General features: G+C 47.2%; 1 protein-coding gene across 1 annotated transcript; it reads left to right on the forward strand.

Moving 5' to 3' along the window:
• The first annotated feature begins 8,103 nt into the window (after window positions 1–8,103).
• On the forward strand, window positions 8,104–31,677 carry TMEM132B (transmembrane protein 132B). Its single transcript, XM_027125124.1, has 6 exons — window positions 8,104–8,164; window positions 9,947–9,954; window positions 22,024–22,229; window positions 26,539–26,809; window positions 28,581–28,772; window positions 30,423–31,677. The coding sequence occupies exons 3-6, from the start codon at window positions 22,066–22,068 to the stop codon at window positions 31,569–31,571; spliced, it is 1,776 nt and encodes a 591-aa protein (XP_026980925.1). The 5' UTR covers window positions 8,104–8,164; window positions 9,947–9,954; window positions 22,024–22,065; the 3' UTR covers window positions 31,572–31,677.
• The last annotated feature ends 39,999 nt before the right edge of the window (window positions 31,678–71,676 follow it).

The raw sequence follows: 71,676 nt of genomic DNA on the forward strand, positions 1-71,676 counted from the left end.
CCCTGTGCGTAAGGCCGGTGCATCCAGGTCACCGCAGTCTCCACCCTTTCCTCTTGCCTCCCGCGTGGAGGTGGAGGGACGTCTGTGATTTCTCGTCACACTTGTGCTGCTGGTTTTTTGATAGTAGGTTTCAGAGGAAAGGGAGCTATTTCTTGTCCCCTGGTCTCTATAAGTCAAAGATGTTACATGTCACTGGTCCCTCTGATGGAGAATCCTGTATCTTTCTAGGCATAAGTGGAAGCTGGAAATTGGATCGTATTCTGTCAGAGTGTCTGAGGGGCTGAAGGCCCTTGAAATCAAATCACAGGAGAAATGATTGAAGGAAGTGTGAGTGTTGAGCCTGGTGGTGAGAAGAAAAGGCCCAGGGAGAGGTGAAGAGAGAAACACGACAGCTCTTCTGAAGTCTTTCAAGGGCCATCCTTCGGAATGCGGAGTAGATTTGTGCTTTTTAGATTTCAAGAGTGGAAGTCAAAAGGGAACCACTCTAGCTCAACATAAAGAAAAAGAATGCAGAGGGAGTGAGTTTGGGGGGCGGGGGGTAGGCTTCCAAATAGCTGATGGCTGTTCAAATCCTGACTCCGTGGGGGAGCACCTTTATGAGCTAGTAGTAAAGTGTCATTCCTATGGCTTTCCCATCAGGGAGTCAGTTGATAAATTAAGTTTTCTGAATTTGCAAAGGAATTTTGTTTCCACCCCCATGACCTGGAAGGCACGTGTGTCAGTTTCCTCTTGCTGCTGTAACAAATGAACGTGAATTTAGTAGCTTAAAACAATGCACATTTATTATCTGATGGTACTGGAGGTCAGGACCCTAAAATGGGTTGGTTGGCAGGGCTGCGTTGCTTCTGGAAGCTCTAGCAGAGAATCTCTTTGCCTTTTCCAGCTTCTAGAGGCTGCCTGCCTTTCTGGGCTGTGGCCCCTTTCTCCATCTTAAAAGTCAACATCGTAGCATCTTCAAATCTCTCTCTCTCTCTGACCTCTGGTTCCATCATCACCTCTGTTTCTCTGGCTCTGAGCCTCCTGCCTCGCCCTAATAAGGACCTCTGTGATTACATTAGGCCCACCTGGCTATCCCAGGATAATCCCTTCACCTCGAGGTCCTTATCTCAAATACATGTGCAGAGTCCCTTTGCCACATGTATTAGTTTCCTAGAGCCGCCGTATCAGTTCCCACAAACTCAGTGGCTTAAAACAACATAAACCTGTTCTCTCCCAGTTCTGGAGGCCTGAAGTCTGAAATCAAGGTGTTGGCAGGGCCACACCCCCTCCAGAAGCTCTAGGGGAGGATCCTTCCCTGACTCTTCCAGCCTCTGGGGGCCCCAGGTGTCACCAGCTTGTGGCGCATCCCTCCCGTCTCTGCCTCCGTCTTCACTTCTCTTCTGTCTCCGTGTGGCCTTATTCTCCTATGAGGGCGTTCGTCATTGGATTTAGGGGCCATCCTGATTCACAGTGATCTCATCTCACTATCCTTAAGTTAATTATATCTGCAAAGACCCTGTTTCCAAATAAGGTCACATTCACAGCTTCCCGGGGCTAGAGCTTGGATATATCATTCTGGGGTCACAGTTCCACCTACCGTGTAAAGTGACATATTAGAGGTTTGGGGGATTAAGATCTAGACAGCTTTGAGGGTCTTTATGCTGCCAGCAACAGCACATTTGTGGTTCTTTGCTAAGTGTCTTTCAAGGTCTTCAGAGGGAGGAAGAAAAATGCAATCTCCGTGTTGTAATTGTGATTTAATCTTTCAGTGTCTATCTTGCCGACCAAGTGATGGCCTTCTGTTTTTAATGTGTTGGTAATTGTACTGTTGGTCAGTGAGGTGCAGTCTCCAGAACCACAGAAGCCCCGGCATACGTCACCAGCAGGGGATGAACTCATTCACGCTTGGAGAGAAATCAGTGTAAACTCATGCTGTCTTGAAGAGGGCACCCTCCAACTTTTGGCTGCAATAATTAAGTTTCCAGCCTTCTGGTATCAGCCGGACTTGAAATAATGAGATGCTAAAGGCCTCCTAAAAGGGTATTAACATTTTAAAGCCTTCTCTGCCCCAGGGAAGGTCTTTATTTCCAAACTTCGTCTGTGAAGGGCAAGGGTAGGCAGCAGATGTGCTGTCGGAAAAAAAACACAGAGGTTTCTGCCGCTTGTGTGGGGTCACTAAATAGAGCCCAATGTCACCGCTGGAGGATGCAGGAAGCTTCGAGAGAGCAGCTGCATTTCCTGGGTCATCATGTAGCCCCTGCAAAAGGCCGTGTGACCCGATTTTCCTTAAGTGGTTGGATTCACAGAGAGGATAAGGTGGAAGGTGGGCGCGTCCTGAACATGGTCCTTAGAGAGGCATCTGAGAGCTGATGTCACTGAGCCGGAGACATCACGATTCAGGTGGAGGGGGCTGGACAGGTGGAGGGGGCAGTGGGACCTGGCAGGCCCGCGGTGAAATCCTGTGTGGGCGAGCTTTCTTTTGTTTTGGTTGCAAGTGACAGAAATGCAAATCCAACTGTCTTAAGCCCGGAAAGGGGAAATATATGGACTCATGCAGCTATAGACGGAGTTAGATCCAGAGGCACATCTGGACTCGATTTCTCTCCTTCTCTGATTTCTGCCTTCTTCTGTGTGGTTTTCACATCTTTTTCCTGGGCCCGTGCTACTTCCTGGGCCCAGCATCCCTCCCCGACTCTGCATCTGGACACGCCCCAGCTGTGTCCTCTGGACTCTGGCTCAGGTGCCCCTGGGATCTGTGCAGCCGCCTCCTTCCTGCCGTTCTGCATCCCGCCTCCCACACCGGGGTCCTCACCTCTGTGCTTCTGTGCCCTGTGTAGGTGCACGTATTAGGGACTCAGCATGTCGTGTGTCCCTGTACAGATGGCAGGTTTGCCCCTTGAGGGCAGGTCCGTGTCTCACTTCTCTTCCTGCCCCGAAGGGTCTGTTAGAAGGAGCAGCGAGAACAGCCACAGCCCACGGTGACACCACACCAGACTCTGGTCCACTGGTTCTTTACACATTGCAGCCTCCTACCCGCCCAGCACCCCGACAGAGTAGGTACCACTCTTATGCCCATTTTACAGCCCAGGAAACTGAGGCGGGAGAGGTTTAAGTGTCTGGGCTCAGTGGGTGGTGAGTAAGCATTAGTCCACTGCATGTGCGAATTCATGGTACCGAAAAGTGGACACACGGTCCCTTTCTATTTCCTCTCTCCTGTAAAGACAGAATAAAGACAGGTGTTTCTGAAAGTCCACATTTTATGTAAGACTTTTGATTGTTGGCAAGTCATCCAGTTGAAAGAGATGTGCAGACGCGTTTTGCCTGGGGGCTGTGGTTCTCATCTTGCACGTGTCCTGCACTGTAGGAGGAGATCAACCTAATGGAAGGTGAGGCCCAGGCACCTGGGGGGTGGGATTGAGGACCTTGTGGGGATCCCCGCAGTGCTGATGAAATAGGTTCAGGACAGTCTCTCTGCACTGACTTATCTCCAAAGGGCCCTTGTCTGCTGTGGGCGCTTCCAGAGAAACCCTCAGACGGGTCCTGATGTTATTAGAAGGAGATGGAGAAAAATCCAAAAGTGGTTTAAGCCCATTTCTTTCTCTTTTGGCAAGGCTTGGCAAACATGCCTACAGAAAACACCGTTCTTCTGTTTCTCGGCATGAATTTCCTCCCCTTCACCAGTCACCAGGAGCCAGGCAGCTAAGAATAAGTTGTCAGGCAGTTTGGACGTTATTGCCTAATTTTGTCCTCCTTGTTGCTGGTAATTTGGACTTGCATTGTTCCATTCTGATGGGAGATGTGTCATATATTTCCTGTTGGCCAGAGGATAGATACTGCTCCATCCCCAACCTTTTGTTCCTGTCAGCATCATTCAGATTTCAATATTAATGAGATCTTTTGTTCCTTTCTGTCTTTAGCATCTCTAATGAAGAACTAACATTCTGGAATTGTTTGGGCATCATGCGGAGAGACCTTGGGACTAGCCAGTGTAGATCTGCAGCCGCCCGGCTTCGCACCCTCAGTAAACAGAGCCGCATTGGGGAGATGGTGTTACTGAGGTCTTGGGCCGACACCGAATTAAATCTCGGAGGCAGAGTTTTGGGCGCACCAGAAAAGAATAGCTTCATTGCTTTGCCAGGCAAAGGGGGCCACAGCGGGCTAATGCCCTCAAAACTGTGTGTCCTGACCTGGAGGGGGGTAGTGAGGAGTTTTATAGCAATGGCTCAAAGAGGGCGTGGTCAGCTCGTGGACCTTCTTCTGATTGGTTGGTGGGGAGGTAACTGGGAGTCGGCATCATTAACCTTCTAGTTCCTATTGGTCTGGGGTCTCCGTGCTTGTGGGCAGCCGACAGTTAACTTCTCCCACCTGATGGGGGTTTCAGTATCTGCAAAACGGCTCAAAGATATTGTTCTGTGTATCCCTTGAGGGGGAGCCAGGACCCTGCCCCAAGGCTGCACTCTTGTCTCCTGACTGCTCCTCCCTTGTCTCTGCATCCCATCTCTTCCCTTACTAACAACTGCTTGAACCTGCCCGTTGAAACTCAGGGAAGGTCACGGAGGCTGAATGAAGCCTATTTCCTGTAATGAAGAAATGGGGGACACAGAAAGGCTTTTGTGCCCAGGAGCCCACAGGGTCCTGCTCAGTACCAGGTCTGTGACTGTGTTTCGAATATCAGGCAGGGTCAACTACGGCCGGTGTGCCTCTGTCTCCTGGCACATTTATCCTTGATGTTTTGGGGCTTGGTTCACAATTTAAACTCCTTCCGTGAGCTTTGATGGTGGGCAGAATGTATCAGCTTCGTATTCAAATTCATTGAGTTTCCTAAAGACACTCAAATCATTTCAATACACTTTATTTAAAAAAAAAATTTTAATTTATACAATATTTAAAGGTTACTTGCCATTTACAGTTATCACAAAATATTGGCTGTATTCTCCATGTTGTACATACAACCTTGAACTTATACTCAGTAGTTTGTACCTCACACTCCCCCACCCCTATTGCCCCTCCCCCTCATTTAAATAAACTTTAGAAGTTAACTGTCTAAGAAAAGTGATGCACAGGGCATTTAATTATTGTTGCCAAAATACAGGTCACCCAGTTGCTAAGTGCCAGGGCTGGGGTTTGACCCCAGGAAGCTTGGCTCTCGGCCCCCGCTGTACAGAGAGCACCCCAATTTCACAGGGAACTTAGCCCTGCGAACTTAGGGTGCTTATTTCAGGCGCAGGCTTCTTTCCCCCCTACTTTGGGATTATCCGTACACTGACTTATTTTATACATATCCTAAGATTAAGATTACTTTCCAAAGATAAAAACGTAGCCCTCTTTTCTCTGAAACAGTTCAGATGTCTAGAGGGACATTCAGTGATGTTAGGAACTGGCGAACGTAAGAAGAAATCCCACAAAGAGCTAGAACTGACTTCTTCAGCCAAGACTCACGCGTATAGCAGAGACTCAGTGAGCGTAGATGAGAGAAGTCTTCGGAGAATCTCACCCATTTTCCCCAGAATATGCAGGAGTCTTGCATGAGCAATTCATTCATACTTTATTGATATATATCGCTACGCTGAGATGGACTTTGAGAAAGTAATGCTGCCTTTAGCAGCAGGTGGAAATACAGATTCTGTCTCAGTCAGAAACAACGGGATAAGGTTTTCCTGGGACTGGATGGACTGGATTACGTAGCCACCTACTAAACAAATGGGCTCATATCTCTTCTAATTCATTTTCAAGAGGGACGGGCTTCCAGCAGGCAATGATCATTTATATTCAATGTATATACGCAGTGTATTCCTTCTAAACGACTCTTGGATTCTTGCCTGGAGACATTTCAGGTTTAAATGCAAAGAGACGGTCTCAGATTTCAAAGCACTGCTTTCCACTCCTATTCCCCCCTGCAGCTTGCCTTGCCCTTCTTAAAGGGCCCCTCTGCAGATGTTTCAGATCATTTTGACCACTTCTGAAGCTCAGTTTAACAGGCTTTTTTTTTAAAATGAAAGGCCTCAGCCCGAAGCGATTGCCCTAATATAGTCTTTTTTTTTTTTTTTTTTTTTTTTTTTCTGTAAGCGGGCCTCTCACTGCTGTGGCCTCTCCCGTTGCGGAGCACAGGCTCCAGACGTGCAGGCTCAGCGGCCATGGCTCACGGGCCCAGCCACTCCGCGTTATGTGGGATCTTCCCGGACCGGGTCACGAACCCGTGTCCCCTGGCACCAGCAGGCGGACTCCCAACCATTGCGCCACCAGGGAAGCCCTATAGTCATCTTTTAATGCTCTGGACAACAGAGCAGTTTCCATAATCAAGGGTTTCAATCGTGTCACTCCCCAGGGAATACTTTCAGAGAGATGAATTTATCCACAGCTTCCTGACATCCTTTGTGTCTGACACTTAATAAATATTTGGGTTACACTCTGACTTCTTTTCCTGTGAGCAGAGTTTGTAAGAAGAGCAGTCGGTGGCCGTATGCTGAGACTGTCTGTGTCTGAAGCCCACTCATAGGGACGGTAGACTTCCATGTGCCTTTCCTGACAGCCTCTTTCAGTGAAAGACTGATACCGAGGATCTTGAAGGATTTTCCAGTTCTGATACCAGTGCTTGCACCGTGGCCTGGGTTGGGACAGAAGGGACTTTGGTTAAGGATATTGGGCCAAAGCATTTTGGTTTCATAAATAGGATATAAATAATATAGAAAAAACAAAACTTGGGATAAGACCCCACTTCCTGTCATGTGCCAATCCAGACATCACTAATCAATCCCAGCACTCCTTCCTTCGACAGCCCAGATTCCTTCTCCAGCAGAGGTCCCTTGAGCAGCAGCTAAGAAGTGATTTGCATTGGCAAGTGAGACGAACATATTTCCTATTGCTGGTAAAGTCTGTGGGGAACTAGCAAAAGTTTTGTTAAGCATTGAAGAGCATGATGCTAATGAGGCCGTGATGTGGACCTCAAAGTTTGATATATTGGAGGGAGAAAAAAACCAAAACAACATTTCTGTGCCATTGCTCTGCATCCTGTCATCCGTATCAGGATGTCCTTAGGCCAAAGGTCATAAAATGATAGGCCTTGAGGCAAATCCAGACCCCGAGACGTGCCCCCAGACAGAGCAAAGTACTTTGAAAATGTATATACTTAGATGCCAACATTCAAACATTAGTAGATTTCACCAGAGCTCTGGAATTCTGTTTCTCTCGCGAAGTCCAGAGGTCTCTGAACACAGCCCATGTGGTAGCTGTGGGCTCAGGGCAGTGGCAGCGGTGGGCTCAAGGTAGTAGCTGCTGTCCCCTTTGGGCAGGGTTTGGGGTGCTCCCTCAAGTTTTTCACCATCCCCAAGTTCCCTGACCTTCACAGCAGACCCACCTTCCCCATTTATGTCACCTCCCTGGGCCAGGAGGGATTTGATTGTTTTTTTTGTTTGTTTTTTTTATTGTAATTTTAATTTAATTTTATTTTTTTAAACATCTTTATTGGAGTATAATTGCTTTACAATGGTGTGCTAGTTTCTGCTTTATAACAAAGTGAATCAGCTATGCATATACATATGTTCCCATATCTCTTCCCTCTTGCATCTCCCTCCCTCCCACCCTCCCTATCCCACCCCTCCAGGCGGTCACAAAGCACCGAGCTGATCTCCCTGTGCTATGCGGCTGCTTCCCACTAGCTATCTATTTTACGTTTGGTAGTGTATATATGTCCATGCCACTCTCTCACTTTGTCACAGCTTACCCTTCCCCCTCCCCATATGTTGAGTCAATCCCTGGAAGTTCCACCATCCCTAGCCAATTGTGCTGAAAACAATCTGGGTGAGTTATATGGGTAAACTGAAATCTATTACAAATATATTAGATAAGTTAGTTGTATTAAGTGAGATGGATTAGACCAATGTATTAGATGCAATTATTTTAATTCATTGCTAACATAGGTAGAGGTTTTCACAAGGCAGAGTCACATAGTGTAAGAACAGCTGTAATTTCACCATGGGGGCTACTTCTCAAGCTGTTCAGACTGGAATTTTTATATCCAGGATTTTAATTAGCCCACGTCACACTGGCAAGGACTCCAAGTTGATCAAGGGGGTGAATTCCAGGGACTTCTGTGCTGCTGAGGCATTGCTGTGCTTCCCCCCTTCCTCTGTGACTGGCTCAGCCTGGCTGGGCTATGATTTGCTGGTCTCTCTGGAAATCTCCGGGAGTGTGAGTCTGGACGCCCAGGCTTCTCTTGGCAGGGCTGAGCCAGTCTCGTCTCTGCCAGATCTTCGCTTGCGCCTTTCAACCCCCCTCTTTTCTACATTCTGATTTTGGAGAAATCGGTGAGGTCATCCTTGGCATGTTTCTTTTTCCCTTCCCCTGGAGCCTCAGAGATTAAAAAAACTCTCAGCTGCCGGTGTTTATACCTTGAGGTCTCAGTTCACAGCGTTCTTTGATAGAAAAGTTTCTTTTCTTAGGGAAATTTTCAGAAGTACTTTCAAGATAAGTTTGGAAAACACAAACCCTGCAGACCCCTCATTCCCCTGAGAATATGCTCATCCTGCCACAATGCCTTTTTTTAATGTGACTAATTGATGCTTAAACCCCCGAACACCTAAGCTTGTGACTCCTGTGCCAATGGAACCTTGTTCCCAGCACTTCTCTCCACCAGGTTCAGTGTCTGCAGTCAGAGCTGGTGCAGGAGGCTGGGCAGCGCGATATGCTGGGCTCTCACCAGATGAGCAGCTCTTAATCCCTCCGGGGCCACCGTTTGATGACTAGGAAGTGCTTGGATCTTTTCCTAAATTCAAAAGCGTTCGTGGTGCTTTGAAACTCTCCCAATGTTGAGGGGTGAAAAGCTAAAATGAACACATTTCCCAGATAAGCGTATGCTAAACTTTACAACAAACCATCATCTTGGGCTCATTTGCTGGCGTGGTTTTGATAAGGGGCACGATTTTGGAAGCACTCGTCTGGCGGGGTACAATCACACCTTGTTGAATGTGATTTGATTGGGGGTTTATTTTGGAGGTGACCCAACAAGCAGAATGCAGGAGCTGACCCGTGATGCTTGCCTGATGAGCGGGGAGATGAGGCTGGGTGGGAGCGGCTGTCTGTGGGTCTGTTGTGGAGGGCTGTCCTGAGCATCTCGGACGAAGGTGAGTTGAAGTTTGCTGGGCTGGAGGCAGCCAGTGAGGCCCGACCATCTTGTAAACACCGTACAAACCTTACTGTTCTACCAGTCACTGTTTTTTTTGTTTGTTTGTTTGTTTGTTTTTGCTGTACGCGGGCCTCTCACAGTTGTGGCCTCTCCCATTGCGGAGCGCAGGCTCAGCGACCATGGCTCACGGGCCCAGCCGCTCCGCGGCATGTGGAATCTTCCCAGACCGGGGCACGAACCCGTGCCCCCTGCATCGGCAGGCGGACTCTCAACCACTGTGCCACCAGGGAAGCCCCCAGTCACTGTTTTTGACAGTATTTTGCACAGGAGTCTGTCTCTTCCACAAAGACCTCCTCGAGGGCAGAGACACTTGGGTTTGCTTTATGTCCTCAAAGCCCTGCCGGGAACCCAGCACGTATCATCACTGAGTGTTAACCCCAGACTCTCTGTGACCTCTCTGTGCCTTTGACATGGATCCTCGTCCTCTCTGGGCTGCACAAGAGTTGCATTCTCTGAGGTCTTTTTTAGCACCAAGACTTTAAGATTCTCTAAGGAAGGCATGTGTTTTGGATGAGCTAGGAAGGGACGAAGCGCAGTGGTCTCCATTCTGCCCACGCTGGCTCCGAGATCTGCCTTTGCTGGGAGGCCTGGACGATCAGTCAGTTCCGGGCTGGGTGCTGGGCACACTGCTTCGGAGAGAGGAAGAAATAACATCCCAGCCATGGTCCAACTAGGGAGGTGAGACTGATCTGCATGAAGAAAGAATTGATAAGAATAAAGGAGCCTGAGAGCAAAGCCTCATGATCAGAACTTGACAGTGAATTAAGGAATCTCCTTAGAGTGGAGCTTTCAGTGTAGTGATGGGCATGATGGATGGGTGAGGCAGGAGGGGCTCACAAGACCTTCCCGTTCCTGGTTGTACGATCCTGAGCAGAGCACTTCCTCTCTCATTGATTCTGCGTAGTTCCCGTATGTCTACAAGGTACCAGGCCTTGTGCCACGAGCCTGAGCTGCAGAAAATTAAATAAGGCAACATGCTTGTCCTTAAAGGCTTGCCTTATCATCTAGGAGGGGCAGAGAAGTAAGCATTACTATATTAAGTCAGAGTCTATGAAGGTACAAAGGTGAATAGAAGGTTCCTCGAGCCAAGATCCATGGACTTATCTCCTAGAAATCTTCATGAGAATTGCTTGACTTTGCATATCCATTTTTTATGATAGTCTATAGACTGTGTAAGCAACATGCACCATTGTCAGTAGACCCAATCACTGCCACTTGGTTTCAGTTCTAATGTTTGGCTTTGTGTCCATGATTGTATGAGGGGCCCAAAGGGCTTGGAGCTGTACCACATGAATAGTTTAACTCTTGAGAATTCAGCTATATGCATTTGGCCCCAAATAACGCAGTGTCCTTACATTTACACGCATACATATACACATATATGGGTAGAAACTGTGCATCTTTTAATCTGGTTATCTCTGTTCCTCTGCCTGGTAAAGTATTCGTCAGTGTATATTGGCACAACTGGTGGGGGGCACTTGAGCACAACGGGAAGAGTCTCCCCATCTTCCAGAGGTGTGTGATGCCTTCTTCTGGTGGCCAGGCAAGTGAGTGGTGATGGTGTCAATGACCTCTTGCCTTCAGGAAGACATTAAAGACTGAACTGAGGCCTCCAAGAAACCCTTGACTAATGAAATGTTAGAAGAACTGGAAGATACTTTTACAGAAGGTGTAGGTGAGAAAGCACACAGGGAGAGCCAACACACTATAAATTGCTCGAGTGTTCTGAGCAGAGAGAAATAATTGAGTAATTTGCATATACCACCCATCTGTACAATTGCATGCTACCTATAGTTTTATATATATATATATATATATGTTTTATATATCTCTATCTCTATCTATCTATATATCTTACGCATACATGTTACTACATATTCTTTGTATTAAAAATCAATGTATTAAAAATCACCAGTGTGCCTGGTGACTGAAAATAGGGATTTTCTTGTATAATACTGGTTGGGTGCAATTTTGCTTCAGTTAACTTTAGAACCCAACTGCTGTTTGCATGGGACATTGAGAAAAGAAAGAGGTATGTTATAGGCAAATGCTGTATTTGTGCCAGCTGAAGGCCAATTGACATTACAGACAAAGGAGCAGAAACTCAGGTTAAATTACCTGCTCAGAATCACACGGTATTATTCAGCACACTTCAGTAATGTTCTAGGGGAAAAAAAAGATGATGGAGGTGGTATGTTTACTTATCAAAGGGAAGGGGTAGACAGTTATGACTCAGAGAGGGGGATGCCTCTGACCAGCGAAAGCATAGTCTGGGGACCCACTGGGGACAGGAGAGCTGTTATGTCCTAGAGCTTCTTATTGTATAAATCTTATTGTATAAACTTTAATGAGGGAACTTAGTCACCAGGAGCACATAGCTGTTTGCTAGAGTCAGGCAGGCCTCTTTTTAATAAACCAGCTTAAATTTAACTCAAACTGGTTACTGTAGATACAGCGGAATCCGCCTAGTGCCCTAAATGGTAGTTTTTATTACACTTCTGCCTAAAGACTGAGACTTTTGCCCCATAGGGGAGACAGAGGATATGGAACTGTGTAGAGTTTCCGCAGTGGCTGCTGTCCCCGTCCTGAGCCAGCTGTCCCGGGGATGCTGCTAGCTCTTCCCTTGAGGGCCCGATGGGATTCGTACAGCAAGCCCGGGGGTTACAAGCTCCGTTGTTTACAGGCTCTAAAGCTTCACACTCACACCAGCCCCTGCGGGGCCGTTAGCAAGTCAGTACAGTTTTTCCCTTGGATTCTTTCTTTTCTAGCTTATATGACATCCAGCAGGGTCCACCCTGGGGAAGCAAATGCTCGATTTCTCTTCCTCCCTGTGGGCATGTGTCTGTCTCCAGATTCCAGGTTAGTTTGTAGCCCTGCATCAGCAGTTCTCCGATGGGTTTAAGAAAAGCTTTTAGTTTGCAATTTGGTAAGGGCAAGAGAAGTGCTCTTCAGCCGTCTACCTCTCTGAACTGAAACTGGAACTTGGCTGACTTGATTTTGTCTGTGATTTTTATCAAGCAGAGGATAAGCCAGGCCCCTCATTTTAAGAATACTTTAAGTGAAAACTAAGAATGAACTGAATATAGAGAGGGGATCAGCGGTTACCGCAGCAGCTATTTGACCAACAGAAAAGGACAGTGTTGGGTCAGAATACACCGCTTGGGACACTGGCCCTCCGTTACTGGCTAGGTGACCTAAATGAGCATTAGTCTCCTCATCTGTAAAATGGGTAAAGGATAACTTTCCCACAATGCTCCAGTGCAGGATTTTTTTCAGATTAAGGGCCAGTTTTTATGGGATCTCACCAGCATTTTGTAAAAAGTGAAGGAATAGAATGGACTGGAATGGAATGGCACAGAGTGGAGTGGAGTGGAATAGAATGGGATGGGATAAAACAGAAGAGAAAATTCAGAGTGACTTGCAAGTAATGAGGTTAAGTATTTTTTCATGAAACTTTGGCTTTTGCCTTTATGTATACTTTTTATGTATTGGTCCTAATGTAAGATGTATTTTCTAATGTGGGCTGTGCTTCAAACACTATTTGAGACACATTGTCATAGACTGTATCAGTTAGTTACACCTGCATAACAAACAGCCCCAGTATCTTAGTCACATGCCACCACGAGCTTTTTTTTATTGCTCACAGGTCTTCAGATCAGCTGGGGTTCACCTCATCAAGGTTGCAGACACCAAGAGGGCAAACCCAATCCTTTAATTATGTTTTTTTTTAACTTTTTATTTTATATTGGAGTAGAGTTGATTAACAATGTTGTGTTAGGTTCAGGTGTACGGCAAAGTGATTCAGTTATACATATACATGTATCTATTCTTTTTCAAATTCTTTTCCCATTTAAGTTGTTACATAAGATTGAGCTGAGTTCCCTGTTCTGTGTTTTCAGTATTTTATGGAGAAGTTTTTGTTAAAATTCTGCTGGGCACAAGGAGTCATTTGCCCAAACCCAACATCGTTGAGATAAAGCATATTTTACCTCTGGTGGGGGGAACCACAAATTCACAAGGCAGAGGGTGAGGGTGCAGTGTTGGGTATGGCACTGAAATCTACCACATGACGCAATTGAGAATGTCAGGTGGAGGGGGAAATTCCCTGGCGGTCCAGTGGTTAGGACTCTGTGGTCTCACTGCTGAGGGCCCAGGTTCAATCCCTGGTCAGGGAACTAAAATCCCACAAGCCATGTGGTACGGCCAAAAAAAAAAAAAGAGAGGGAGAGAGAGACTGTCAAGTGGGATGATGTTTTATAAATTGTAAAATGCTGTATGTGTCAGGTTTCGTCTTTAAAGGTGTACCCCTCCTTCCTCCTTCCCATCTGTCCCCCTGCCGTGGGCTGAAGAGAAAGGTCATACATATGTAAGAGAATTCCTCACTTATCTTCACCTTTCGGTCCCGAAAATGTTCCTTGATGTCTCCTTCTTTTTTTTTTTTTTTTTTTTTTTTGCGGTACACGGCCCTCCCACCACTGTGACCTCTCCCGTTGCGGAGCACAGGCTCCAGACGCGCAGGCTCAGCGGCCATGGCTCACGGGCCCAGCCACTCCATGGCATGTGGGATCTTCCCGGACCAGGGCACGAACCCGTGTCCCCTGCATCGGCAGGCGGACTCTCAACCACTGCGCCACCAGGGAAGCCCAGGAAATGGTGATTTTCTTTGATTGTTTTCTGCCTGAAGCTCCAGGTGACAGGCAACTCATTTCTTCTCTCATCTCAGTCTCCGAACTCAGAGTGGGTATTTGGTGAGTTTGGAATTAGTACGGGGCCATTGGGTTGTACAGTGCACGCTGGAAACTCTTGTGTCGACTTAGCATGGAAGAGCTGGACCAAAGATCAGCCCTCAGAAGACACTTGCTGTCTGTTAAGTGATTTTTGTGGTGCATCTTATTTAACACTTAGGGCAGGAATTATCATCCCTTGTCTCATTTCTCTGTGTCCCGTGCTGGAAAGCGTCCTTGCAAAAGCTTTCCGTATCACATTCCCCCACTTCCCATTCTGTCATGAACCCACACCATCAGAAGTTTTCCTCTTCTCCGCCGAAGTCCCTTTGTCAGGGTCTCCAGGGTTCACGGCCAATTCCAATGGTTAGCTTTCAGTCCACAACTGACTCGACTTCCTCTCAGTGTTTGATATCAATCCCACCCTGTCTTCGGAGAATCTTCACCACTTACCTCTGAGATACCATTCTCTCTCTCTGGCCTTTCCTTCTTTTTTTTTTTCAGTTTTTAAAAATGTTTTGGCCATGCCGCGCGTGGCATGTGGGATCTTAGTTCCACGAGCAGGGATCGAACCTGAGCAGGGATCGAACCCGAGTTCCCTGCAGTGGAAGCACGGGGTCTTAACCACTGGATCGCCAGGGAAGTCCCCCTGGCTTTTCCTTTTTAACAGATTGGCCCCATGTTGTCAGGTCCTTATATCCGTGAGCTCTAAGTGTTAGCAGGTTCAAGGCTGAAATGTGGGCTATGATTCAATCTCCTGGCTTTAAATACTGCATTTACTGGCATAATCCAGGTTTATTTCTTCAGCTTGAGCCCTTCTCCATGGACTCTGCACTTGTGCTTCCAACTTCTTACCTCACGTCTTCATTCAGATGTCTAATAAACATTTCACATTTAGTATTTTTGAAATGGAACTCCGGATTCTTTCTCTCTTCCCCACATCTGCCTTCCTGCAGGCCTCCCTTATCACAGGGATGGCAATGCCATTTTTCTGGTTGCTCGGGCCAGAAACCTAGCAGTCGTCTGTGGCTTCTGCTTCTCTCACACCCAACAGCCACTCCAGCAGCAGCTCCTGCCAGGGCTGCCTTCAAAGGCATCCTGACCCTGACCACATCTCATTCCCTGCATCACACCACCCTGATGGGAACCTCTTTCACGTCTCTGTCGCATGGGCTCCCCTTCTGCCACTCCTGCTAGAGGTATTCTGTTATATCGTCCAATCATGCTACTTCCTTGGGCGCAAACCCCACAGCTTCTCATTATACTTACACAGTGGAGTACAGTCCAGCCCCCCTGGCTACTTTTGGGCTCCCTTGCCCTCCTTTTTGGTCCTTGAATATGGCAAGAACACGCCTGTCTCAGGGCCTTTGCACTTCCTGATCTTCTGCATGTGCTCGTGACTCACTCCCTCACTTCATTCAGGCCTCTAATCAAATGTGATCTCTCCAGGGAGGCCTTCCCTGCCCATTCTAACTAAAGCCATTGTCACTGCTTTCTTACCTTGTTTGATTTTCCTTTTAAGCCCATCTCGCTACCTGATATTACATTTATATCTAGGTGTGTGTTGGGTTTGTCTGTCTCCCCCATTCCACAGTCAGTTCCATCAGGGCGGGGACTGTATTGTTCGTCACTCTATCCCCAGCACCTAGGACAGTTCCTGGGTCTTCATTGACATTAAATCAATATTTACTGAATGAATGAATGATTTATTCTTAGTTTACAGATGAGGGATCTGTGGCAGAGAAAAGCTATGTCAAAATACACTGGGACTCTGAGCTTGCTCTCTCCATCCTCCAATGATAGGATGGGAGGGAGTCCAAGCTGGAAACTTCGGGTACCCATGGGTTCACGGATGCAGAATCTGAGCCCGGAGATGGAGAGTGACTTATTCAGGCATGATGAGGGGAAGAGTTTGGACAAGGACCCAGGTTACTGGACCTCAGGCTGAGGCACCGAGCTGCTGCTTCCAGCTCCTTCTGCCTGGTCTTGAGCACTAGCTATCAAGCTGGCCTCTAATTAATTGATACCTCATGCTTACTGACACCTCGGTGGTGGCCTGGGGCCAGGGCAGAGGGAGCAATGGACCAAAAAGGGGCACAAGGGATGTTTCGGGAGGATGGGGGTGTTCTGTGTCCAGGCATGACGGTGGTTTCACAGCGTATGCACCGTCAATCTCATCCAACTCTACCCTCCAAACGGATACGGTGCATTGAACAGAAATTACACCTTGATGAGTTTCATTTAAAAAATCCCAACGTGTGTATTGAGGTCTTGCCTTTCCCAATCAGGTCTTCCTTCTGTGGGCTGTACAGAGGGGGTAACACACAGTTTGAGGACCCCCTGCCCCCCGATTCAGAGGACCTGAGTGCGAATCCCTGCTCTGCCTCTCACCAGCTGTGATCTCTGCTCAAGCTGTCTCTCCTGGGCCTCATTTTCCCCATCTACGACATAGGGACAAAACACTTAACGAATGGGATATCTGGAGGATTTAATGGCTACATTCTGTGTAAAGTTTTAAAAACAATGCATGATGCATAGTGACCACCCAATACATGATAGCTATGATTTTTGCTCTTTGTACTTCTTGGGGATATAAAAGCTTAAGGCAAAATGAATATTTTTTTGAGTACTCACTGCTCCTCAGACAAAATGTACTTGCTAAACTTGGTAATAAATACAAAATGCTTGATTTGATGATTGAATTGAAAGATGTTTTTTCTTTACATAGTTTCTCTTTGCCTATCTTAATATGTAATTCAGCATTTATCGTGAATTTGTGAGAAACATACTCTTTGATTATATAGCTTCCCCCATTCCTCAAATCTTTTTATTCTTCATTAATACACAAACACACATAACATATATTTATAAAATTAGTATTAACGCGTCCATATAATTCTAAAAATTTTTAATTTTATTGAAGTATAGTTGATTTAAGATGTTGCGTTAGTTTCAGGTGTACAGCAAAGTGATTCAGTTATATAAGTGTGTCCATATAATTTTAACTCCATCATTTTTTCACTAAATATTATATCATGATTATTTTTCCTGTCTCTTAAATTTTGTTTAAATTTATTGTAGGATCCATAGTGTTTAATTTGTATGCACTGCTATCTATTGAACTAGGCATTGTTTCATTTTTATTTTCATTACGAACATTGCAGAAGGCTCCCTTCACTTTATTTACCTTAAACAAACACCATTTACCCTTCTTTAACTTCTCTTACCGAGTTGCCAAGGAGAGAGACTGCTTCCATTGCCGTGATGATGTAGGTTTTTTCTTTCTAACACATTTCTCAAGACGGGGAGGGGTTAATTAAGAGGGAAGCCTTGTACAGCAGGGGCAGCTCCTACGGTGCAGACACAGATGCCTCAGCCGTCTGGCAGACTCAGAGGGAGGGCACTGATACACAGACTCAATTCTTGCTTCTTTCCTGAATAGAAAATGAAGCGAATGCTGTCTCTCACAAGATCCCCAAAGGAAACATATTTACATCGGGAGACCACCGTTTGCCTCTATTACTCTAAAGTACTGAAACTGTGAAAGTGTAATTTGACAGTAAAACAATGAGCCTCCAAAGGCAGCCTTCCTAAAAGGACATGGACAGGCCACCTGGCGCATGCTCACAGATTAACCTGGCACGAGCCGTCATTTTCAATCTCCACGTACCTGTCCTCAGCCCTTCTTATACTAGGATTCACGGCATTGGCTGTTCCAGCTTCCTCCGGGGGCTCAGAGAGCCCTGAAGGTATCTGTTGGTTGAGTGGTGGGAACCTGATCTAATCTTTACCTTGCAGTGTCTAGCTGTCTCTTCCAAAAACACACACGCCCTCACCGTGGGACATGACACAGGTCAGGTCTCTCAATTCCTAGCCAGAAGGCCGAATCCGCCACGGGGAATCCAAATTTCTCATCTCATTGACCTCAGACTTCCTTAGGATTTGGACTAGGTTTCTTCTACCAGCCTATCTCCTCTCATGATATCCAGAGCATAACACTGCCTAAGCCACCTTCTCCCACTTCTAACCCAGACGCAGGCTACTCCTGGGGCACAAGAATGAATGGGACCCAGAGGAAACCAGTGTCATACTCACATTGAACACCTATGTACTGAACACTTTATGTGGGCCATCCCTGCGCTAGAAGTGGAGACACAGGAGATAAGAGGAGACAGGTCCGTGGTCTCAAGCAGATCACTTCCAGGTGGAGAACAGAGATAGGAAACAATAAACAACCAGGAGCATGCAGAGAGTGATAAATATTGAAAAGTAAATCATGAAATATAACACGGATAGAGCAGTCCAGTGTAACTAACAGCGTGTAACCCATATGACTGAAGGAATATGAATAGTATAACATACTGTCAGTAACACAGAAACAGTGTAAATAATAGTTTACATAGTAGCACACACAGTAAATTAGATAGAGGAGAGTAGTAGAGTGGCCAGGTGAGGGGCGTGCAACTTTACATTAGAAGTGACTCAAGCAATCCCTTCTGAGAAGTGACATTTGAGCTGAGTTCTTACATCATTTAGGCCACTTTCGGTGGCAAGTAACAAAATACCATGGACCAAAATGGCTTTGACAACAACAGAAAGAAAAACACATGATAAGAAGTTGAAAAGTCAGGTGGTTCCAGGTGGGCTGGTCCGGTGGTCCATCCAGGTGGTCACTGAGGATGTGGTTCCTTCCGTCTTTCTCTCCTTCCATGCTCGCCGTGTCAGCCTGGTCCTTGGCCAGCCCTCCAAGGCTCTGAGATCACCATTGCAGCTCCTGTCGTCACCTCCCATGTGGCAGCATCCAGTGGGAGAAGGAGGGACCACTTTCTGGGCATCTCGAAGCCAGGAGGCCCTTCCCAGAATCCCCAGCAGACTCCTCACGCCTCCTGGGCCAGAATTGTGTCACATGCCTTTCCCTAAGCCACTCACTGGCAAGGAGCATATGGCTGGACAGAAAAGAGGAAGATGTGTGTGTGTGTATGTGATGGGGCAGCGGTGCTGGTGTGTGATTGAGTGGCCCGTAGACAACCAGTTATATCTGCCTCAGACCTGAATGACAGGCAGGTCTCGGTCACAGGAAGATCGCGCTAAGGCCTCCGGAGGGGGATAAGCTCAGGAGAGCCATGGGAGAGAAGACCCATGGGGGACTGGTGGGGAGTGTGTGCAGGGTGGGCAGGGAGGGAAGCGCAAAGGGAGCCTGGAGAAGGAGGTAGTACCAGGTCCTTAGGTCTTGTAAGCTGTGATCAGGAGTTTGGACTTTGCCCCGTGTACCGTGGGAAGTCTCTGGCGGGGACTGACGTGAACAGGCAGGGGGGATAGCACTGGGCCAGGCGTCAGCAGTCCTGGGGGCTGGCGGGCATCATTACACACAGGTGAAGCCCTGGGAAGTGATGTTCCCTTTCTCTACACTGGATTCGGTCCAGGTAAAATGAAAATCATGATGCCCGCCCCACAGCGTTATTCGTGGGGCTTAAGGCTTTGAGAGGGGAAGGCAGTGAGGTCCTATACCAATAAGAGGTACCTACTGCAGTTAATTGTCATTATTTGCAGTAGTTATGTCTTATAAAGTCACTGCAAACACTGAATTAGCAAATACTAAATTAAACCATTCCTTCGAGAGGAAATAACACATGCACACATACATACATCTCATATAGATCATCATAATCCTGAAAATTCAGGACAGTTGAGGTCTGTACTGTGGAAGGTAGGATGGGGAAAGTTCTAGCAATAGGTGATGCCCACCTGAGCCAGGGGAAGCTGAGGGCGGACCCCCCTGCTGCATCCACTGTAGAGTTCTTGTCAGTAAGGAGCCTTGTTCTCTTGAGATGGGTCTGCGTGTAGCCACTGAGCACAGGGATCTCTAGGGGTCTTAGCGAATGTCTCCCGGGGCAGTGCTCTGGAGGGAAGGCAGGGGTTTCTCTAGAACGGGTCTTTCTCCCCTTTCTAAGTACTTAAGGAAGGGCAGTCGGGCTCAGCACTGGGTCCCCATCGCAGGAATTGAAAATAAGAACATGGCGCTCCATTCCATTTTCTGCTCTAATAGAAAATCTTGTTCTGATTGCTCTCTTTACAATCCTGGGCACAATAATGCAGATGTACATCCCTCAAACATGCCCTAAAAGACAGCTGATTTGCTTGTCTCATGGTTTTTCTTCTCCCTTTTAAAAAGTAAAGCAGACAAAGAGAGGGAACGGGCGAAGTAGATTCTTTTAAGCTTCGAAAAGTGATTGAATTGTCTTTTTTTTTTTTTTCTTTTTTTTTTTGAGTACGCGGGCCTCTCACTGCCGTGGCCTCTCCTGTTGCGGAGCACAGGCTCCGGACGCGCAGGCTCAGCGGCCATGGCTCACGGGCCCAGCCGCCCCGCGGCATGCGGGATCCTCCCAGACCGGGGCACCCGTGTCCCCTGCATCGGCAGGCGGACTCTCAACCCCTGCACCACCAGGGAAGCCCCCGAATTGTCTTTTTTCAACTCCCACTGGAATTTCAGGGGGAGAAACACATTAGCTGCCACTTTCCACTGCCATCTGCGGGCAGATTTGCTGCTCAGGGTAGTAGAGCCTGGAGGGCAAGGGGCTGTGGAAGGCTAAGTTCTGACAGGGTGGGGAAGCGGCTCCCCAGATGAACTCAGCCTGATGCAGTTTCCCTCCAGCACGGCTGCTCATTGCTTTGTGGCCCAGGGTTATCAGGTCAGTGTCACTGTGATTTCTGCCCATCGTCCCATTAGTGGCCTTGGTTAATTATGCTTAAAGATTCCTAAAGGCGTTGGTGCCATTGTGAGGTGGCAATGCCAGGGACCTGTGTCTGCGAGGCTGATGCGGGAAGGGGTTTAAGCATCTCGTTAGTTATCTTCTCCTCAGTCTTTGATTTCACTCTACAGTGAACCAGGCTCATCTTTTCCTTCTCGTGGGAGAAAATTCACATTCACGCCCTTTTTTGGGGGGAGGAGGGAGGTGATGATCATTTGTCCCGAACAACATGGAGGTTTGTTCTTTGAGTTTCGACCTCGGCACTGCTGACATTGCTCTGAGCCGTTCACCTGTTCACATGGAGGGGGCAGTTGGACGTGTGCACCTCGGGCTTGGAAGGGAGGCCTGGGCTGCAGGTACTGCAGTCTTCGTTTGTGGCTTGCAAAATGGGCTGCCTGGTGGCATTCCAGGTGAGCTGGGGAGTCCTGACAGCAGCCCAGCACCACACGGAACCCCTCAAAGTAGTGTGTGTCCTCCAGCCAGTGACGTCGCATTGCTGGCCTCAGGTTCTTCATCTGTAAAATGAGATTGTGGACCCCTGGCAGTTTTGTGGTTCTGTGCTGAACTGAGTGTTGGTTTTGTGTCTTCTGCACATAACGTGACCTTTGCTCCCTCCCCCGCCCGACCCAGATACATACGTAAAAGACATTCATTCTCCTGGTGGTCCAGGAGAGAAAGTCATCAACGTTTTCCTTGCTTATCCAGAAGACGTGAAGTGAAATGGGGGCTTACGTTGTCTAACAGCCAACCTGCGAATGCATGCACGCTAAAGGGTGCGTCCGCGTGCTGAGTCAGAAGTCCGTAACAAAATGCTACGTCCTCACCTCCATCCTGCAAAATTATAGTGTAATGGGGCAAAAATAATTACGTCCACATTTCTAGTGCATTCCATGAGTATTTTCCTGCAAGGATTTTAATCTAGTGCAAAGCTCTCTTGGTTTTTCAGGGGAAAAAAAATCCCCTTTATGGCTCGACCGAAGTGTTGTTTTAGTAACATATAGATACCTTTGCAAGCATCTCCAGATACGGTGCAAGAGTGAAATGTGTTGCAAGTGGGGTTTGATTAGCGGTGGTTTGAGTACATAAAGGAGGTGAGGTAAAGGGAGAAACACACACACACAAAAGGCAACAAAGGTTATGGAACTCCATTAAATTATGTTTATGATTTTACTTGTCAGTGGTTCGTAATACAAAATGGTTTTCCTGGAGTCTGTTTATCAGCGTTTGTCCCTAATTAGTGCCTACAAATTACCTTCTGTTCAAGTCATGTCCTCCTGGTTGTCTTGGGTCTCATAAATCAGAGCTGTTGCAGGTCATGAACTTTCATTGTCAAGTTTCTCACGGGCTTTTTCCTGCTGATGCATCTGGAGATTCTGTCCCCTCCCCCAAGGTCTCCAACGGCTGCGATTCGATTTTTGCGAATGGGAAGGAGATGAAGAGCAAAGTGGACACGATCGTGAACTTCACCCACCAGCACTTCACCTCCCAGTTAGAGGTCACCGTCTGGGCGCCCAGACTCCCCCTGCAGGTCGACATCTCGGATACGGAGCTCAGCCAGATCAAAGGGTGGAGGATCCCAGTGGCTTCCAACCGAAGGTGAGGAACCAAGGGGGTGGGGGAAGGAAGTTCATCGAGGACTGTGGTTCTGAGGTTCCTGGGGCTCCGCTCTGAGGCAGACGTCCTCAGGGACCCAGGCCCTAGGGAAGCTGCATCCACAGAGGGTAATAGTGGGATCGGAGTTCAGATGGATCTGACTTGGGTACTTACTTTGACAGGAGGCGATTATAATAGGGATAATAATCATCTCTACCTCGTAGAATAGTTGCTAGGATTCAGTAAAACGATGCAACTCATAAGGAGCACCTAGCACAAGGCCTGGCATTTAAGGGAAGAGCTCTTATGCTACTTTTTTTTTTTTTTGCGGTATGCGGGCCTCTCACTGTTGTGGCCTCTCCCGTTGCGGAGCACAGCCTCCGGACACGCAGGCCCAGCGGCCATGACTCACGGGCCCAGCCGCTCCGTGGTATGTGGGATCTTCCCGGACCGGGGCATGAACCCGTGTCCCCTGCATCGGCAGGCAGACTCTCAACCACTGTACCACCAGGGAAGCCCTAAGGGAAGAGCTCTTTTTCTATTCCCTACTTCCCTGTTCCTCTTTCCTACCTTACCTCAGTTTCCTGCTTATAAATGCCAACCATCCTCTATGAAGCACAGTACAATGGTTAAGTTGTGGGCTCTGCAATAAGGCCACTGAGTTTCACCCTGGCTTTCTCACGTATAGCTGTGTGACCTTGGGCAAGTCACTTAACCCCTCTCTTCCTGTTTCTTCATCTATAAATTGGAGATGACAATAGAGTTACTGAATAGAGTTATCCCAAGAATTCAGTGAAAGGATACATCGTGCAGTAGACAGAATTCTAAAGATAACATCCCTTCAAGAGTCCCATCTCCTGGTTATTCAATCAAGCACAAATCTGGGACTGCCGTGAAAGGATTTTACAGATGTAATTAAAATTCTAAATCCGTTAATCTTAAAAGATGGAGATTATCCAGGTGGGCCTGACCCATCAGTTGAGCCCTTTGAAAGCAGAAAGTTTTCTCTAGCTGGTAAATAGTACCATACAGTATGAAACCTTTAAGAATGGACATGTTTCTATTCAGCGTAATTCCCTTGAGATCCACCCCAGTCGTTGCATGTTTCCATAATTCATTTATTTATTTTGCTGAATGTATCCCCTGGTAGGGAGTATCACAGTTTGCTTAATCATGCGTCCATGGAAGGACACGTGTTTTTTCTAGTGTGGGGCTATTTTGGATAGAGATGCTATGACAAAAGCTTGACATACAAGCTTTTGTATGAATGTAGATTTTCATTTTTCTGGGGAAGATGCCCGAGAGGGGAATTGTTGGGTTGTATGTTAAGGGCATATTTCGTTTTTTTTGTTTGTTTGTTTTTTGGTTTTTTTTGCGGTACGCGGGCCTCTCACCGCTGTGGCCTCTCCCGTTGCGGAGCACAGGCTCCGGACGCGCAGCCTCAGCGGCCATGGCTCACGGGCCCAGCCGCTCCGCGGCACGTGGGATCTTCCCGGACCGGGGCACGAACCCGCGTCCCCTGCATCGGCAGGCGGACTCCCAGCCACTGCGCCACCAGGGAAGCCCAAGGGCATATTTAGTTTTAAAGGAAGCCAGACTATTTTCCAGAGAGGCTGCTCCATTTTTCATTCCCACCAGCAGTGTGTTAAGTCACCCAGTGACACACACATCCACATCCTTACCAGTGCTTCAAAAGGTTAGCTGCAGTGTGGTACCATTTATGATGATACAGGAAAGAGAAAGATTAGTGGTTGCCGTGAGTTAAAGGTGGTGTAGAAGTGTAAGGCAGTACACAGGACACCCCTGTGGTGACGGGCCCGTTCTGTATCTCGGTTATGGTGATGGTTACATGAAGCTGCATGTGATAAAAATCCCATAGAACTACATACACACACACACAAATGGGTATTCATGAACCTGTCGAAATCTGAATAAGCTCTGTGGTTTGTACCAACGTCAATTTGCTGGTCTGGGTATTGTACCACAGGTATGCAAGATGTTAAATCTGGGGGGCTGGGTAAACAGTATACAGGACCTCCCTGTATGATCTTTTAAACTTTCAATGAATTTGAAATGACCTCGAAATTTAAAGTTTTTTTTTTAACACAACAGAATGCAATTGTTTTATGAATATGGTATTTCTAAAACTTCATTTATTCACTCACCACTTTTATGAGACTGCAACTTTTGAGTACCACCTAGAATACGCTTACTACTGTTCTTTTTTCAGTTTTATCTATTTATTTAGGAGAAACTCCACATCACTATCAAAAAATAGCCAACTAGTAAAAATTAATGCAAAGAAAATAAAATATTTTTATTAAATTCTGAGTAGATACAGTTGTTTGTCTGAATTTGTCTTTATGAGCTGGGAGAGACTAGCAGGTATCAGAGAGCCCTTAAAGATCGCCTGGCACCAAACAGAGACGTTCCCTGGGATATAATCAGGATGATTGAAAAATAAAATGGAAATAACCTTTCTGTATGTCAGTCAGTGTTTTTACTGCCACCTAAAATCATCTCACTTAACAGCAAGGACACTTACCCCTCACTTTGGGAAACTCAAATTGCTAGGTGCTGGTGAAATTTTTTTTCCTGTAACTAATAATCTAAACTCAAATTAATTTTTCCATTTTAAAGAGTGTTGAGAAAAAAAAAATCTCGTTTCTTTTACCAGTCAAGTCTGAATTAAACTCAGTCTAAGCGATCTCCCCCCAGTATGATAATTTACTTTATGTGCATCACTAATAGAAGATGGTAGAACCTGTGAAAGCTAGTTTTACTTTTCTAACCTTGAGGGTTAACCTTTCAGGGAGGTGGAATGACATGTTGTTAAGAAAGTGGGTTTCAGAAGTGACGTGGTGCTCATCCCAAACTGCTGATAACGAGCTCTCTGGGCCTCGTGTTAACTGCTCTGATCCTTGGTTTCTTCGTGTAGAAACAGGAGCATGCTTCAGGGCTGTTGTGAAGAGAAATGAAGTCCGTTATAAAGGGGGAGAGAAAGGGACTTCTCTGGTGGTCCAGTGGTTAGGGCTCCAGGCTTTCACTGCCGAGGGCCCGGGTTCGATCCCTGGTTGGGGAACTGAGGTCCCACAAGCTGTGCGGTGCAGCAAAAAAAAATTTTTTTTAATCTTTAGAAAGAGGGAGAGGACACCAGTAGAGGGACAGCGGCTGGGCTTGGACTCCGCGTCGAGGTGACCGGTTGTGTGGCTGTGACCCAGTTGCCCCTTCTCTCTGTGCCTCGGTTTCCTCACCGGCGAGATCAGCTCCTAGAACACCCTGTTCCTCGGGGCCTGTGCAGATGACGTGGGTCCCTTGTGTGTGGCTGGCAGGTGGCACATGGCCCATTTACATCAGCTCTTTATGGGAGCACACAGGGCAGGACCCGGCACACGCTAGGTCTAACCCAGCGCGTATAAGTCTCTGCCCCTTTCTCCCCTGACCCAAGACCCATCCACCGAGGGCCACAGACCAGTCAGCAGCCATCAAACCAGGTCCTTTCGTAAAGGACACGAGACAGGTGTATCTCGAGGAGAAGGTTCTAGAATGACCGAGCCAGAGAGGGTTTCTCAGGGCGGGTGTGGGTAGGCGAGTAGGGGGACAGGAGGAAGGGGGAGAAGCCAGGACGCAGGTGCCAGACGTGGTTCAGTAGTTTCAACACCTCTGCGGGTCGGTGACCACTCAGATCAGGGCGGATGGGAGGTAGGAGGCTCTACCCTGATCACCTTTAGGGCCCGGAGCTCAGAGGAAGCCGCTTCTGTAGAGATGGAAGGGGCTGGGTGTGGGCATCGTCCCCAGGTGATGGTTCACGAGGGCCGCCCTCAGGTGTCGTCACACCTGGCCTGCATCTCCTCAAGCACACCTGCAGGGTGGTAAGGGGGGTCCTTGTCATCTGTGGGAGTGACTGATGGTCAAGGCCAGCCTCCACACGGCTCTTCTGATCCCAGACCTCCCGTTCCCTCCTCTAGCCCCAGTTCATCCCCGCACGGGGGATCGTGATGAAGTTGCAGACTTCCAGAACACAGGACAGAGATGCAGCCTCTGCCCGTGTGGGGCTGGTCCCCCCACCTGGTGCTGGGTGGGCGCGGCAGGGGCCGAGCTGGGCTTCTGTGCTCCGAGCACGTGGCAGTACACGTGGCGCTCGGTGACCACCAGACAGTGCCCGGGGAATGAACGAAGGAGCAGACGGCGGGTGACCCGATGGTGAGCAGCTCACACCAAGCAGGGCAGAGTCACGGGGAATGAGGACAGAGGGGGGCGCGAGACACCTCCCCGCAGCGATGACGTTTGCTCTGCCGTGTGTGTGTCCCAGGCCCGCCAGAGACAGCGAGGACGAAGAAGACGAGGAGAGGAAGGGGAGAGGCTGCTCTCTGCAGCATCAGCGCGCCCTCGTGCGCGTCCTCACCCAGTTCGTGGCCGAGTCACCCGACTCGGGTCAGCTGAGCTACATGCTGGGCCCCGACTGGCAGTTTGACGTCACTGACCTCGTGATGGATTTCATGAAGGTGGAAGAGCCGAGAATTGCTCAGCTACAGGACGGCAGGACCCTGGTGGGCCGGGAGCCGGGCATCACCACCGTGCAGGTACAGGCACCCGCCCCTCGCCGCCTCCCACAGCCCCGGTCTGTATTGATAAGGGTCCAGGTAGAGGCTGTCGTGCAGGGCGGTGTGCGCCTGTGTCAGAGAATCATGGGCAGTAACGGGGTTCGTCGGTTCTAACAATCTAGACTCAAATTATATCTCGTGTTGAGAAAAAAATCTCATTTCTTTGACCAAAGCTGAATTAAACACACAGTCTAAGTAATCCTTCCCCCAATATGACGGTTTACTTTTCACGTATCACTGATGGGAGACAGTGGAACCTGTGAAAGCTAGTTTTATTTTCCTGAACTTGAGGATTAAACATTCAGCTATGTTTCACCTTAACAGTGGACAAGAAATTAAAAAATAAAACGTATTGCACTAAAATTAATAAAAAGCGCTCTCCATTTTATTGTAGTAATAGGAAAACTATTTTCTAGCCAACGTTGACGGGATAATTCTGCAGAAAGAGTGCAGCATCGTTTTTGAATAACAAATTAAAATGTTAATTTGGTAAACGCTCAGAGCTAATTAAGTCAGATTTTAGGTTTTGCCAAAGTTAATTTTTGACAAAGCTGTACTCAACATTGTATTTTCATTACTCTTCTATGTCTATGTAACAAGTCACCACCAGTCTCCCAACTTAAAGCACCACTAATTTATCAACTCGGAGTTCTGAAGCTGGGGAGTCCAGGTGAGCCTGGAGTACCAAGCCAAGTGTACCACAAGGCTGTGGTCAGGGTGTGGGCCAGGCTGGGCTTCTGTGCGGGCTTGGGAGAAGGATTTGCTTCCCAGCTCAGGTTGCTGGCAGAATGCAGTTCCTCGCAGTGTGGGCTCGAGGACACTGTTTCCTTGTGGACTGTCAGCCAGGGCTCATTCTCTGCTCCTAGAGGCCACCTGCCTTCCTTCTCATGGGGCCTCTCCATCACCAGATTCTCACTCTTTGAATCTCTCTGACTCTCCCTTCTTCCACCAGCCAGGGAAAGCACTCTGCCCGTGTGATTACAGGGGACCCACCCGGCTAACCCAGCAGAACCTCTCTATTCTAAGGCCAGCTGTGCTATATCCTATAACATAGTCGGGAGGGTGATGTCTCATCACAGTCACAGGTTTGAGAGATTAAGCGGGACCTCTTGGGCAGGACAGGTCTAGAAATTCTGCCTCCTAGATATTCCTCTCCATTTGTTAGTCACCCCCGCTTGCAAGCTAGATGGTGCATTCGGAGTGGTTTCTTAGAAGGAGAATAAGATTCTCTTTCCCACTTTGCTTTCCTGGTTTATCCGATGATGACGCAACAGCCCACGCAATGGTGATTAATGGCCCGTAGCGGACATCTAACTGCCCACTGAAAAGAATAAGTGCAGGGAGAGATGGCCGAGCACCAGTCCTTTAAAGTTTTACCACAATTCTGCCATTTTCACACCTAAATATTAGTTGTTGGAAAGATGTTACTCTTTGGTGCTTGGTACCCAGGTGGGCAAGTTTTAGTTATTGCCTTTAAGTTAAATCATGGTTTGTTTGGGTTTTTTTGTTTTTGAAAATACAGTGCTGTTATCATCATGTGAATCAAAGTAAAGAAAAGGGACCAAGATGATACTTGTAAAACTCCTTCACTTGGAGAGCATAATTGAACAGGGGCGTAACACTCACACACACAATTTCCATACGTGCACTCGTGTCGGGAAACCTGGGAGAACACGGTGGTGCAAACACCAGTTAAGGAGTTTTGAATGGTGTGAGGGGCAGAGACTGAGGCGTCTCGCTGACCCTGCAGGTCCTGTCACCTCTCTCTGACTCCATCCTGGCTGAGAAGACGGTGACCGTCCTGGATGACCGTGTCACCATCGTGGACCTGGGCGTGCAGTTGGTGGCCGGCTTGTCTCTTTCCCTGCGGCCTCACAGGTTGGACAAAAGAGCCATCATCTCGACAGCAGTTGCCCAGGATGTGCTTCGAGCCCCACAGCAAGTAAGATTCCAGAACCCTTGCGTCCCTGGCCAGTGGAGACCACTTCTCTCTCAGTCACATCCCGCAAAGGAGATCCGTAGAGAGAGCACTCGTGGCCGGGACTGGTGACTTTGAAGCTTCTTCCTGTTTATCCAGTCTGTCCTGTCTCTGAGGAAAGTACTCAGCGGCTTAGATACAGTTTCCTCGTATGTGTTTCTAATCCATCCACCACACGCCCATATGCGACTTGCTTCAGAGCAGCCTTATCTGTTTTAGGCACCGTCCGCTGCTAGACCGTGACCAGAGGCTAACATGTTTTCCCTTTTGCCAAAGCAGGTGCCTTTTGCTACAGTAAGTCCCCTACATATGAACGAGTTCCATTCCGAGAGTGCGTTCGTTAAGTCCAACAAAGTTAGCCTAGGTACCCAACTAATGCAATCGGCCATATAGTACTGTACCGTAATAGGCTTATAATACTTTTCACACAAATAATACATAAAAAACAAACACAAAAAATAAGTCTTTTTTTTTTTTTTTTTTTGCCGTACGCGGGCCTCTCACCGCTGTGGCCTCTCCCATTGCGGAGCACAGTCTCCGGACGCGCAGGCTCAGCGGCCATGGCTCACAGGCCCAGCTGCTCCGCGGCATGTGGGATCCTCCTGGACCGGAGCACAAACCCGCCTCCCCTGCATCGGCAGGCAGACTCTTAACCACTGCGCCACCAGGGAAGCCCAAAATAAGACATTTTTAATCTTACAGTACAGGACCTTGAAAAGTACAGTAGTACAGCGCAACAGCGGGCACACAGGGGCTGGCATCGAGTGAAGAGGCAGGAAGAGTTACTGACTGGAGGAGAGGACGAGGGAGATGGTAGAGCACTGCTGTACTCTATACAGTCCTGTGCAGCAAAGGACACAAAAGCACAACCACTTGCAGAGGATGCAGGCACGTGAAAACGTACGCCGGACATGTGAACTAGTTTACGTGATTGGACATGCGAACGCATGTTCGCATCTTTGAAAGTTCACAACTTGAAGTTTCGTATGTAGGGGACTTACTGCACTCAGAAATTCCATTTCAGCTACTTGAACAAGCATGGCTAATAGGCACCCAATCACCACTGTTGACAATTATTGCCAACTCTCAAACTCTCCCCCATCTTTAAACTTTGACGTGTCATTGATAAAGATACCAGGGCACTGTGCCTTTCAAGCCAGCGGGTCTCATAATGCATCCTTCCTTAAGTGCTTCCAGCCAGTGCATGTTCCAGCAATCAGCATGGGCTTCCTAACAAAGAACGTTCAAAGGGATATTCTCTTGAGCAGGCGCCTGACTAGTTGCACCTGAATATGATTCAGATAAATTGTCTGATCTTTCAAAATGTTTTCAGAAAGGTCAAAGTCAAGTTCTGTTGTCTGGCATGCAGTAAATTAATATACACTTTCATGCACTTGTTAAAGCGTATTGTTTGTTTCTCACATCAACTATAGCTATAGCTTAGGGCCGAGTCCGCTTCCAGGCAGTGTCGAGAGCTATTCACGATGATAAAACATAGAAATCAGTTTTTCTCAGATCGTACGTTTAAATAATATTACATAGGAAATCGCATTTACATTTGCAGGTTTGAAGGAACCTGATTATAACAGAATGCTTTGCTTTCATTTTTCTTAGGAAGCAATAGTCAGTTCTTGGATTCTGTTCAGTGACGGTTCGGTGACACCTTTAGACATTTACGATTCCAAGGATTTTTCGGTTGCTGTCTCATCATTGGATGAAATGGTGGTGTCTGTCCAGGCAAACCTTCAGTCCAAATGGCCGGTTGTCGTTGCAGAGGGGGAAGGGCAAGGGCCCTTGATTAAACTGGAAATGATGATCAGTGAGCCCTGTCAGAAGACCAAGAGGAAGAGCGTTCTTGCCGTGGGTAAAGGGAACGTCAAGGTCAAATTTGAAGCAAATACTGGTGAGCACCAAGGAGGCACCAACGACGTGGAGGGCGGCAGTCGGGAATATAAAGACCACGTGAGGAACAGCATAGAGCGTGAAGGAGGCCAGGAGAGGGCAGTGCAGCAGTGGTTCCAACATGGCGCCCCTGGCGGCCACGGGGAAAGAACCAACCAAAGCACAACCCCGCAGTCTCCCATGGAAGGAAAGGATAAGAAGCTGCTCAAGAGTGGTGGTCCAGACGCCTTTACAAGCTTCCCCACTCAAGGGAAGTTACCGGAACCCCATAATCCTAGTGACCTTACGGTGACCTCCAGGGGGTTGACCGACTTGGAGATCGGCATGTACGCCCTGCTTTGCGTCTTCTGCCTGGCCATTTTGGTCTTCTTAATTAACTGTGTGGCGTTTGCCTGGAAATACAGACACAAAAGATTCGCCGTGAGCGAGCAAGGCGACATCCCCCATTCCCACGACTGGGTCTGGCTGGGGAACGACGTGGAGCTTCTGGAGAACCCGGTGGACGTGACCCTCCCGTCGGAGGAGTGCACGACCATGATCGACAGGGGGCTGCAGTCCGAGGAGAGGAACTTCCTTCTGAATGGCGGTTCCCAGAAGACTTTCCCTAGTCAGCTGCTCAGACCTTCTGACTTTGTCTATGAGAAAGACATGAAAAACGAACCTCTGAGTTCGTCCGGCCCAAAGAGGAAGAGGGTCAAGTTTACGTCCTACACCACCATCCTCCCGGAGGACGGCGGTCCGTACACCAACTCCATCCCGTTTGACAGTGATGACAGCATCCAGTGGGTGTGCCCAGACATGGGGCTGGGGGCGTCCCAGGGCTTCAGAGAGTACATGGAGAGGCTGCAGGACCAGATGTAAACTCCTTTCTCATGTCTGTATTCACCTTTATGCCTTCTGCTTTTTGAATGGTGGAGCCCGAGTCTGACCAGCAATAGGGGATGAGTTAACAAAGCTTCGTTTGTGGCGGTCTGGCGGGATCCCTTTCGAAGCAGCCATCAGGGAGAGCAAAGGCAGCTGGGTTTGAAGCCAGGATGTGCCCCAGATAAGCTCCTAGGGGGTCCTGGAGAAATTCTAAGACCACGGTTTTCTCTGCTGCCTGGTACTAGCTCAGTTCAAATATAATAAACCAGACCCCACAGACATTGTTAATCATCTCGTGGCGAAACAGCCGTGTGGAATTAGAAAAGACTTGGGTTTGATTTTTCTACTCCTAGACCTTTTAAAGCACAGTGGACATTTCTTGCCCTTGGCCTGAGATTGGACATACGTGAAAGCTGCTGAATGTAGCCGCCCATATTTGTTACGAGCACTGCTCATTATTTTTATATATCTTTGCACCTGCACCTGGTTCCTTTGACCTCTGCAATTCTTTTTGAAACATGAAGACAAGCAATTTCATTCTTTTCTCTGAAATCTGTTTGATTTACATATGAATTTTAGTCCCTGTGGTGTGCCACGTCCTGTTATTTCCTGGGTGTCTGTGCAGGCGTTCAGGGTCTTTCCAGTTTTCCTCACTGCATCCCTTAGGGGCAATGTCTAAGAAGCTTAGCCTCATGCCGTCTTTCTTTCTTTTTGTTGTTGAACTTTCTTGTATCAGACGGGGACATGGGATTTTACTTAAAATATTAATATACTGTAAGAGAGGGCCGTCTTCTTTACAGTTTTCTACATGAAGCTTAAAAACTTTGGAGAAAAGTTGTGAACAGTGAACCTTTCCTTTTATCTTCTGCTTGCGGGAGTCATGAGGACCTCTTTCCTGGGGTGCATTTCTGAGGACAAAAAAAAGTCCTCAAAATAGCTGTATTTATACTAATGCTTTGTGGTCAACACCATTTGTTATCCAAACTGAAATCAAAATCTAAAAATGATATGCAGAGAAAGGAAATTGCATAGGAAGTATCTTCAGATTAAACTTTTCTCTTACCAGAACAAAACTTTTTAAAAATGGTAAATGAAATGATGTTTCAGCTTAGCAATATGTAGAAATCTACCCATACAATGATTTCCACCCACCACCAAAAGAAAAACAAACAAACAAACCCAAAACATATATCTATCCTCAGTCATGACTCTGGCAGAGATAAAACCTATACAGGGTGTCCATTAATGGAGAACAGCAATGGGTTTACCCCCCCCAAATTCATAAAGTAAATGACTTCCAGAAGCTTGAGAAGCAATTGTGATGAAAAACCATAGCTATTGGGAAATCGAAGTGGCAAGAGAGAAAAAAAAAAAATCATGATTCCTGCATAATTTTTAAATAAACAATGTTTTTCAAAGAACAGCAAAGCAAGAATTTCAGATTAGGAAACCATGACAACGTTCTACGAAGATGCGCTAGCTGGAAAATCAGACACTGGATGAGTATATGCCTCATTCTGAGCTTTCTTGAGCCATTTGCATCTCTGAGAGGTAGAATTTTAAAGGCCCAAACAGTCAAGGACCTGCAGGAGGTGTTGAAACAGTTTCTTGACTCCTGATGGCTGTTGACTGGGCAATTCAAAAGGGTGTGCTTCCGTGGTTCTCTTCTAGGGTTCCGTGGACAGGAGTGTGACAACCAGCCTTCTCCAACCGCGACACGGCAGACACAGAATTCTCCTTGTGTCTCTTGCCCACAGGATTACAATACGTTTGTAAACTGCACCTAAGTTACCAGTGATAACGCTGCCTGACCTCAGAGGCTGGTGTGCAGTTGCTCTTGTGTTTAAAATGGGGGTTAGGAGCTGAAGCTGCTGAGGTTCCCCAGATCTTCCAGTTTGATTGGGGAATAAAGCCAGGAGACCCAGGCATCAGCTTCCAAAGGAGTTTGCAAAGAGATGGCTGACACCTTGTAGGAAGAGCGCCTCTGGTGGCCAGAGGAAGCTGCCTCTGCTTTTCAGATGGCTTGGCAAGGAGGTAGCTCAAAGAGAGGGATTCAGGCACTCGCTGAAACATAGCTGTCCCCGGGAGCCCTGCTACTCCTGGCAGATATTTTCCATTTTCTCTCCCTTTGGGTCTTGGACATTCCAGACAGGGTAGGGATGTCATTTCTGAAGCTGAGGACCCTCAACTAATACAGGGGGTGAGTCTCTCTCTCACACACAGCAGGCTGCCTCGCACTGGTAGAATAAGACTTCCCGTGGGTATAATTCGGGAGGGGACAAAGGAAGTTACTATTGTCACGGGGAGCCTTATTAAGGGGCATACAAGTTAGAGCATCTCCTGTGGTCCGAGTGCTTGACGTGACGCAGGAAGCAAACGGGAGAATCAGGAAGGGCCAGGGGTTTCTCTGTGGAGCCGGGAACTGACCGTGGTTCTGAAGACGCCTCCCTTGGGTAAGCGAACAACGTCACCCAGAGTGATGCAGGCTACATAAACCACCTTTGCTGGTTTCTGTTGAGACTCAGTCAGTTCAAAATAAAGATCAAATGGAAGGTTTCAGGGCAGCGATCCCTTTTACCATACCACACACACTCCCATATATGCACACGCACATACGTATTATACCCACGTGTGTGTGTGAATAGTGAAGAATCAGAAATTCAGTTTTTTTGTGGGAATCAACACTGTCAGTTGTTCTCAGCTTTGGTGTGGACACTATTCAGCTTAACAGAATGTCACTGAAGTTCTTTCCGCTCTAAATATTCCCTGCTGACTAGAAACTATGGGTTATATCGGCTTGTTTTCCAACTAGTCAATTTAAAACAAATAGGAACTAGACCTCCAAAATATTTCAGCTCATATGGGGGGGGCATGGGACCCCCCTGGTGGCACAGTGATTAAGAATCCATCTGCCAGTGCAAGGGACACGGGTTCAATCCCTGGTCCTGGAAGATCCCACATGCTACAGAGCAACTAAGCCCGTGCGCCGCAACTACTGAGCCTGCGTGCCACAACTACTGAAGCCCGCGTGCCACAACTACTGAAGCTCGTGCGCCTAGAGCCCGTGCTCCGCAACAAGAGAAGCCACCGCAATAAGAAGCCCGCGCACCGCAACGAAGAGCGGCTCCCGTTCGCCGGAGACACTGGAGAAAGCCCGCGCGCAGCAATGAAGACCCAATGCAGCCCCAAAAATATAAATAAATAAATAAATAAATAAATAAAATAGGGGGAAATGACGTAAATTGCTAAGGCTTGAAATATGATTCGCTGAGGGCCATGCATTTGCCTGGATTTCCCAGGTTCTTACGGCTGAGATATCCAAAGGACAGTTGTCAATAACCTGAAAGAAACGATGTCAATAGAGTCCCTTCCTCTCCCCTGAGAATGGGATGTTCAGACTCCCCTTGAGGCAGACACCAGCAGCCTCTAGAGGGGACACCAGGCCGCGAGCTCCATGAGTCACACGGAGGGCAATTCAGATGCCCCATGAGGGCCAGGTGACCTACACCCGTGGAGGATGTGAGACCACTGTCTCCAGGGGCCAAACAGGCTGCTTTCCAGGCCAGCGTACAGCTATCAAGGAGCAGCTGCCACACAGAAGTCCTGGAGTTAAACCTACAGTGTTGCATTTGAGAGAAAGAAAGAAGAAAAGACACTGGAAGTTTCCCCTGGAAACTTCCCCCAAAGGACACACTGGCTAGCAGATCTCAGGATACGCTGTGTGAACCAAAAGGGAATAACTGACTTCCTGGCTCTTTTCTTTTGCACACTGGTCAGCCTGAGTTCCCAGACTGCAATCATCCTTAAATCGTAGGCAGAGAGTTTTTATTTATAAAGATTGCAGGGAAAAAATGGATTAATTTCTGTCCCTTTGCTACATCTGTAGATGAAGTATTTTGTACTTGGATAACTTTAAGTTTTAGGAAGTCTGCCCTTGTGCATGTTGATCACCATTCTTGTCTCACTCTTTTAGAAGGGTGTCTTCCCAATGTTGGGACCACAGTAAAGTGTCTGAGAAGATCATTCATTCCAACTCCACTGACCACAGAGGGTGGTTTCATCTAAATCTTTCCTTTACCATTGACACCATTGTTTTTCTACTCTTGTCAACTCAAAAATGGCCTCAATTCTCCGTTCTAGTCTCTGTAAATGACACGGTAGATGGTTTATAAACCCAGCGACCATCTCCTCCCTCAAAATTATATTACGTGTAATGTATTGCGTGTCACCTGTTGTGTAAAGGAACAGTATGGGTGGTGGAAGAGTTACGCTAAAATACGGATATAGCAGATATTTTTGTATGTAATATAGGCAATATACTGAAACACTGAAAGGTGTGTTGGAATAAATACGTTTTAACATAAAAGCATGCAAAGCTATAGCTTTTAAATGTACAGACATCCCGCTCAGAAATACCTAAATTGATTATGGGAAAACATCAGAACCTGACGTCGTGAAATGCACTCAATTAAAGGTGCAGCCTTTAGAGGACATGACTTCTGTTGGGGTTGTTGATGGAATCTGCCAGAACATTTTGATCTTACTCTTCCTTACTTTTGGATTTTTTTCCTTTTTCTTTTTTTTTTTTTTCCTGGAAATATCTCAGAAATAAAGTGACATCCTTTTCCAGCATAAAGGTATATACTAACCACAGGGTAATTCATCCTTTTTAACATGAAAATAAACATTTAAACATTCTCCAGTGGTTTCATTATTTTATCCACATCTTTTACTTGCAGCATCTCTATGATTTGACTCTCTTTATATGTTTTTCTTTTTAGCCGGAGATTTTAACACCTTTGACGCAGCAGTAAATGGAAACCAAAAGAAAATGTTTCTTGAAAGTTGCAAATAACTTTGACCTTTGAAAAAGGTAAACTTTTCATGTGTTGTCCTAGCAGACTGGGGGACACTTCTTCCCCAATGTTTCAGAAGGAGGACTCCTGTTTCGCAGGTCCCTGCCCAGGGTCAAACTGTATTGGACTCAGTGCTGACATGTAATGCGTCAGCCCTGCCGTCTTCTCCCTTTTGGTCTCTACTTATCTATGACTCACTCCTGTTTCCATATTTGGGGCAGGGGCTTGTGGTGCTGAGAGTCCAGAATAGGTAGAGCTCTAGACGTGTAAGAAAAACACAAGAGAATCGGGGATCCTGCTTGGAAGGCTGATGATGTCTCAGCTGAAAGGTTGCCGGGTGCATTGCTGAGTCCCCACAGCTCTCTGTGGCTTGAATGCCCTTTCTGACGCTGCCAGCATCATCTTTGGCATTTTGGCAAATGGCACTCCTCGTTATCAGGATGAAAAGGGATGTCTCTATGGCAGTAACTTGACATGTCATAATAAATGCCCCACCCCGAGCCTGATCTTTCACTGGGCCCTCCAGAGATCATATGAGGAAGTGAGTGTCAACCTAGGAATTGGCCTTGTGAAATGAAATCTGCAGGGTCACAGGCTTCAGATGAGCCCAGATGCTTTCCCGGTTTCCACGCATGCCCCCATCGGCAGGATTTCTCACACTTTGGGTGAGTGTTTCCCACTAACAGCCCCTTCTTCTTTTTCCTCCTGGAATGGTGGAGGACAGAGCCACAGACCCCGAAGGCTCTCCCCGGATCTCAGCGTGCATGTATGCAGTTTAGTAAAGTTGGTTTCTGAAAGAGGGAACAAAGAAAGTTTGAAATGAGGCTTGTAAAATAGTGAACCCTTTAGGTTTAGACCTCTGTGTGCGCAAAACGCAAACACTGCATTGCAAACTTGTTGATACTGAAATGCTTAATGCCCGTTAGTTTCTTTATGGTTTTATACAATTCACATCAGTTACACAGGTAGTTTATTGGTTTATATAATTTAGATCACTTACAGAGGTTTTGTGTTGTTTGCTTTAAACGTTTTTTTTAAAACACAAAAAAGTGCAGAAACATTCTAACCTGGTTACAGTGTTTGTACCCTTTTCTATGAGTCAAGATGGCAGGACATGATCACTTTCCAGGTGGGAAGTAACAATTCAAGTCTGGTAGGGAAATTGTGCTACCTGTCCAAGAAAGCAGCCATGCCGTCCACTGACAAACTGGACAATCTTCCCATTTCATGAGATGCCTTTATATTTTCTATGGCTCTTGGTCAGTTGTTCTGAGGAAACCTTTACTTTTAGCGTGAGGACTGCAATTTCTTTAGGTGCTGCAGCCACTGAGGTGTGTTTATACATCTACGCCGCCCACCGGAATAAAGCACTTTACAAACAGAGGGACGGATATTGCTTTGGGATTCAGGGTCCATGTGATGTTGACTTTTCCACCCCCTAGACAACATTACTACTCTAAGATGGCTTAAATCACTTCTGACCTGAAACTTCTTTCTTTACTTCAATTGGTCAAAGAATGTGAGCAACGTTTTCTTTTTCCCTGATAAGGTTGGAGCTGAAATGATCTGCTATTTTATTGTTACCTCTTATAGGAATCTGAGTCACTGAAGGAAATAACCCAAGAGGCCAGTGTAGACACTTCCCCTTTGATATAGTTTTTTCACTTAGAGATGCTTCCTTCGACAGTGTGCCTTTTTTCCCCCGGTTGTGATCACCGTAGGGTCTCCACTTAAGCCATGTATATTCTCGCATAGCGTGCTTTATTCCCATAAATATTTTAGGCTGACAAGGGCCACACGCCGGGCAGTGTTAAGCACACCCTTCCAGGTTTTCAACACTTTACTTTACTATTCTGGTTGGTTGTAATGCCACTTGGTGTATCTGAAAATTTGCATCAGATCTGCTACCATATCAGTTACTCCGGAGCAATGAATGGTTCAGTACCACCAGCTTATGTGCCAAAAGATGCCAGGACTGGCAGACGGAGGGACCCAAGTACTTCCTCTGCACACAGACCACCAAGCAAGTGATTCCCTCTTTCTGTAGTTGTCTTCCCCTGGGAGCCTTTTTCTGGACTTCTAGCAAAAGGGCATCAATTTAAAACCCAACGTGGATTCCAAGAACAAACCCATTGCCCGAACCCCGTGACAGTTGGTGTTCTAGGTACATCAGTGCAGGTTTAAGCAAACGCCCAAACTATGAAAGACAGGGGCTGAGAGTGGAGAATGAAATAATAAGCAACTGATCAAAGCCAGGAAAAAAGAAGTAGCTCTGCCACTCCCTGGCACACAATGAATCGTGTACAGCAGATCCGTGCTCTTGCAGGGAGTCACATGTGTCTCCCCGTGGCAAACAATTTTTCCAATGCTGCTTATCTGTGACACGTGTCTGAAGGGCATGCTGTTTGCTGATGATTTAAATCTGTATCCTCAGCCGTCAGTTCCCAGCCCCAGACTCTTCTCGGGTGGATCCCATCCGGGCTGCAAAATCCAGGGGGTGACCAAACCCACATCACCCAGCCAGTTCTAAACTTTTGAGTGGCTTCAAGGCCACGAACACAGTGGGAAAAAATTCTGTCTGGCGTTTGAAAAAAAACAAAAGGGGGGTGTGATCTTCTGTCTCCGTTCTTCTGAGTTGGATTCTTATTCCCTGGTAAACACCAGCTATTATAAACAGAGCATGCTGTTACAGCATTGTGCTTCTCTATACTTTTTTGGTTGTGTCATGAACCCGTCTCATACTACCCACGGCTTTCAGTATGATTGATCCGTTGTATCTGTCCCACAGTATATTTAACCTCTCTGTAAAGGCACTTCCAAACATCTTGAAAATGAAGAAATGAAATGTGTTGGATGATTGCTTGTCATAGTGAAACAATCAATGGGTAAGCGCCAGGAAATTATCTCATCCTCTCATAATTGTTCAAAGGAAGATATTAAGAAGTTTTTAGTTTCAGTGTAGGGGCAGCTGTCTTCAGGGTTTTGAGGACAGTCATTGGCCGAGACCTTGAGAATTTGAGAAAAGCATGGTGTATTTAAGTGTGAGAACAAGATTCCGAAGGAAAGAGGCTTGCTTTTGTGCCCTAGGGCAAGTACTCTGGCTAACCAGCCAGTTGAACGAACTTTCCCTACATTAAGAAGGTTCGTTCCAGAAAGATGACCGTGGTTACTTTCTGTAGTGCAGACAGGCAAACTCAGTTCTTGGAGAAAGCCAAGAAAAGTCCATTTTTCCTTAAGGCTCATAAAGTTAAATTTTAATGAGCAGAAAAGGTTTATTCAGATCTGTCCCTGCCAGCCAGGCGGAAGTCAATTCTATTTATAAAATTGGAGTCCCAGGAATACTAAGTGAGGCATCAGACATTCCAATTCACATTCATTGTCTTGGGACGTGCTACATTTGACTCCGGGACAACTTACACATTTCAGTACATTGGGTCTCCTCCACCCTGTAAAGTTTAACCGGGAAAAGGACTCTCATCACACCACACTCATGCCCTCTACAGATAATTGGCTCCACAGCTATGTTGCCTGAACTAAAAGGATGGCTGAGGAATCCTCTGCGAAATTCAGCTTAGGAAAGCACGTGCCCTCCCAGGACAGAGGCAGGGCAGCTGCCTCAGGCACCTGTGATAAGCTTGATCCAACATCCATGCTCCCAAGTTCACCGCGATAGTTACAGGGGCCGATGGCAGCTTCTCAACCAGGTGTTTACAAAACTCCCTTCCCTTCACGCAAAGGGCAATGACTATGAACAAAGCATGACTGGGCTGCAAACATAGGTTCTTTGTTTTCTGGGTTTTTGGTGTTTTTTTGGCCGGGCCGCAGGGCTTGCGGGATCTTAGTTCCCAGAGCAGGGATCGAACCCGTGACTCCTACAGTGGAAGCGGGGAGTCTTAACCACTGGACCACCAGGGACGTCCCCAAACACAGTTTCTCTGCCTCGACTCTCGTTTAAACAATGCGGTCAAGCAGAACTCAAGGAGGCAGCCTATCCAAGACATTTGAAGCCACTTTGGAGCCAGATTGATGGACGTGAAGAAACTCCAGGTGAGTTTCCAGGGGGATCTGGACTGAACCGCACACGAAGGAGACTGCTGCTTGCTCCACGATGCCTCGATGCTGTTGAAAATGGATTTTTTTGCATCCTAAATTTTTAAATGATGCTTGACCTAAAAATAGGTCACATGAACTTGAGTGTTGTATATGCAGATATTTTTATATTAAATGGCAAGATTAGCAACAGACGGTGTGGAAGTTGACACTCCCTAATAGTATTATTTTTTTCATAGAACACAGGGGGAGCTTTTATTTTTATTTTTTTTACTTTATCAAACTTTTAAGACCATCTATGACCTAGGGGCTTTGTCCCTTTCAGCAGAAATCAGAATATAATTTGGATTGTACAGTTTCTGGTGTCCTGTCCATTGAAAGAATAACGTCCTTTACTGTGTGCATTGGAAAGGTGATCAGAGAACCAGGGAATGGAGCATAATTATTGCTCATCACTGTATCCCACATGGGTTAGATCTACCTGGGGAGCGATTCCTCCCTGCTTAATCGGGAAATGCTACCTTTGAAGCTCATTTGAGGAGAAAGCAGCTGCTCTGGGCCTGAAGGATCTTTAAATTAATGAGGTCTTTGGTTCTGATCCTTTTCTGCTTCTCAGGGAGGCTCCAAACTTCCTGTCCAGCCTTCAGTGATCTGAAATCCAGGTCTGACCTCGGGAGACCTGCCCCAGCCCTAGGGCAGTCCTAACCCCTGTACCCAACATTTAAAATGCAAAGAGGGAACTACCGAACCCAAAATGACTTGCAAAATAATACTATGCCATCTCCACTCGCTGTGAAGTTTAGAACCCATAACATTGTCGTGACTTTTGAAAACAACTCACGGGTGAGAGAGCGTTCCGAGCATTTCTGAAGGCGTATAGTGATCACCAAGAAATTGAGGCCCATTGTGAACAGTAATGAGCTTCTTAAAGCTAGATATTTTCAGAGGCAAAATAATCATTTTATCAAAGAATTACCTGTCACATTTCCATGTGGTTTTATTATAAATGTTCGAGATGCCTTGGAGTAGAACCTCTAGGTGGAAGGACGTTTGGGGTGTCTCCTGAGCCCTCGAGAGAACCCTGGTTCCAGGGACCAACCATCTGGAATTTTCTCTTCCCAGTGATGAGGCGTGTGTTCAGAGAAGACACAAGTCACAGGAGACCTATGAGCAAATTATGGAACTGAGGGTACGTAGCCGAAAGCGGGGTCTGGCTGCTCGCCACTCAAAAGCCAATAAAGAGGCAAGTTTATTGGAAACGAAAGTTTGGTTTATTTCGGATGCCGGCAACCGGTGTGTGGGGTTGAACTTCTGTCCAAAGATAGACAATCAGTGGGCAAGAGCTTTTATAGACGGAGGGGAGGGGCTGCATGCAGAAACAGCACAGGCAGCTCCGACAGGCATCTTGAAATTGGTCAGCGGTCGTCTGAGCGGTGTCATCTTGATTGTTTTAAGTACGGTTAGGCTTCAGTTCCAGGGTCGGTTTGTTTCCATTTCTTTGAGGCCAGTTCTCGGAATTGTGGCAGCTTATGTCATGGCTACAGTCTGGTCATCGTGTAGTTCACTTCTCCACCTGGTAGGGGTTTCAGCATCTATAAGACAGCTCACAGGACACGGCTCAGAATATTATCTAGAGCCCTTGAGGAGGAACTAAAGGGCCTTGACTATGCTTAGTGACTAAACCGTTATTATTTGGTCTCCTTTGACTGTTTTCCTTTGTTTCTGCATTTTCTCACTTCTCTGATTCAACTTATTCTTCGGCCACGGTTTTTCCACAGATGAAAGAGGACATGGGGGAGAAGGACCATAGGGCCCTCTTCCGTTTCAGGTACATTTATCACTTTTCATTTTATCTATCTGTGATAACGAACCTGTAGTTGGGAAATTATTAGATACTCTTTAAAAACGTATGTTACCTTAGCCTTCAATATTCTAGATATTAAAACCACCAAAATGTTTTACTGGACATTAACATAAAATTATAGAACAAAGCAAGAAAACTCCAGATTGCTTTCCACGTCAAGGGGAATATTTCCATTCATATGAAATGCCCAGTAAAGAGCTAAAACTCACTTGATTAATGTGACAGTAAAGGGTCAAAAATGTTAACTTTGTTACCAGCTTCATGGATGCAACAAAAAGGCAATCAAACTCCATGTCTGTGGGTCCCTAACACTTTCGGGAGGAGAGGGTGCTGGCAGTAGCGACTGGGGGGGGGTGTCGTTATGGGCATGTAAAATTGAAATACTGTTCCAGGTAGAGGGAACAGAACATGCAAAGGCAGCCAGTTCCATGTGCTTGAACCCTCAGGGTCAGGGGATCCTGGCTGGGTTGGGGAGCCTCATGGCCGAGCCTGTGTTTGGGACTATGATTCTCGCAGGGAGGGGTCAGAGGCCCCCAGCAGGCAAAAGATGTGACCTGAATTGTAGTTTAAAAATAAACCTAAGGGGCTTCCCTGGTGGCGCAGTGGTTGGGAGTCCGCCTGCTAATGCAGGGGACGCGGGTTCGTGCCCCGGTCCGGAAAGACCCCACGTGCCGCAGAGTGGCCGGGCCCGTGAGCCATGGCCGCTGAGCCTGCGCATCCGGAGCCTGTGCTCCGCAATGGGAGAGGCCACAGCAGTGAGAGGCCCACGTACCAAAAAAAAAAAAAAAAAATCCATCTTATAAGAACGAATCTGTCTCATATCAGGCCAGACACTAAGATGACATTCGCATTAGAAAACTGAAACCAGCTGCTTTTACTTGTTCCTTGATGTTTGTTTATAAAAACAGGATTGAAATAGAATTCACCTACCACACCATTCATTCATTTAAAGTGTACAGTTCAGTAGCTTTCAGTAGATGCCCACCTTGACCATAATCAATCCCAGAATATGCTCATCGTGCCTAAAAGAAACCCTATCCCACCACCAGGTTACTCCCCAAGTCTCCCAATCTACAAGCCTAGGGAACCACTGATCTACTTTCGTGTGCATAGTTCTTCTGCCTTTTCTGGGCATTTCAGATGAATGGAATCACGCAACATGGGGGTTTCGTGACTCGCTTCTTTCACTCAGAACAATGCTTTCAAGGTTAAGATGTACCTTAAGCTTGGTACACCTAGTACACCTGGATAGACCTAAATATAAAAACTAGAATTTACAACTTCTCAAAGAAAGCATAGAATATTTTTCTTTCAACTTTGGGGTCGGCAAAGCTTTCTTAATCTAAAGTCACGAGGTCATTTAGCAAAACATCAATAAAATCGACTTCATCAAAACTAAACACCTGTTTTGCAAAAGACATCATGACCAAAATAAACAGGCAGAGTCCACAGAGTGGGAGAAAATGTTCTCGGTGCGGAAGACTTGTATTCAGAATATACAAAGAATGCCTGCAGCTCCATAAAAAGACAAACAGCCCAGTTGAAAATGGGTCAGAGTTTTGAACAGAAATTTCCCAAAGGAAGATCTGTGATGGGCACAAGAATGAGTACCTTCCACGGTTTGCTGTCAGGGAAATGTCAGTTTCAACGATGACGCGATACGAGTGCATACCATCTATCATGGCTAATATTAAAAAGAGCGAAACACCCATCGTTGGCAAAGGTGTTGAGGAAACATTTTCCGACATTGTTAGTAGAACTTTAAAATACTATCACTGCTTTGGGAAACATCTTGCCAGTTTCTGGTTAAGTTAAACATATACTTAACATATTAGCTAAGAATAGTGTTCTTTGGTGTTTATCCAAGAGCAATAAAAACATGATTCTACAGGAAGACATGTGCATAGCAGTTTTATTCATAATACACACCAAACACAGAAATAACCCAAACAGCCATCCATGGGAGAACAGATAAACAATTGTCTTTTTCAAACAGTGGGATGTAACTAAAATAGGAACACACTTCCGATGTATGCAACTTCATGGGCATAGTGAAATGAAAGAAGCAAAACATAAGAGATTCCACTTACATGAGTTCAAGAATAGGCAAAAAAAAAAAAAAAAATCCAAGGGGGTAGAAATCAGAGGAGTGTTTGCCTTTATTGTGGTGTGTGTTGACCAGTAGGGGCGTTGACGTGGGTGATGGAAATCTTCTTTGTCTTGATCAGGGACTGGCTGACCTTGGTAAAGGCCTTTTTTTTTTTTTTTTTTTTTTGCGGTACGCGGGCCTCTCACTGTTGTGGACTCTCCCGTTGCGGAGCACAGGCTCCGGATGCGCAGGCTCAGCGGCCATGGCTCACGGGCCCATCCGCTCCGCGGCATGTGGGATCTTCCCGGACCGGGCCACGAACCCGTGTCCCCTGCATCGGCAGGCGGACTCCCAACCACTGCGCCACCAGGGAAGCCCGGTGAAGGCTTTTTTAAAATTCACCAGACTATACACTTAACACCTGTCCCTTTAACTGTATGCAAATTATACTCAAAATAATGTCATGAAATAAAAAATCTTCCAAAAAATACAAACAAAGTGAGCAAACCCCAAATATCCCTGGTGAGGACCTTTTTGCTTCTGTCCCTACTTGTGGCCAGATTTACCCCAGTCTCAGAATTGCTCCCCTTTGCCCTCCTCCCGCCTCACCCCCCCCCACCCCCCAAAACAAACAACCAAATGAACACCCAGCAGGACAACTGGGAGAGGGAGATTTCCGTGACCTTTGTGGGCGGGACCAGATTTCGGGCTTGGAGGGAGGAAGACCTGAAATGAAGAAAGGAAGGACCCACTTTGACGCCCTGAGCCCCAGGTGCAGAGCATGGGAGACCGGCTTAACTGGGATGCTCTTGGTTTCCCGTGGGACCTGCACGGGCTGGTCACCTCTGGCTCAGGCATCCTTTTTCATTCCCACCTTTGTCGTCGTGTGTGCACCCTGACAGAGGAAGGTGGGACCACCCTTCCTACGGCACCTCAGGCCTCCTCTCAGCCTCATGAATGGTCTTCCCTGGGCCAGGCTTTTTTTTTTTTTTTTTTTTTTTGGAAGAAATTCTATATCTTTAAAAAATATATTTAAAAAATATTTATTTATTTAGGCCGCCCCGGGTCTTAGTTGCGGCATGCGGACTCTCAGTTGCAACGTGCATGCGGGATCTAGTTCTCCGACCAGGGATCAAACCCTGGCCCCCGGCCCTGGGAGCACGTGGAGTCTTACCCACTGGACCTCCGGGAAGTCCCTGGGCCAGGCTCTTGATTGGGGTCCACGTGGAATATTCCATGGGGTTCCGTGTGGCCTGTCGTGGCCCAGCAGGGGACTGGCCCCCAAAGGGCCCTTCGGCACTGACCGCCACAGCCTGTTGATCATAACTCGTCTTGGAAAAGCTGGGCAGGATGTCTATGGTGTTGTCTGAGGTTCTGAGACAGGTCCCGGTTGGGGTTTCCTTTGGGAGATGGTGGTAAATACTGCCGATTGCTTTCATAGTCAATACACAAATTATTTTAAGGAAGGAAAAAATGATAGCCTGAAGATTTTCCGCACAAGTTAAAACATATCATAGAATTCATGATGGTCCCTAGAAACAAATGATCTCCAATCTCAAGTGACTGAAGGCCAAAAAAATCTCAAGTGGTTAAACCCTTTAGGATGAATGGCAACGGCGTCTGATATCACCAATGGATGATTTGGGAGAAAAATACTGACGTTCGGGAAAGTCTAAGCTTTTATGGGAAGCAGAAGGAGGGAAAGTAAGAGAAAGGGGTCTGACTGAACAGAGAACAATACTCAAGCCACGCTGTGCATGGAGAATCGTCAGACCGAGGGTCAGCTCAAGGATGGCAGAACCACCTGCTTTCCAACAAGGTACACGAGGAGTGGCAACTTGAGTACAAAGAACGCATCAGAAAACGATTCATCACATCAAAGCTGCTTAGTAGAAACCATACTTTCTGCAGCTAAGTTAGTACCAGGAGAAAGTTAGGAAATATACAAGCTACCAGGAGGGGATCAAATAAACAAAGCACTCAGCATCCAATTACACTCTCCAAAAGGGAGCCAGGATCTCTGTAGTCAGAGAGTGCTGTCTGAAAGGGAAAATTGAAAACTCCGGGAAGATTAAAATGCAGCCTGAATTATACCAACAGCATGTGATGAAACTCTACAGAAAATTACATGAGGAGATGAACCACTTGGGGATAGAGAAGAAACTTTCCAAAATGCATGAAAAAAAAAAAATCAGCCACACCCCTCAGAAGATGTAGAATCAGGAAGGAAGCAGTCTCTTTTGTCCACGTCCGTTTATGTAAGAGATTAGAAATTTCAGAGAATTGGCTGGTGGCCCTGAGCACCACGAGAAAGCACAGGGACATAGAGAAAAACAAAGTTCATGGCAGACACGAATTATCTGGAGTGGCTTAAATCAGAGCTTTTATCAAAAGGTTCTTATGCCCCTGCTGTTCGAATACAGAACTCGGCAGAAGCTGGAGGAATGAACGCGATGAAAAACTGAGCATTTAAACTGCTAGATTTATTTCCTCTCTCTACTGCCCAAATTCAGTAGAAAACAATATCATCTTTAATGAAAGTAATTTATAGACATATTATTTTGTGCCTGCCTTTTTGATTAGATGTTGGGATTGGGGCAGGGAATTTAACATTTAAGTGCAAGGGGTTTACCTGTACTTATATATTATCTAAGCATTTTGCAGCCCTCTCTCCAACTAGGCTCCTAGAAATCGAAACTGACAGATGGCTCATGGAGGAGGGATATTGCTACTGCCCAAGCTGTCTATGACATGTCCAGATCTCACGAATATAAAATTAATCCCTTCCAGATGTTTGCTTGGGGTATATCCTCTTTCTCTGGATTGCAGGCTCCAAAAAGCAGAGACTGGTTCCTGATACAGAAGCTACTATACCCCAATAAATAAATAAATAAAAAAGCAGAGACCAGTTCCTGATACAGAATGTACTATACCCCACAAATAATAAAAAAAAAAAAAAAAAAAAAGCAGAGACCAGTTCCTGATACCGAATCTACTATACCCCAATAAAAAAATTAAAAAAAGCAGAGACCAGTGCCTGATACAGAAGAGTGCTTGAGGACAGTTGGTGAATGAATATTTGAATGGACGAGTTTTATGATTGTCAGGATTCTCTGTCAGGATTCTCAGGATCAACAGTAACTGAAATCCATCAAACAAGCAAAAAAACACACCCAAACCCAAAACCAAACAGACAGACAAACAAAAAGAACAACAACAACAACAAAGAAAACAAAAAACCAAGGAATTTATTGGCCCTTGTAAGTGTAAAGTCAGGGATATGATTTCAGGCATAGCTTGACCCAGCTGCTCAATCAATATTCCTAAGAATCTGAAGCCACCCCCGCTAGACCCATTCTCTTTCTTCATCTCTCAGATATGTTTTCTTCTGCATTGACCTCATTTTCAGATAAGCTTTCTCCATCGTTAGCAGATAAGGACTCGAGTTGATCTAGAATGACTTTCTGCCAGCTCAGTCCCCATAAACACACATTTAATTGGAAAAAGAGACAGAAACGAGGAAGCACCTGTGCCTGGAAGTTGCTGGCAGCCATTTTGTGATCATGAGGTGGGTGTGACTAGGATGTAGCTGGCGGTGTGGAGAAGCAGCACAAAGAACAGAAAAACACCAGGGCCATGGAGATACTGTGGAACTGCTGGACAGAGCTGCCCCGAGGTGCACTGTGCAACTTTATGTGAATCGATAAGTTGTCTTCACTTTCTAAGCCATTTTGAGTGCAGTTTTCTCTTATTTGCAATGGAGAGATTTCCAGCTGACAGGGACGAATGGCGTGTTTTGTGTGTAGCCAAGAGGCACTTTAAAGGATTTTAAAAGTACATTTATTTGTGATGGAGGAGAAGTGAATAAGAAGCGGAAACCAACCTTACAGTTATTTTCAGAAGCTGCGTGACTAGTTTCTGCTTAATGTCCCCATTTTTCAATCCACTGGTGAAAACACCCACTCCCACCTCCTCATTCTAAAGCCAAAACAAGAAACAAGCACGAGCACCTATTAGTGGACTTAATTTCATGTTGGTTGCTGGGGGTGTCACAAAGATTGATTAGGTACCAGCCTTACTGTTGAGAATGAGGTCACCATTGAAGTGTAAATTGAGCACGTAACACACACAGCCCTGTGGGCTGGGCTGGCTGTGTAATCTGCAGGTGGGATTAAAAAAAAAAAGGATAAAAGTACCAAGGTAACAAAATATTAAGCTTTTTCTTGTGGTCTCTCTCTCAACTTATGGTATTTCTTATTTGCTATTTAGTGCTGTTCTAGGTAAATAAAAATTTTAAATAATGGCAACAAATCTTGCCATTAATCTTTATACTGTGCAAGACCAGTTTTAGATGTAAATACCGTGCATTTAACCTGTAGGCAGAATCATCAAATATCAGTGCATTTAACATGCATTTTATAGATTCTAAATGCATATGTATTTTCTTCTTGCCAGGACAGTGGAAATGTTGCACAAAACCGACTCAACTCTTTTATTTCACGTCTTGAGATGCACATATTCTATGAAAAATCTCTCCCTTCAGCTTGCTGATGAATAAGGGAGAGACGGAAAGAAAAGGAACGCTAGATTGTTTTTTTTTTTTTCTTTTCTTCTAGGTCATCCTTTTCAGGATCAGTAGATGCTCAGTGTAGGAGAGTAACATGAGTTGGAAAGTCCACGGTAGGGTTCTCTGGTCATTCATGCTTCTTAGAATGCTGCTTCTTTTTGCATTCAGAGCAAGTTCAGGTTCAAAAGGAAAGTGAGGGAGAGGGTCAGTCAGTGACCCTGCTTGCCATCTGAAGATGGATCCACCGGCGATCCGGTATCACGGCTGCCATGTGAGAATGGGGCAGCAGGGAATAGCAGACACACGCGTTACATGTATGTCCTCTGCTCTCACGTGTGGCCTGATGCTTCATCTGACTTCCTTTATAAACACAAGTTCAAAGATAAACTTGTTAAGAATTTTAAGATGGTGACACCAGAGCATTAAACCAACCATGGGGCCCTTCTTAGCCTGGGGCCCCATGCACCTGCCCAGGTCACACACCTGTGCAGTTGGCTTTGCCTGCAGTGCATGAGAGGAAGGAAGTTGTTGAGATTTCATGGAAGTGGTGGCTTTGGAGACAATGAATGAGGGCGAGGGTGGCGATTGGTTATTCCTGGGAATGGAGTGGGGAAGGACCGAGTAGGATGAAGGACAAATCTAGTGCCCTGGGTCTGGATCTTCCAAACTCAGAAGAGGGAAAGCCAGGGGTGGGAGTGGGTTTTGAGGCACCATGGACGGTGGGATCAGAAAACCATGATTGTGAATCCAGCCATGGTCACGCAGATGGTGCAGAATGTTGGATGTGACTTGCCCTCCCTGATCTGTTTCTCCATCTGTTTATGGGGAGAGGACTCCCTCCCTTGTAGGGTTATGGTTGGGAATTAAATGGGATGAGACAAGACGGTTGACACTTAATCCATCTTATTTTCCTTCTGTGTATATACTATGTCTTGCCAACGGTTGGACTCAACATATAATTGTTAAATGATTGGGTTAAGGCCACCCTGTCCTGGATGACACCCTGAATGAGCACATGCAGACAACCCATGATATCCACGCTGGTCCCTTGGTGGAACGCTGGGACCAGGTCAGGGCATCACAACGACCTTTGACGTTACACACCGCGCCAGCTGTCTCATCCGGCTGCACGCTTGGGGGATCCTTCAAGCCTTGTCTGAACATCTGAAGGAAGAAGAACTTCCAGGATACTTCTATTAACAATGATAAAAGCTGCCATCCTCCCCGATAACTGAGATCCCATTTACCTCTGAGTTTTGCAATTGAGGAAATTGAAGCTTAGACATTAAAACAAACCAGCAGAGGCAGGTAACAGATCTAGAGTTTGAGCCCAGGCCTCCAGACTCCGTGTAGCCCATTATTCTCCACCCTGTGTGTACTGTGTGGTCCCCCAGTTTGGGGGAAAACCCGTATATCGCAAAGCGTATCAGAGAGTGGAGGTGACACATCGCAAAGAGGCTCAGCTTACAATCTCACCGCGACATTCCGGAAGGGAGGTTTGACTGTGCAAAGCGAACTCCTTGAAGGATGGTGAGGAGAGACACTTTGAGCTGAATCGTCAGGCGGCTCCGTCAGCTGAAGACCAAGGAGAAATGAAAATAAAACAACTCAAAAATCAAAGTCACATCTGCCAGAACATGTGGCCCGTTTGAGACCACCACCTCTGCTTTGCAAAGTGAGACCACATCTGCTTTTGTGTCCCGGTTTCTCCCATAAAAACTGGATGTCCCGTCATCCCTTCCCCTGACTTCGTTCCTTGTCACATTGATGGCTACATCAACAAGCTAGCTACGTGCGGTCAGTAGCTCATCCTGTGTACAACGTGACACCAAATAGACTAGAAGCAGTAAATGAAGAAACAAACCAAAACACCCCCGGAACCCTTAGCTTGAACAAATTGACAAGTCTGTTTTCCTCGGAAAGAGGAGAAGTCAGGGGCTTCCCTGGTGGCGCAGTGGTTGGGAGTCCGCCTGCCGATGCCGGGGACACGGGTTCGTGCCCCGGTCCGGGAAGATCCCACATGCCGTGGAGCGGCTGGGCCCGTGAGCCATGGCCGCTGAGCCTGCGCGTCCGGAGCCTGTGCTCCGCCACGGGAGAGGCCACAACAGTGAGAGGCCCGCGTACCGCAAAAAAAAAAAAAAAAAAAAGGAGAAGTCAAGAATAAATTACCTAGTGGTTTTTGAAATAGAAAACATAGTCGTTACCCCAGAATATGAGGCTGTTTGTGGGAAAGGTGCAGGCATATTAATTCTGCATAGGACATGATCGGCCTCGAAAGAGAGTCACAAAGGGAATCTGACGGCCTCACGCTACATTTAGTACCATAGTATGTCCCCAAACCCCCAGAGCTCTCGTCTCTCGGGGAAAAAGCCAGCACCCTCACCAAGACCCATACGGACACCCCTGCTCTGTGCCCTCTCTGATCTCATTTGCCGCCCTCACTAGCTCTGCTGCTGGCCCTCTATCCCCACTGATTCCCAAACACCGGGACGGCTCCTGCCTCAGGGCCTTGGTACTTCTCTCCCTCTGCCTGCAAAGATCTAACCCCGGCACCGCACCCCTCACCTTTCAGAGGAAGTGAGTGTATAGCTCCCTCCCTCCCCCTGGAGGGAAGCCGGGCTCCCTCCCCCCAACCCCGGAGGTCCCTGCTCTCCTGACCACACTCATTCCTTGCATCCCCGCACTCCCTGTCTCCCTTTCCTGGTCTGTATTTCTCCAGAGCGGTCATCATAGTCTCCCATGCCCTCCAATCCACTGCTCCCCCTTCTAGAGTCTCAGCCTCACGAGGGCGGGTCCCTGTTTTGGACACTGTTGTGTCCTTACAGCGTAGAGCAGCTCCTGGCACACGGAAGGAGGTCAGCCAGACTTGTGAGTGGGTGGGCTAGAGAAGAAAATCTGCCCCCCCAGATCCGGGCTCAGCTCTCTTTCTAGTCTGAATGGTAGATGCCAACGGTAGGGGTCTAAGTCTGTGCACAGAAAACACCTACCAACGGATCATTTCCCCACCACCAACAGATGCTTACCGTGCTAGGATGGGACCAAGAAGCAACAGTAATAAGAAGTGTTATCTCTCCAACATGGCCTTCTACCAGTCATTGTGTCAGACACAGGCAATTTGCAAATATGGGGGGCAGTCCTAACAACCGACTGCAGACTGGTTGTATCCTGCCCATTTCGAGAGGAGGAAACGGAAGTTCACAGAGGTGAAGCCTCCGGTGTAAGGCCATACAGCAGTGCAGCCAGCTGGGAAGATGATCCAGCTATAAAATTGTAGGTCAGGACCCAGACACAGAGGGCAAGACCCTGCCAGCTGTTCCCTTTGTTGTCATTGCCATGACAATGCTGTTTATGGGGGACCTTTTCTAAGATGAGCTCTGAGCTGGGACATGGAAGAGGGGAAGCGCTGGGGTCTTTATCTGGCGCGCGGAGCACTTATTTCTATACTTTAGAATTTTATGACTGACACTTGGAAAATCAGGTTTTGCATTGTAAGGCATCCAATTCCCTTGCTTCTCTTGAAAACATGGAAGTAGAATTTCAACTCTCTAGAAACAGGTGTGGGTAGAGAAAGGGACCACCATCCGGCCCACGTGTGTGGTGAACATTTATTCATTCTTTCTTTCTTCCAACGAATATTTATTGAGACCCACTCTATGAGAGCCGTTATTCCAGGCACTGGGGATGTGATGGTAAACTGAACTTATACTTTTGAGGCAGGAGACAGATAATAAATAAATAGGTAATTATAGAGTAGGCTCGGTGGGGTAAAGATCTATGGAGAACAGCACAGCATAGCGAGTGGCTGGTGGTGGAGATGGGAGTTGAAAAAGAAATAATCAACAAAGACCCACTGATAAGCTGACATCTGAGCGTGGACTAAAGGAAGTGAGTGAGTAGGCCATGGGATATCTGGGGGAGGGGAGTGTTCCAGAAAGAGGAACAGCAATTGCGAAGGTCCCAAGCCTAATGCACGCCTGATGCGTCCGAGGTCCAGAAAGCTGACCAGAGCTACACCAGGGGAAGAGCAGCAGTGACGCTGACCAAAGGGCTCCCATCTGGGAGCCACGGGGGCTTGGAACATTCTGGAAGCGGACAGGCGACATAAGCAGTGGTGTTTTTGCCTGCCGAAAACAAATTTCCCTTGTAACACGTCATGTCTGTTCCCAGCCCGCGGGGCTCACGGGGTTAATCACGTGGCCCCACCCACACGGAAGGGGTTGAGCGTTAGAAGCCTATTGCAAAGCAGGACTGACAGCTGCTGTAGAATTATTATCTTACGGACGTGAGCACAAAGATGTTTACTGAGACAAGTACACAATCAAAATGATTCAAAGAACTAAGAGGAATTCCAGCCTGAGAATTCTGCAGTCATGTCATCTCCAAGGCTCTGGCTGTGACTGGTGGTGAACTCTGGGCAGTTCTGAAGGGACTTTTATTCTAGTGGCTGACTCGGCAGCAAAAAGGGTGAAGTCGTCACACCACACAGAGGTCAAGAAGCCATCACAGGTGATGGATGTGACAGTTCCACCTTGTCCCGTTGTCCGGCTGCCCTTCTATCCTTTCATCCCCTGTGTTGTATATTTCTCCAACATTGAGCAAGCTTTATTGCAGAAAAACACATTATATCATCGCTTTCCCGATGCTCAGATTCAGAAGTCAAGCCAACAGCCATTTCTGCCATGGGGAAACAACAATGATGGATTCTTTACGCATGCAAATATATTCTGTGTGACGCTTTAGATGTATAATGATAAGACACTGGAAGATAATTAAATTAATATTTTAAATACCATGCCCTATTTAAGTGACAGTTAAGCTTTTGGAGGGATCAGGAATCATCACATTGTTTTATTCTGCTGGGTAAATACTCATCAGGCTGTGATGACATCCTCTAATTACCTAGGGCTTGGGGGAAAATTAGATTTCCTTTGCCACCTGTAGCTTTAGCTCCTGGTGTCCTCGAGGGCAATGGGGAGGAGCCCTTCACCACACCAGGTGTCCTTCTGCTGCCAGGTAAGTTGTTGGAGCCGCTGAGAACGACTCTGCTTAGCTCAGGGTTAAAGTCTAATTCTAGACCTGGAAAAGTGGATTAATGGCCAGATCTAATCACGAACAAATAATGGAATGAGGTTCAGGCTGATTAGCTGTGCAGATTCATTATTTGGTTTAAGGGAAAGTGCACATTTCTCTTCATGAACAGCATCTGCTCACAGAGCAGAGAGTGGGTTTTTACGTGCGTGTTGCGCGTGCGTGTACCAGATACTCTGCTACGTGGGTGCCTGCAGGCACAGGGTCTCATTTAATTCTCGCCCTGGATGTACCATCTGGGCATGTCATTATCCCCATTTTAGGGGTGGAGGGAACTGAGGTTCACAGAGGTGGATTCCTTGTCCAAGGTCACACAGCAAAGGGAGGAGGTGAGATTCTAATCCAGGGACACCTGCCTCCGAGACACCCCGAGACGATTTTGCAAAGGTCACTGGACTCAGTGCAAAGCTCCCACCAGCGACCCCAAAGCAAAAGGCGACCTCGGCATTTGGAAGAGGTGGGGTCTCTTCCCCTGGTGCGCAGCGAAAACCTCCCTCCGGCCCCGCCCACCAGCCCCAGGGCCGCGGAGCCTCCCTCCACCGGGAAGGTGGCCAGGTTCAGAGTCTCCGGGTTGGGCTCCGTCCGGCCATATATAGCGCCTCCTGTCGGCCCCTTGGAGCGTCTCCGGGGTCCGCGCGGGGCGGGCTTTGCGCGGGCGCGCCCTCTAGCGTCGGCTGGCGGGAATGCACCGCGCGGCGCCAGGACCTAGAGGCGGCCGCGGCATCGGAGGCGAATTCCCTCCCAACCTCACAGCGCAGCCTACTCCGCTGCTTATGTGTCCCTGTCCTTTCCCTCTTTCTTTTCTTCCTTCCTTCCTGCCTCCCTCCCTCCCTCTCTTTTCTTCCTTTCTTTCCTGTTCTGCCCTTTCTCGCCACTTCTAATAATCTAATTGAATCGGTGAACCCTCTTGCACAGGGGCACAGACGCAGCTGGAAATTTCAAATTTTTGCGGATCACAGGCCCTTTCCGAAGGTCATTCACAGGAGTCCTGGCCGTATCAGGCCTTCTGTTTTAAAGAGAGGATCAGGCCATTTAAATTTCTGTTTTTCCCCCCAGATTTCTTTACTTAATACAAATAAAGCCTACATGGAACTTCCAAATAGGTGGTATGTTTTCAGTGTTCACATTTGAATAAGCAAGTGCTTTTAAATTGCAAAAGGTATAATACCTAATGCACAAGATACTTGGAGGATTTTGGAACATCATTCCCAGCACAGTTCAGGAAATGCAGACAGAAGTTTTCACTGGTGTGATGAAGGGCTGTTTGCTCTGTCACCGGATGTGTACCTTTCTTTGGATGTGACATCAAAAGGCCCAGCTTGATTGCTTTAAGAACGTGGAGACCGAGCCCAAACTATATTTGCTCGTAACCCCCCACTAAGATCCCCTGATGGAAGCGTCTGGCTTCTGTCTCCTGTTTCCAGCACCTGGGCATGTGCGGGCCCAGTGAGTGTTTGAGAGCCCCCCGCTCCTGGAAGCTTCCTAAGGCTTCTGGTAACAGCAGTGGCTGCCTTAGTGAGTGTGTGTGATGTGCGTCTGGACTTGTCGCATAGCAGCCCCTGAAGGAGGTGGATGACTGACCCCCTTTCTTGGAGGAGGGGAGTGGGGTGCACAGGGATGTAGTTATACAAGCATGAGGGGCATGACGACTTGCACCCAGGGACGTCTGGTCAAGAGTAACCCTGAGCTATCCCGATTCTGCATGAGGAATACAGGAGAAAACTGGGACTCAGAAGGGGGAACAAGCTGGGTTACACAGTGGGGGGACAGCTGAAGTCTGGCTAAGGTGCAGAGTCCCTACCTCTAGACCCCAAATGCTGACAGTGGTTGTTAAGATTCAAAGATGCTTCTGACAGAGGGACACAACACAATGACCCTCAGATAGATGAAAGGCAGAACTCTGTTATTTACAGCTCCTGTTGAAACGGAGCAGGACCCTATGATCCGTGCCCCTACCCCCATGTCCTCGGCCTGCTTTTTGTCTGTGGAAAAACTTTAGCCAAAGAATAAGTTGAATCAGAGAAGTGGGAAAATGCAGAAACAAAGGAGAACAGTCCAACAAGACTAAATAATAATAGTTTAGTCACTAAGCATAGTCAAGGCCCTTTCGTTCCTCCTCAAGGGCTAGAGATCATATTCTGAGCCGTGTCCTGGGAGCCGTCTTGCAGATGCTGAAACCCCCATCAGGTGGAGACGTGAACTACACGATGACCAGACTGTAGCCATGACATAAGCTGCCACAATTCCGAGAACTGGCCTCAAGGAAATGGGAACAAACCGACCCTGGAACTGAAGATTCACTGTACTGAAAGCCATCAGGATGACGCTGGTCAGACAACCGCATGATCACTTTCAAGACGCCTGTCGGAGCTGCCTGTGCTGCTTCTGCGTGGAGCCCCACCCCGCCTCTGTCTATAACAGCTGTTGTCCCCGATTGTCAGCGGGGCGTGGTGGGGAGTTCGCCTTTGGACAGGAGTTCCCCTCCGCCGCTGGTTGCCGGCACCTGAAATAAAGCAAGCTTTCCTTTCCACCCAACTTGCCTCTTTATTGGCTTTCGAGCAGCGAGCAGCTGGACCCCACTTTGGGTTATACTATGAGAGAAGGCTGCCAGCCGGGCCACACAGGGGTTGCACCTGGGGACAGGTAACAGAAGCTGAGCTGTAGGGGACAGCAAGCAGGGTGGGTGTAGCTAAGTTTTGAGCTCCCCCTGTGGATTGGCAATTTGAATAATTTCATGGGCTCTTGGGCATGGAGGCTGTCCCGAGTGGCGCCTGGTCCAGGGCACTTAGGGAGGTACATTGTGGCTGGGAGCCCCATAAGGCAAGTGGCTGGGGGGTGACTTAATCAGCTGCTCGAGAAGGAGAATGGACCCTCCTCTAACAGAGACCTCAAAACCAGGTTAAGATAGCAAGAAAAAACCAAGCAAACAAACTATACTACACAGTCTGTTACTTGGGAGGGCCACGGGCTGTTTCCATGAGAAATGTCTCCTCCATCTTCCAGACTGGTTTTCCCCCGATGTGTTGGCAGGACCAACTGAGACAGTGAACGAGGTTTCTTCCTGTTTTCCAGTGGAGGAGATGTAGGCACAGAAAGTTGGAAGGACGGATTTCAAGACACAAAGACAGCTGGGCCAGCCCTGGACCTGTGTCTTTTCTCCCACTTCCTTGGCTGGCAGTGTTTTTTTGGTGAAAGCACCGATCCTTTTAGAGCTTACGATGCACAGCTGATGACCAGGCATTTCTGCTGTGTTGTTATTATCCTAACGTAATTACCTTGGGAAACATCTGTCGTTGAACACGGCACTGTAGGCACAGCCATGCCCGATTGATTTCTATTAATTCCACTCATAAATCATGGATTAAAGTGGATGCAGAAGCAGAGAGCAATGTGGCAGGAGTTGGGGGACAGTGAGATGCCATTAGAATTTCCCTTGTAGGGAAGTGGCTGGAGCTCGGTCCATCTCCCCGTTGGTTACTTTCTCTTCCCCTCACCTGCTCTGATTTCCTTCACAGGGGTCAGAGGCTATCCACTCAGCCCTGCATCCTCTCACATATCTGTCACAGGAAAGTTCTTGCTCTAATGATGGAGAGAGGCTTTCAATGCCGACACCCTTCAGACCCATCCTCCCATCTTTGATATCCTGTAAGGTGGTGCCCTTGTCAACTTCGCTTATGTTTCCTGAAGGATGAAATACATCAGCCTCTGTGAGCCGTGCTTGTTCCTGTGTATGCAGCCCAGGCAAGACCTAGGAGACCTTATGGTACATCGGGGAGAAATCACCCCCGTGCTGTCTCCCTCCAGTGAGCGGAGTTGAGTTTCTCTGCCAGCCCAGGGGCAGCCTGCACTTCTGATGGCATTCAGAGGACACCAGACAGGCTGAGTGACAGCATCTCTGGGTTCCTGGGGACCCTGAGCAGGAAGTGACCCCGGGAAGCCCATGGCCGTGATGGGGATGACGCCCCACTAATGAACGCATTTCTCTGCTGCACCTCAGCTGCTAAACTGCATTTAGCAGCGGATCCACGGCCAGCATGTGCGAGAAGGCAAACGTTTTCATCTGACATTTGGGAACCATTTGAAAATGCAACCTTGGCAGGACAAAAATGTACTTCTTTTCACATAATTCCAAATCGACCAGCCTCATTTTCCGCTGACAGGATGTAGGTTGGGTAGATTGGTCACCCCACTGCACCATTCGGGAACATTTTCCCATAATGAGGCATTTAACGATGAGCACAATAGCCGTTCCACTGTTTCTCTCTAACTGCCGTGTCCATCAGTAAATCACCAGAAGAATAATAATGAGCATTTTATTCAGCAGGTCTCAGGGGTCAGTGCTGACCGTGAAGATGTCTCTGCATCATGCTGGGGGCGTTGCGGTGATGTCCTTCCCCTGCTGCAGTATGGAGGGAGCTGGAACATTCTCGGTCTGAGCCCCTCAGTTAGCTTGTCTTCATCCCTGACTCTGGTGGGGACAGTGTCGTTTCTCACTGGCTGGGTTCCTAGAGCCCAGCTCCATCCTGTTACTGTCAGGAAAGACACACATGATTCTCTTTACCTGTTCCTTTCGGTTTGCTTGGAGACAGTGACCAGGGATGTGTTCAAAAAACGTTTTTGAAAACCCAGATTTTCCTTACGATTGTCAACTTAAAAAAATGCATAACGTGAGAGGTGCGAGTTAAGTTTTATTTGGGGCAAAATGAGGACTGCAGCCCGGGAGACAGCGTTTCAGGTAGCTCTGAGGACCTGCTCAAAGTGGCGGGGAGGAGGTCAGAATATATGTGATTTTGGTGAAGGGGGGGTACATGCAACTGAGCACATATTTTTTGCAGAAGGTTTCTGCCAGTCAGGAGGAACAGACGTCACCATGAAGGAATTTAGTGCTTTTCTAGATATGAAGAGACACAAGAATTGGGCTCATAAAATCGGCTCCTGAAAATCTCTAACATCTGAAGACCTGCTCTGCCAGTTTTTCCCAGAGCACAGAGGGCCTCCTTCCTGCTCTCCACCCTGAACTCCTTTCAGGGGGCGCTGAAAGTCAGCGGCTGCAGCATCACATGATTTAATCCTTGTAGAGGTAGATGGCAAGAGCCAATGGTGAGTGCCCATTTGTAGTTGACATGGTACGATGCTTCTAATCTCCTCTTTCATGGAACAAATATTAATTTAGCATCTACCACGAGGCAGACATTTATTTCCTCGGTTGTGCCCATTTTATTAGTAAAAGAGGTGGCACGACGGTCAACTGAGAAGGCGAATGGGGGGTAGATGCTGGGGCTTTGAGGAGAGAAAACACAAGCACACTGAGTGAGAAAGAGAGGCAAAAGTCCTCCCCTCAAGAAGGGCATTTGTAAACTCCCCTGGTGGCACAGTGGTTAAGAATCCACCTGCCAATGCAGGGGACACGGGTTTGAGCCCTGGTCCGGGAAGATCCCACATGCCGTGGAGCAACTAAGCCCGTGCGTCACAGCTACTGAGCCTGCGCTCTAGAGCCTGCGAGCCACAACTACTGAGCCCGCATGCTGCAACTACTGAAGCCCACGCGCCTAGAGCCCGTGCCCCACAACAAGAGAAGCCACCACAATGAGAAGCCTGCGCACCGCAATGAAGAGTAGCTCCTGTTCACCGCAACTAGAGAAAGCCTGTGCACAGCAACAAAGACCCAATGCAGCCAAAAAAAATAATAATAATTAATTAATCAAAAAAAAGAACCTGCTTAAAAAAAAGGCATTTGCGGTACAAATGAACTTATTTACAAAACAGAAACAGAGCCACAGATGTAGAAAACAAACTTATTACCAGGGGTAGGGCAGGGAAGAGGGAGAGGGATAAACTGGGAGATTGGGATTGACATATACACACTACTATATATAAAATAGACAACCAACAAGGACCTACTGTACAGCACAGGGAACTCTACTCTGTAATGACCTATATGGGAAAAGAATCTAAAAAAGGGTGGATACGTATATGTATAACTGGTTCACTTTGCTGTACACCTTGAAACTAACACAACATTGTAAATCAACTATACTCCAATAACTTTTTTTATTTTAAAAAATTAAAAAATAAATGAATAAACAAAGGACATGTCTGCACACAAGAGATCATAAACCTGCAAACAAAGTTCTAGCAAAATGTGGTTTCCAATGCTGATGGCTGCCGTCTGTGTGACTGCTGACGCAAGATGAGAAATTCAGTGGAGAGCTGAAATCAATAAAGTTGTTCTCTTCAGTTCTCCTTTCTCCAGTTAGGACATTTGAAAGGGGCAGGAGAAGGCAAAATAACATCGGGTTTTGACCTCACATTACAAATTGCCCGTTCAATGTATCAGACACGTGTGAAATTGGGAGGAGATGGGAGAACGTGCTGTGTCATGGCCAATGTCACGATTACAAAATTATTGTGTCTCCTCTTCTGTCCCTCCTGCCCCCTGGTGCCCCGTCCTGGTGAGGCTGCAGGAGGGAGGGAGAAGAGGCCCTGAGGCTGGGAGGGGGGATTATGATATTGCATCTGGTCCTGAAACCACAGAGTCAATCCGCAGTCCGGCACTAATGCATTTTCCTCCCGTCAGCATTTTCGACGCAGGCCATTTCGTGTGACATCAGGAGCTGGGGGAAGCAATGCCCAGAGAGTTCATGATCATGAGCGGTCTCGGGAAGTTTGGGAACAAGTCCTGAATTAATTGGAATTTCATTGGAATAATACGCACATGCTACTTATTTTATTGTGGGTTGTCTCCCAGGTAAGTCGCAAGGCTCCCTCCTGCAGGTAGGCTGATGGCAGTGAGCCTGCCGACCATCTCACTCAAAGGAACAGGTGAGAGTGCTTTTTTAACTCCCCACTGTTGAAGGAAACATACGCATCTGGAACATTAAGGGGGGCGGCTATCAGATGTTCAGCTGAGATGGCCTGGGGTCGGCCAGGCATCATTTTCCACCTATTTTGATCCTGCTCATTGACGTCAACTCTATAGGTGTCTAAAATGGGACCCATTTAATCTCCTTAAATTATCTCTGGTCAGTCTGTCATGGAGCGATTGCTTAATGAAATCTCCACGTTTATCAGGCAGTGAAACTAAGATGGATGACATTCTGATGGGTGTATTAGCCCCCCGTGGATGCAGTAGGAGACTCAGCTGGGGAGAGGGGGGTCCTAACTCAGAAAATGTCTGGGACTTGATGTCAGTCTGGGTTCTGAGCAAGGATGAATGTTTCCGAACTGGAAAGCAATTGTTTGTATTCACAGTTGGCTAATGGGGCTTGGAGTTTTTTGTCGGGTCCCTTACCGGTCTGACAAAAGGAAGCTTCGTGTGAATATTTTCCTTGTGAATTTCTAGCAGATGGTGGTGTAGGAAGATTGCACCTCTCACACGGGATGGAAAGGAGTCAGCCAGATTGCTGGACCCCTATAATTGTATTCCACATACCCTGGTTTAACTAGTCGTCCTTTTGACGTCCTCTCCACCCCATAAATCTAGGTCAGAGCTCTGAACTGTGAGTAAAAGCATCAGAGGTGCCCGTCCACTTTCATGAGTGGGTCGTGTGAACATACCGCAGAGCTCTCATAGACTCACAGCAGTTGGAAATTGAGCTGAAAAACACAGGGCCATTGTGCTCCAGTTAATTTTATAAAGGGACGTAAGCCATGCTGTACCTTTGGTATCGTTGGAGCTTTGGGGAAGAATACACCTGATCCCAGAAAATAGTCTTCATATACATATTGTGGGTCTTGGAATTTCACAGATAGAATTTCAGTTTCTTGGGCCTCCTAGATCTACCCTGTGTTAGTGCCAAGTAACAGAAGCTTCAGCTGGAAGGTTTTAAACCAGAGGACTTATTATCTCACACACCATGAAGCCTCCCCAGCATTTCAGGTGGTTCTTTGTCTTGTCTCCTCATGGCCACAAGATGGCTGTCAGAGCTCCTAGCATCACATCCTCATCCATTCACATCCAAAGGCAGGCAGGAGGCAAGTTTTGCGGGGAGGGTGGAAAGGAGAGGCCTGGCTCCAACAGAGGTGAACCATCCTGTGTGTCTCTTTTTATTAAGAAGGGAGCATTACAGAAGCCCCCATCAGTGTCCTCTCAAGTCTCCTTTGGCCGACATTGGGTCACATGTCATCTCCAAAGAGCCTGAGAAAGTAACTCAGTATCCAGTATCTATTATGGGATGTGGGCTGCCAGCAATGAAGAGAAGAAGGGGGCCATTGGTGGGCAGTCAGGGCATCCTTGCCCCAGAAAAGGCCTTTGAATCCGGGTTCCTCCAGGGAGAGGTCACTGGTTAAGCTGTTACCGGTCATTATCTTCTTTGAGCATTGATTTACCATCTCCTTTTCCTTCTGGGAACATCTTCAGATCTGATGAGGCGTGAGAAGGGATTTGGAAGCAGTAGAGCATGGGACGAGGTGGGATGTGGGGAGGGTCCCTTGGGAGGGCCTTCAGCCGTCAGTCAGAAGGAAAAAGATGTACAGAATCGGGGCAGGGGGCTCGGCCTGAATGCAACACACTGACCTGCTGTGGTAGAAATGAGCAGAAATAATTTATGTGTTCTTGCACCTGAAAATTCAAGAGGGATCGTATAAAGATCTGGATTTTTGGCCTCCTGTGAAAAATACAGAAGACCAGAGACAGTGGGTCCACATCCTGGGGGCGGGGCACTGGGAGGGGATGTCAGGCCAGCCCTGGCTCCTTGGGTACCGCCGTCCCCCACTCCTCACGCCTGGACCTTCCTGGCTCCGGTGGGCATTTCAGCTGCCCCTCCGGCACTCGTGCTACTCCTTGTCTCTCCGCTGGGCGTGGCCCTCGTCTGGTGGAACCAGGAAAGGGCTGCTGTTTTGTGGAGGGAGGGGGAGGCATGTGGAGCAGGGATGAGCCCGGCCTCAGATGCCGCTCCTGTGGCCTAGGGGCGGCCTGCAGAGCGCCCGGGCTGCGGGCTACACAGTAATAACGGCACGGCTCACAAAATCGACGTCAGCAGGCTTCCCTGGTGGCGCAGTGGTTGAGAATCCGCCTGCCGATGCAGGGGACACGGGTTCGTGCCCCGGTCCGGGAAGATCCCACATGCCGCGGAGTAGCTAGGCTTGTGAGCCATGGCCGCTGAGCCTGCGCGTCCGGAGCCTGTGCTCCGCAAGGGGAGAGGCCACAACAGTGAGCGGTCCCAGTACAGGATAAAAAAAAAAAAAAAAAAAAAGAAGTAGACTCCCAGATATAGAGAACAAACTATCGGTTACCAGTGGGGAGAGGGCGGGGGGGGTGTGGTGGGCAACACAGGGGAAGAGGAGTAAAAGGCACAAACTATGAGGTATGAAGTAAGCTACAAGGATATATTGTACAACACAGGGAATACAGCTGATTTATAATAACTATAAATGGAGGATAACCTTTAAAAATTGTGAATCACTCTATTGCACACCTATAACTTATATAATATTGTACATCAACTATACTTCAATAAAAAGAGTACAGCATCGAAAATCTTCCTGTGATTTTTTCCATCAGTGCCGCTAACCTGTCAATGTAGGATCCCACAAACCCCACTGATTCAGATGCGGTGAATTTGAAAGTCATGGTAATTGGGATGAAGCGAGTGGAAAGGTCATTAAGAAGACCTTTAACGCGCAGAGAAAAAGAGCCCAAGTTGACACGACAACTATGAGCAACGGGCAGGGGTACTGCAAACTCTTAAAGGAAAAACAACAGAATTCTCAGTCCTGACAAGATAATGACGTTCATTAGTATTTACTATTAGTGTTCATTATTATGTAAACCGGTTGAGCTCTGTCCACATTATTTAAATTATCTTCCATGTGAATTCGACAGTAATAACATTGTATTTCTTTTTTCACGTTTCTAATCCTTTAAACGTTTTCAATCTGCACAAGAGTCAGTATTGAAGTGGTTTTGATGTATTTCTCCACGGAGGACTCAACAGAGTTTGCGCTGAAAAAGAGAACATAAATATTCACCAAAAAAAAAAAAAAAAAAGGCAATTGGAGCCTCCCTTTGCTAGCTGGCACTTGTCACATGCTGCTTTCCTGGGTTCTGTCAAAATTTTTTTCCAGAAGAATCTATCCTTACCCTTTTGCTCAAAACCGCAGGTCCTAGATCAAGAAAATCACAAGTTGTCTAGACAGCGAGGTGAAGCTGTGTACTGTGGTCCTTTCTGGCTACAGAAAATGACACTCTTGTTTTGCTTAACATGCTTAATTTGTGTTGCACTTTGCCAGTTTACTTCACACTCTGTTACACACGGTGGTACCCAGGAGACCTCCAGAAATTGAAGAGCTTCTCAGTCTGGGCGGATTCTGTGTGGAGATGGAAGGAAAGATAGTACCAAGTGTTACTCACAGATCTCTCCTTGGTGCCGGCAGTCTGCTTGAACGGGGTCTTGACTTCTGCCCAAATTTCCCTGCATGGCTAGAGCTCAGTCCTTCCCAGATGTCCATCATTCATCTGTCATCCTCATGCATTTTTAAAAAATCCACCCTTCACCCCACAGCATCTCACAATGACCTTGTCCACTGAGCACTTTTCCTTTACTCAAGTTACTGCTTTACTTAGAAACAGGATTGAAAGATACATCACACATCACTGACATAAATGTATCAGCTCGTGGCTTCCACCCATCATTAGAAGTTGAGATTTCAGGACAAAAATCAATGTCTCCTGAATCATGACCTTGCATACTTCAGCTTCTTTTCAGAAACAAATAGCATTGTGGCAGCCCTCGAGGAGAAGTGGCCACGTGGCATTCAGCGAGCGATAAAACAACCTGTTCTCTGTCCAGACAGAAATCTACAACAACCCCCGGACTGTTTGGGGGTCTATTTGGAGAGGTGGGATGGCATCCTGGGAAAATAAGACCTGACACAACCTTAGGGTTTGGTTGATTTTGCCTTAAATGAGTGTAAGTACAGCTTCAGTTTCCCCTAATAGGTCTAAGTTATTCTAAAGGCTTTCAGAGGCCCCCAAACTTTCTTTCCCATTCCTTTGACCCAGGTTCCCAATTTTCAGTCTTTTATTTGACATTCTTTTTTTTTTTTTTTTGCGGTACGCGGGCCTCTCACTGTTGTGGCCTCTCCCGTTGCGGAGCACAGGCTCCGGACGTGCAGGCTCAGCGGCCATGACTCACGGGCCCAGCTGCTCCGCGGCATGTGGGATCTTCCCAGACCGGGGCACGAACCCGTGTCCCCTGCATCGGCAGGCGGACTCTCAACCACTGCGCCACCAGGGAAGCCCTATTTGACATTCTTATGATGATCATATTTTCAGTGCCATCTGCATTGTTAATTACTTAATATTTTCCTTTTAAAATACGTTGCTCAAATCAAAAAATGTTTACAATGGAAACCACATGAACACTATGAATGGAAAAACAATATCACTGGCTATAAATAAAAGATAATTATGAAAATAGATACAATGAAAGGAAAACATTACACCGTGGGTGATCCCGATGCCGGCTTCCTATTTGTTAAAGAGGGAGATTAGTATGTGTTTGACAGAAGCTAGCAGCAAACAGAGTGGGGAAGCAATATTAGAATATCCCCCCCAAAACTGGAATGGGGACCACTTACTTCTTCGCTGTGAATTTAATGTTCTATAAGCTCCAGCTGGATAACATTGGAAACCGTCAACTTGTCATAGAAAATCACCCCCTCCACCACCATGAGTTATGCTTCACACACAGTCACTGATGTGGTTGGGTCTTTGTTCAGTTTTGTTCAGATGTTAGGTAGTCGCATTTTGCTGGTCCCCTAGTCCCGAGCACAGATCCTGATTGGTTTGAGCCAGTCACGGGAGTTCCTTTCCTCTGTGCCCATCAGTGGTGCTGGGATGCATCGTGTGACCCATTGAGACATACTGAGAAATCTGCTGGCATTTCCAAGAAAATTTTTCTTCTCTGATGAAAGTAGAAGCAATGTAAGAAGGCCCCTCTCTGCCCCTTTACCTCCCGTTGGGGCTATGCTATGAGGATGCAGTGCCTGTATATATCACAGCCATCTAGATACTACGTGGTCCAAGGTTCCGTACATAAGCCAATGTGCTGAGGATGGAGGTCAGAGTCTGGAGCCCTGATGGCATCGTTGGGTTGTTGACCCAATTCTGCATGCACTTCAGTGCTTCTTGCTAAATAATAAGTATCCTTATGGATTAAGGAAATAATAACTGAATTTTCTATTACTTGTAGCTGAACACATTGCTAATGAATACGTTGATCCTAGTTACTCCTATTTATGTCCCAGTTATCCTCAAACTTTAGCTTTTCCTCAGCCAGTCTGTGCCATCCTTCCCTTTCTGCCCTTGACCTGTCCATTTCCCAGCCAGTTTTTTCTAGGTCCTGTCCAGTATTCAGCTCCAAGACCCTGAAGTCATGGTAGATTTCTGAGGGTTACGCTCTTCTTGGAGGTGGCTGATAAACTAATTAAAACATATAAAAATCACAATAACGACAAAATTATTTAGGATGTATATGGACCAAGAAGACCGGGAAAGCAAAATACATTGTGAATGAGTTTTTCTTCCTTTCATTCTTGATTCATCCAGCTGTTAAATAGTTAGTAATTACCTAGGAAATGCCCAGCGCTTTTCAGCATCAGGGATATAACATCAAATGACACAGAGACTGTCTTTTCGTTACTGATATTGGTGATGTTGTTTCCTTGGGAAATGTGTCTCATTTGGCCCCTGAGCAGGTCGACAATCTGCAGTGTCCTCTGTCTAAACTCCCCAGGTTTGGCCAAAGTGGAAACTTGTGAAATTGTATTATTTGTCTGAAGGTTTTATTCTGTATGCTCTCTTGAGGAACATTGAAAGAGAAAATAAAATTAAAGTTGTGGGAAGGATGAACGCCATCTTGTACTAATGAGAGACATCTGTTTATTCCTGTTGGTAAATGGGCATTCAAACACTAGACAGGTTTTTTTTTTAAAGTTAGAAATAAAAGTTAAACAAAAAAGAAGTAAAAGAAATCAAAGATGGTTGTTGGTACTCAAGGAAAATTGACAACATCAAGGCTAAATGCAGTCAGAAAAACTGTGTTAAGAGAAAAGATCGGCCGTGTTATTTCACAGTTTCAGATGTACATGTTTGAAATTCACTCTTGCAAATGCTCAAATCCTACTCACCTGGACTGCCCTTCACGCGTCTATTTGATAGGGATTAATTGACGGTCTTCCGCAGGCTAGATGGTGCTAGGGCTGAGGATGCCTCGGTGAATAAGCCCTACCTGGTTCCCACCCTCAGGGAGATGGTGATATATAGGGTGACGCACTCACGGATCAATAACACTGAGTGGCTGGGGAGGTGTGTGGCCACGATGGCAGGGTAAGGAGACCCTGAACTCACCTCCTCTCACCGGCACACCACAATTACAACCAGTTGCTGAGCAATTATTGATGAGAATGACCTGAAGACTAGCAGAAAACATTTTCTACAACTCAAGAAATAAAGAAGGAACCACAAGGAGACAGGTGGGAGGGGCAGCAAGCAAAAGAAGAATAGTTCATGGCATGGAAAAGTGATTTGATTAGGAGATTGGGATTAACAGATACACAGTATTGTGTATCAAATACCAACAAGGACCTACTGTATAGCACGGGGAACTCTACTCAATGTTTTGTTTTTTGTGGTTTTTTTTTTTTTTGCGGTACGCGGGCCTCTCACTGTCGTGGCCTCTCTCGTTGTGGAGCACAGGCTCCGGACGCACGTGCTCAGCGGCCATGGCTCACGGGCCCAGCCGCTCCGCGGCATGTGGGATCCTCCCGGACCGGGGCACGAACCCGCGTCCCCTGCATCGGCAGGCGGACTCTCAACCACTGCGCCACCAGGGAAGCCCTCTACTCAATATTTTGCAGTAACCTATAAGGAAAGTGAAGCAGAAGGCGGCATGTATATATGTATAACGGAATCGCTGTGCTGTACACCTGAAACTAACACAATATGGTAAATCAACTATACTTCAGTAAAAAATTTTTTTTTAATAAAAGTGATTTGAATTTCTAAGTTCAGTGTCCATAAAAAAAGTTTTATTGGAGCACAGCACAGTCATTTGTTTAAGTATTTTCTGTGTTCGCTTTTGTGTGACAAGGGCAACAGAGACCACAGGGCTCCCGCAGTGAAAACTATTTCCCATGTGAGCATTTACTGAAAAAAAAATTGCTGACCTTGTTGTATAAATGAGGGGAGAGGGACTTCCCTGGTGGCCCAGTGGTTAAGACTCCGCGCTTCCACTGCAGGGGCTGCGGGTTCGATCCCTGGTCAGGGAACTAAGGTCCCATATGCCACACGGTGTGGCCAAAAATAAATAAATGAATAAAATTTTAAAAAGGAGGAAATTTGAACAAAAATGTAAAAAGCAGGCTGTGAGGATGTTTTGATTCTTGCTTGGGGGGGGGTTCAAGGAAGAGAGAGGGGCTGGTGGGGTGTAGACAGGAATAGGAGGAGGGTGACAAGGTCCAGAGACCATGGGGTCAGGTCATATGGGATGGCGTGCTGAGGAATCGATAGGCGACCTTGGTACGATGAGACCTAATGGAGCTTATGAGCAGGGGGCATGGCGGGCAAGGTGGGTGAGACAGAGTATTGGGCTGCGCTTTGAAGGTGGAGTTGACATGACTCGTAGGTGACGTAGGGTGCAAAAGAAAGAGGAAGAAGGAGGATGCCTCCCTGGTTGATGCACTGTGGTGTCAGTTACTGAGAGAAGGATGTTGGGGGAAGGAAGAAAGTCGTGGGCATAGAAATTTGTGTCTCTGAACGTCAGAGGCCTGTGTACCATCGAAGCCTTTGGAGGGAGTGTGGCTTCACCCACACCTGGAGTTCAGTCTTCTGGCCTCCAGAACCGTGAGAGAATGGATTGCTGTTGTTCTAAGCAGTTTGGGGCATGTGCATGGCTGCCCTAGAAAATGAATCCCATCCCCATCTCTGCCTGCAAAGAGCCACCATCCAGGGGAAGAAACGGACGCGCAGAGAGGGAAGCACCTTCTCTGGAAAAGCGCACAGCTCGGGCGTCGTCAATGGCTTTCCATCTTGCCGGGCTAACCCGCCTATTTCCTAGGTACCACATTTAGGTGAGAATAAGCCCTCAAACATGAACAAGACTGCACGTGACCGGCTTTGGTCATCTTCCAGCAGGCTGCCCACCGCTGAGGCCACTGCCATCGGCTTCTGCTGGGACATGGACGTTGCCCACAATTAATTACAACTCCTTCACCCCAAAAATCCACCCCAGAAAAAAAAAATTACACCTTTGATGTTGCATTCTGTTTATTGGGAATGTTTCCTCCTGCCCTTCTCTCCCTCCTGGGTTGCCTCCTGAGAACTCCGTGTGGATCTGTCGTGCGCAAAATTCTAAAGACTCTTCCCAGGATGGCAAAGCCTCTTTTTCTTCTCGTACTTTCCCCAAAGCTTTAGTTCTTGGTTCTTTTATTTCAGCACAGGAAAAGGCAGCTCTTCGCAGGGGCAATGCATTTATTACCGCTTGGGAACACGCCAGAGCAGCTTAAGGGGGCATCTGGGGAGAGAGCCCGTGAACTTTTAAGTGCAAAGGTGGTTGCATGCACACAAAAGGAATGAGTGGAAGAGTCACAGGCTGCGGCTCAGAGCTGGACCACAGCCAACTCTGGAGTGGTTTGCAGGCAGGATGCTTTCTGTTTAGGGTTGAGGAATGGTAGTGTCGACTGAAAAAAAAAAAAGCACGACGTGACAGTGGTGAGTTAAGTTTTATTTGGGGCAAAATGAGGACTAGAGTCCGGGAGACAGCAGATAGCTGTCAGACAGCTCTGAGAAACTGCTCCAAAGAGCTGGCGGGGGGAGGGGCGAGGTCAGTATAGATGTGATCTTGGTGAAGGGGGAGTAGATGTAATCAAGCACATGTTTTTTGCAGAAAGTTGCTGCAAGTCTCGTGAAGGTTACTGCTCGTCACGAGGGGCCGACGTCACCATGAAGGATTTTAGGGCTTTTCTAGATACGAGGAGATGCAAGAATTGGACCCATAAAATCGTCTCCTGAAAATATCTATCTGAAGACCTGTTCTGCTAGTTTTTTCCCAGAGCACAGAGGGCCTCCTTCCTGACCTCCACCCTGAATTCCTTTCAGGGGGTGTTGAAAGTCAGCAGCTGCAGAAGCTCATAATTTGATCCTTGTAGAGGTAGATGGCAAGTGCCAATTTGCAGGTGACAGTGGCGTTGATCAGATGCACAAGTAGTCCTGAGCAGAGGGGTGGCTCTCCAAAGGCTGGGCTCTGCATCCTTGGGAGAACTGGTACCAGGGCTAGAATAAACCCAAAGTGCCCCCTTTTAAAGGTGATGATGGTGAGGTTTCTCCTTCTGCCTCCACTCCCAGGATGAGAATTGGGAAACCGTTTCCTCTCCAGACCCTCCCACTTCCTCTCCTGCAAAATGAGACAGTTGGGTTGTCTTCTCGATTCAGGTTTTTTTTTTTTTTCTTTTCTTTTTTTTGGTTGGGCCATCGGCTTGTAATCAGGGATTGAACGTGCGCCCTCAGCAGTGACAGTGCAGAGTCCTAACCACTGGACAGCCAAGGAATTTCCCCCCATTCTGTTTAGTATGGAACACTTCTTAAGAGATGTCCTTCTGGGAATTCCCTGGTCCAGTGATTTTCACTTCCAGGGGCACGGGTTAGGTCCCTGGCGGGGGAACTAATATCCCACAAGCTGTGCAGCACAGCCAAAAAAAAAAAAGATGTGCTTCTGAGAAAACAAATACTTTCACAGCCAAATCATTTCGTAGAAGTCTTAAACAGTAGCTTATCTAAGTGACTTACGAGGTGCGCCAGGATATAAAAGCTCAATGTCTAGCAATAAGGAAACCTGTTTAAATTTGCCAAACTCTTTAATGTATTCACCTGTCTCACCTCATCCATAGAGTTCTCACGAGAACTAAGAGACGCCTAAGATAATAACCTACCACATATTCATGTAAATGGGCATCCGTGTAGGTACAGATCTTTCCAGGTTCCGCTGTGTCCCTCCATTTTCATGCTTTGTTCCCTGCTCCCCATTTCATCCAGCTTTGCTCACTCCCCCTGGACTCGTAGCCCACACCCCTTGATGGGCTGGAGCCTTCTAACTGGTCCCCCGCATCCCCTCTTCGCCCCTCAGATTCATTCTCTGTCATTTTAAGTGGAAATCTCATCCTATTCTTTTTTCCCTACCAACCTCCTCCTCCCCGCTGTTCTTGGAATAAAAGCAAATATTTAAACATTTCCGTCAAGGCCAGGCGCCTTCGAGCCCTGCCCACCCTCCAGCCTCCCACCCCCGGAGCCCCTGCGCTTCCACAGCCCAGCTCCACAGCCGTCCTCTTCCATGTCCTTTAGTCCATGGTTTCCCTGTGCGCTGACATTTCTCCCCTGCTGTTACCTGGTTAGCTGCTATTCACCCTCCAGGTATCGGCTCTCGAATTCTACTCTCTCAGGGAAGACTGCTTTGATTCTACAAAAGCAGGTCAAACCACACTATTCTACGTTCTTACGCAACCACGTGGATTTTCTTTGTAGCCCGGATCCCATCACATGCTATTTTACATGACAGCAGGGCCACAGAGCTCTGAATGCACCCAGGGGTCGT

This window comes from Aethalodelphis obliquidens, unplaced genomic scaffold (assembly GCF_003676395.1).
Source record: "Aethalodelphis obliquidens isolate GAN/ISIS:26980383/991018 unplaced genomic scaffold, ASM367639v1 scaffold28, whole genome shotgun sequence".
NCBI classification, from domain to species: Eukaryota; Metazoa; Chordata; class Mammalia; order Artiodactyla; family Delphinidae; genus Aethalodelphis; species Aethalodelphis obliquidens.

Excerpts from the sequence above, each read along its gene's own strand:
- TMEM132B (XM_027125124.1), top strand. The coding sequence starts at position 22,066 with ATGAAGAGCAAAGTGGACACGATCGTGAACTTCACCCACCAGCACTTC. Across the intron at positions 26,810-28,580 it reads CGGGCATCACCACCGTGCAG|GTCCTGTCACCTCTCTCTGA; the intron begins GTACAGGCACCC and ends CTGACCCTGCAG. Across the intron at positions 28,773-30,422 it reads TGCTTCGAGCCCCACAGCAA|GAAGCAATAGTCAGTTCTTG; the intron begins GTAAGATTCCAG and ends CATTTTTCTTAG.